Genomic DNA, 60948 nt, shown 5'->3' on the forward strand with positions numbered 1-60948 from the left:
CTTATTCCTGTCCTCAGTAGTAGCCTCAGGGTTGTCTGTGATGGCCCTGTGTGCAGTAGCCCTGTCCTTTAGTTCAGTGCCAACCTCTGTGTTAATCCAGGGCTCTTGATTGGGGGAAGCAGCGAACCTTCACTGTTGGGACAACTATTGCCGATGCATTTCCTTATGAAGCTGGCGACGGAGGTGGTTAGCTTGTTGATGGTATCGTCAGTCTCTCTGAACATATTCCAATCATCAAGGAAAAGTACTCGGGATCCTCTCTGCTTAGCACTCAGCATTAAGGACAATAATTCACTTTATGCCCTGCGAAATACTAGCACCCTGTCCAGGGGGTGCACGAGGGGTACTTCTACATCAAGCTGCCTCACGCTACAGAAACAAGTGAACGTCTCCTACCCTATGGGGCGTTCTAGCTCAGACAAGGCTAATTCATTTACTTATTGATGATGCAAGGTCATTTGGGAATCAGTCATTCAGCAGTTGATGTCAAACAAAATGACCTGGAATGCCACCATTTGACTGATTCAGTACCACTAATCTATCAGCCTATATTCACTCACCTTCCTATCTACCACATCCTGCCAGTTGATGGAGGTGAAGAACTTGTGGGACATCACATCTTTGGCATCATCTGGTCCTCCCCCTAACCTGTCAATAAACAACAGAATATCAGAGAACCCAGCTCGATTCGCACCAGTATTTTAGGGGCTGTGTGGGCAGGCCTGCAATCATGAGCATACACACCTTTCTTGAGCAGACACCCAGCCTAAACACAAATGGTGTCCTCCCTGAGCAGGCTAGTCAAACAGTCACACAGAACCATATCCCAACCCCACCACGACGTACCTCTGCTTGGGGTCCTTTTTGAGCAGGCCTGCGAGCAGCGCCTTGCCCTCGGGGGCCAGGTTCCGGGGGAAGCGGATCTCCTCCATGAGGATGAGCTCAAACAGCCGCTCATGGTCCTGGTTGTAGAAGGGCAGCCGACCGCACATCATCTCGTACATGACCACGCCCAAGCCCCACCAATCCACAGCACGACCGTAGTCATTGTCCTCCAGCACCTTGACGTGCAGAGAGGTAGAAAAAAAAGAAGAGAAAAAGGCCTTAGTCACTTTATGGGGGCCAAAAATACCTGTTCCATAGGCGATTGATGACATTAGCATAGAGTGGGATACCTCCAATCTAAATACTCACTGCATTAAGATTAACTTTTTTTTAAACAATGGAGAATCAGTAGATAAGAGAACCAATCTTAAGCAGGATATCTGCAGGTTCCATGAAGTAGAATTTTAAACTTTAAGACCTTTTTAATGCCACTTGGAATACAATTTAATACCAATTGAGGTCTGCGCACCACACAATTGCTAATATTCCTTTCCAGAAATGATCCCATGTTAGCAAAAAATAAGTTTAGGGCTGGCTCTAAAAAGGCTATAGACTACAGGGTTCATATTATCAGGCAGGTGTGTTATTTTAACAATGAGCATTCTCCTGTAGGCTAAAGGATGGAAACTACAAAAAAAAGAAAAACGTCCTCTTGTCAACTGCGATTATTTTCATCAAACTTAACATGTGTAAATATTTGTATGAACATAACATTAAACGACTGAGACAAACTGAACAAGTTCCACAGACATGTGACTAACATACATGGAATAATGTGTCCCTGAACAAACGGGGGGCCAAAATCAAAAGTAACAGTCAGTATCTGGTGTGGCCACCAACTGCATTAAGTACTGCAGTGCATTCCACTCCTCATGGACTGCACCAGATTTACCAGTTCTTGCTGTGAGATGTTACTCCACTCTTCCATCAAGGCACCTGCAAGTTCCCAGACATTTCTGGGGGGAATGGCCCTAGCACTCACCCTCCAATTCAACAGGTCCCAGACGTGCTCAATGGGATGAGATCCGGGCTCTTCGCTGGCCATGGAAGAACACTTGACATTCCGGTCTTGCAAGAAATCACGCACAGAACGAGCAGTATGGCTGGTGGCATTGTCATGTTGCAGGGTCATGTCAGGATGAGCACCACGTGAGGGTGGAGGACGTCTTCCCTGTAACGCACAGTTTGTCATTGCAGGCAATCTCAACAAGCTCAGTCCGATGATGCTGTGCCAGACCATGACGGACACTCCACCACGATCCCGCTCCAGAGTACAGCCCTCAGTGTAAACTCATTCCTTCGACGATAAACGCGAATCCGACCATCACCCCTGGTGAGCTGGTGAGACAAAACCTGCCCGCAGGTGTGATGTTCAGATGTACCGATCCTGTGCAGGTGTTACACATGGTCTGCCACTGCGAGAACGATCAGCTGTCCGTCCTGTCTCCCTGTAACGCTGTCTTAGGCGTCTCACAGTACAGACATTGCAATTTATTGTCCTGGCCACATCTGCAGTCCTCATGCCTCCTTGCAGCATGCCTGAGGCACGTTCACACAGATGAGCAGGGACCCTGGGCATCTGTCTTTTGGTGTTTTTCAGAGTCGGTAGAAAGGCCCTTTTAGTGTCCTAAATGTTCATAACTGTGACCTTAATTGCCTTCCGTCTGTAAGCGGTTCGTGTCGTAACGACCATTCCACAGGTGCATGTTAATTAATTGTTTATGGCTCATTGAACAAGCATGGGAAACAGTGTTTAAACCCTGTACAATGAAGATCTATGAAGTTATTTGAATTTTTACAAAATTATCTTTAAAAGACAGGGTTCTGAAAAAGGGACGTTTCTTTTTTTGCTGAGTTTAGTAGCATAGTGGCTAGGCTATAGATGGATGAAGCATGAGTTTGTCCATGTGCATTTGTTTAGGATACCCCTACGAAATAATTAATTACAAACTAGCTAGATGACAAACAAAGTGTTCAGGAATGTAGCTTCGATACCAATACCAGCTTTGTATAATTATACTCTATACCATAACTGTGAAATAATGCCTTAAGTCAAATATACAGCACTGTTACTGTATAAAACACGTGATCAACTCTCCACCTGGAGAGCTAGGTCACTGGGTGTGCAGTCTTTTGATCCAGCACTGCTCAAACACAACAGAGTCAGCATAACAAGGTCCTGTTGAGCAGTTGATTTTAGAGTAGGGCTGGAACATAAGTCTACACACCCAGTTAGGCTTGGGCGATATACTGTATAGGGGCGGCAGGTAGCCTAGAGGTTAGCGCATTGGGCCAGTAACCGAAAGGTTGCTAGATCAAATCCCAGAGCTAACAAGGTAAAAAAAAAAAACTGTCCTTCTGCCCCTGAACAAGGCAGTTAACCCACTGTTCCTAGGCCGTCATTTTAAATAATCATTTGTTCTTAACTGACTTGCCAAGTTAAATAAATAGACAAATCAAGATCCCGGTTGCCTAAATTGTTGTGTGTGTGTGTGTGTGTGTGTGTGTGTGTGTGTGTGTGTGTGTGTGTGTGTGTGTGTGTGTGTGTGTGTGTGTGTGTGTGTGTGTGTGTGTGTGTATGTATGTATGTATGTATATATATATATATATATATATATATATAAGTGCCTTCGGAAAGTACTCAAGACACCTTGAGTTTTTATCTAACACTGATTAAATCTTTTTTTCCATCAATCTATATCCATAATGAAAAAGCAAAAATTGGTTTAGAAATGTTAGCTAATTTATTAAAAATAAAAACTGAAAAATTACATATACATAAGTATTCAGACCCTTTACTCAGCACTTTGTTGAAGTAAATTTTAGAAATATCTCAAGGATGATCAATGAAACCGGAAGCACCTGAGCTCAATTTTGAGTCTCATAGCAAAGGGTATGAATACTTATGTAAATAAGATGTTATTTATTTTTAAGAATAACAATGTTGCACTACCCATGCCCAGCACCATGCCCTCACCTCCGGTGCAAGGTACTCTGGGGTGCCACAGAAGGTCTTCATGGTGGCGCCATCCGTGATACCTTCCTTACATAGCCCAAAGTCGGTGATTTTAACATGTCCGTCATTGTCCAGCATTAGATTCTCCAGCTGAGAAAAGACACCAGGATGGATGAGACATTAGAACAGAGTGCCTGGTGATGTCACTATCAAAGGTTACAGTTGAGTAAGTTAAATCAGTCTGCATCCTGAGAGAACACCAACTTATATGATGATCTTGATGGCTAGCTAGCAAACGGCATCAGCCATCCAGGTCATCCCATTTTCGGGTGTCAATTGATTTTAAAAAGTTGTGCTTCACATGTCACACCAACAACTGTGAGAATGGTCAAATGGTACTATTTGTAAACGTCTTGAGAATTTACACAAGGCATGATTATTATAACAATTTGAAAAAACAAAATCCTTTGATGTATGAAGGGAGCAGAGAGCAGGACAAAATCAACACAGATAGTGCTTACCTTCAGGTCCCTGTATACCACATCACGAGAGTGGAGGTACTCCAATGCAGATACAATCTCAGCACCATAGAAACGGGCCCGGTCTTCAGTGAACACGCGATCCCGAGACAGGTGGAAGAAGAGCTGTAGGGAAAAATACAGCAAGAGAGTGTAAAAAGGTGAAATTATTCATTTGAGATGCTTTAATATAAAACATGTCCTTCATTGCTTGAACACGATTTCTGCAACAGCCACTAAACTGCAAGTGTTTGCCAAAACAAAACATTTCTCTTGCTAAATACACTAACACCACCAAAACTTAAAATACCTTTCACACTATCTGTGTGAATGCATGTGGTTGAATCATCAGCATACATGGACACACATTGTTTTATTCCAGTGGCAACAGGTCATTGGTAAAAATAGAAGAGGGCCTAGAGAGCTTCCCTGCCATACACCAGATTTAACATGTTTGACATTATAGAAGATTCCATTAAAAGAAAACACACAGTTCTATTAGATAGATAGCTCTGAATCCACAATATGTTATAGGTTGGATATCAAATGCTGCACTGAAATGTAACAGTACAGCTCCCACAATCTCTTCATCAATTTCTTTCAACCAATCATCAGTCATTTGTGTCAGTCCAGTACACGTGTGCCCTTCTCTAAGCTTGCTGATAGTTAATTTGTTTACAGCGAGATAGCATTGCATTTGGTGAAACAACATTTTTCTAAATGTTTGCTAAGAGCTGTCAGCAAGTTGATAGGTTTGATATTATAACTAGTAAAGCCCGCTTTACCAGTCTTGGGTAGCGGAATGACTTCTGCTTCCCTCTAGGCCTGAGGGCAAGCACTTTCCACTCTGCTCATTTTAAAGACATGACAGATAGGAGTGGCTATAGAGTCAGCTACCATCCTCCCTAGATTAACATCTAAATTGTCAATGAGAAAATGTATTTTATAAAACAAACTAACACCCTTAGACATTTGTTTGGTGACATGTGTTCTATCTGAATCCATCAGAATGGTATCATTCGTCATCAAATGGTAATTTCACCAGATCAGTGTTTCTAAATTCTGGTCCTGGGGTGCACATTTAGTTTTTTCTCTCTTGTAATGGAGATTTGTGGCAAACGTTTTGCAAAAAAAGTGTTTAGCATTTAGCATGAAAACAATGTGAAATGACAAACTTATGTAGAAAAAAATAAAATAATAATCCAAAAAATATATATATATTTTGGCCATATGGATACGTTTCAGTGTTCAAACAATTGATAAAACTGTAATTACACATTCATGTTTGTGTGTGTGTCATTGGGACGCCCACCTCTCCTCCGTTGGCGTATTCCATCACAAAACATAATCGGTCATGAGTCTGGAAAGCGTATTTCAGTGTCTGGAAGAGTGGAATGAGACAATTGATCAATTTCCCATCCCGCAAGCCCTCCTATAAATAAACAGCATGTTTGGGTGTTCTGTTTTGGACCAGCACACGTAATAGGTTGACAGTAACACAGAACACTCACTGTGAGGAAGGGATGACGGGTGTTCTGTAACACTCTGCTCTCTGTAACCGTGTGCGCAACCTCATCCTGGACACACATTTACACAAATCAGATCAGAGGGCCAGCCTTTCACAGCAACAATAAACACCAAAACACAGTACTTAGACCCTTAGCGTATAACTAATTATAAACGGGGTTTTTCGAGCCCTGAATGCTCACTGGCACATCAAACCGTATACCATAACATTTATTTTTACTGCTCTAATTACATTGGTAACCAGTTTATGATAGCAATAAGGCACCTAGGGGGTTTGTGGTATATGGCCAATATACCACAGTTAAGGGCTGTGTCCTAGCACTCTTCGTTGCGCATAAGAACAGCCCTTAGCTGTGGTATATTGGCCACATACCACACCCCCTTCGGGCCTTATTGGTTAAATATACCCCTCACCACCAAAAAATGCTATATAAAGGACAATCGGACTAACTAGATTAGGCCTAATACCATAGGATCGTAATTTCCCAATAAATTGATGGCCAGTAGTCTTCACCACTGTAAAGTGGTATAGGTTAGGCCTATTTCTTTACCTTAGCGATGATGACCTCCTTGCGCAGGATCTTCATGGCGTAGTGCATCCCCGTGGCTTTCTCCTTCACCAGGATAACCTTGCCAAATGTGCCTTTCCCCAGCAGCTTCAGGTAGTCAAAGTCACTCATCGTCTGACAACACAGAAACAGGGTTGAAAGTTCAACCATCTAATCTTATGTAACCCAGCCCAGCCAAACACATTGATGATGAACTATGATACTTTACAACAGATCATTCACACCATAGACAAAATTGCCACAGGGGATGGGGGGCATGTCCTTAGCCAATATTCAGAACAGGTCGATTCATCCACCCAATAATTTATTCAAAAACTATAATTGGTTGGGGGCCCCATGGAGGTCAGGGGGCCCCCAGCTAGCATATGAACACAAACTATACTAAATACACTGCTCAAAAAAATAAAGGGAACACTAAAATAACACATTCTTGATCTGAATGAATGACATATTCTTATTAAATACTTTTTTCTTTACATAGTTGAATGTGCTGACAACAAAATCACACAAAAATTATCAATGGAAATCAAATTTATCAACCCATGGAGATCTGGATTTGGAGTCACACTCAAAATTAAAGTGGAGAACCACACTACAGGCTGATCCAACTTTGATGTAATGTCCTTAAAATAAGTCAAAATGAGGCTCAGTAGTGTGTGTGGTCTCCACGTGCCTGTATGACCTCCCTACAACGCCTGGGCATGCTCCTGATGAGGTGGCGGATGGTCTCCTGAGGGATCTCCTCCCAGACCTGGACTAAAGCATCCGCCAACTCCTGGACAGTCTGTGGTGCAACGTGGCGTTGGTGGATGGAGAGAGACATGATGTCCCAGATGTGCTCAATTGGATTCAGGTCTGGGGAACGGGCGGGCCAGTCCATAGCATCAATGCCTTCCTCTTGCAGGAACTGCTGACACACTCCAGCCACATGAGGTCGAGCATTGTCTTGCATTAGGAGGAACCCAGGGCCAACCGCACCAGCATATGGTCTCACAAGGGGATCTCATCTCGGTACCTAATGGCAGTCAGGCTACCTCTGGGCGAGCACATGGAGGGCTGTGCGGTCCCCCAAAGAAATGCCACCCCACACCATGACTGACCCACCGCCAAACCGGTCATGCTGGAGGATGTTGCAGGCAGCAGAACGTTCTCCACTGCATCTCCAGACTGTCACATGTGCTCAGTGTGAACCTGTTTGCATCTGTGAAGAGCACAGGGTGCCAGTCGCGAATTTGCCAATCTTGGTGTTCTCTGGAAAATGCCAAACGTCATGCACGGTGTTGGGCTGTAAGCACAACCCCCACCTGTGGACGTCGGGCCCTCATGAAGTCTGTTTCTGACCGTTTGAGCAGACACATGCACATTTGTGGCCTGCTGAAGGTCATTTTGCAGGGCTCTGGCTGTGCTCCTCCTGCTCCTCCTTGCACAAAGGCGGAGGTAGCGGTCCTGCTGCTGGGTTGTTGCCCTTCTACGGCCTCCTCCACGTCTCCTGATGTGCTGGCCTATCTCCTGATAGCGCCTCCATGCTCTGGACACTACGCTGACAGACACAGCAAACCTTGCCACAGCTCGCATTGATTTGCCATCCTGGATGAGCTGCACTACCTGAGCCACTTGTGTGGGTTGTAGACTCAGTCTCATGCTACCACTAGAGTGAAAGCACCGCCAGCATTCAAAGGTGACCAAAATATCAGCCAGGAAGCATAGGAACTGAGAAGTGGTCTGTGGTCACCACCTGCAGAACCACTCCTTTATTAGGGGTGTTTTGCTAATTGCCTATAATTTCCACCTGTTCCACCTGTCCATTTGTTGTCAATCAGTGTTGCTTCTTAAGTGGACAGTTTGATTTCACAGAAGTGTGATTGACTTGGAGTTGCATTGTGTTGTTTAAGTGTTCCCTTCATTTTTTTTTGAGCAGTGTATATCCACAGGTCACCAAATAATTATTGTTTTGCAATGAAGGTCTACAATAGCCTCAACAGCACTCTGTAGGGTAGAACCATGGTGTAGCCATGACAGCTAGTTTCCATCCTCCTCGGGGTACATTTGCTTCAAGCCTAAAACCTAGGATGTTGTTAGGTTCTAAATAAACAAGAGTAAAAACTAACAGACAAGTATAAAAAGTTCAAACCAAGTTTATTCACCCAATGGGTCAGACAGCTGAAGAGACAAAGACATGTTCCCACCAGCACAATTGTGTGTGTGTGTGTGTGTGTGTGTGTGTATGTATATATATATATATATATATATACACACACATACATATATACACACACACACAATTGTGCTGGTGGGAACATGTCTTTGTATATATATATATATATATATATACACCACACTTTAGGTAAAGTCTCTTCCTCTTCGCTAAACATTACACCTTTATTGCTCGGCAAGAAAATAATGTTGGTAATAAACGGTTCCTTCTCCCATAATGTGACCTGACCTCGGCACCCATTCCTCACAAATCCACAGCTCTCCACCCTTATCCGTGACCGCAACCATGTGATCGCCTTTCCCTTACTCGGTAACATTCCAAGCCCCTGGCTCATATCCAAACTTAATTGACTCCAACATATACATTCCTCCTACAGATAACCATTCACTTTTGGGGTAGAAACCAGACTGTGGGACTTCTCCTTTCCAGAGGATACCTGATGTCTAACAATAACATGTTCAGACAGAACATAAACATTCTGCATTCCCCTCTCTCCCTCCATACCATGAACAAGGATATTCATATTTCAAGTTTAGAAGTCTATTAGAGCTCTTGCAGCATGAACGGACATGTCCACCCAATCAGCGAATGGATCCAGTATTAAAAGCAGAAGCTACTGCTAGCTAGCCCTGCAGTTCATAAAATGTGGTGAGTAGTTGACACAAAGGAGAGATGTTTTTGTCACTGACTTAGCTAGCAAATGCAGCTAGCCATTTTAGCCTACTCAAACACCAGGATCAAACAGAAGCATGCCATATGCTAGCTAGCTGGCTATCCAACACTGGAACTCTTTCAAGTCAAGGTAAGCTTTTGGTTTTCTGAATTTATTGCCACCGGGGCCTGCTGATGTAACTGCTAAACTGCTTGATGATTGTACTGCATGATTGTAGCAAGTTTACTAACGCGTTAGTTCTAGTAGCTATGTTGACTAACTATGACGTAAGCTAATATAATACGGATAATAAATGGCACCGAAGGAGATGGCTGCTGTTTTACGATCCCATAACCAATTGTGCTATTGTGTATGTTTTGGTTTTAGTTATTTGTAACTTATTTTGTACATAATGTTTCTGCCACAGTGTCTTATGACCGAAAAGAGCTTCTTGATATCAGGGCAGCGATTACTCACCTCATACTGGAGGAATTCTTCAAAGAGTCGGACGGGAAGGATTTACCTCGGACGCTCGTCAGGGCCCTCACCGTCATTCGAAGGAGGAAAAGACATATCGTGGACGACGGTCCAGGTGCCTTGTAAGGATTCGTCGCAGAGAGGGTAATCTACCTTAACCGTCGGTCCTATTAGCCAACGTACAATCAATCGATAATAAAATAGACGAACTACGAGCATGTATATCCTACCAACAGGACATTAAAAACTGTAATATCTTATGTTTCACAGAGTCGTGGCTGAACGACAACATGATTAACATACAACTGGCAGGTTAAGCTTTTTCGGCAGGATAGTACAGCGTCTTCTGCAGTGGCCTATGTATATTTGTAAACAAAAGCTGGTACACAAAATCTAAGGAAGTCTCAAGGTTTTGCTCGCCTGAGGTAGAGTATCTCATGATAAGCCGTAGACCACACAATTTACCAAGAGAGTTTACACCTATATTTTTGATACATGTCTATATACCACCGCAAAGAGATGCTGGCACTAAGACCGCACTCAATGAGCTGTATATGGCCATTAGCAAACAGGAAAATGCTCATCCAGAGGCGGCGCTCCTAGTGGCCGGGGACTTTAATGCAGGGAAACTTCCGTTCTACCTAATCTCTACCAACATGTTAAATGTGCAACCAGAAGGGGGAAAAAAACTCGAGACCACCTTTACTCCACACACACACAGAGACGCGTACTAAGCTCTTCCTCACCCTCCACTTGGCAAATCTGACCATAATTATATCCTCGCGATTCCTGTTTATAAGCTAAAGCAGGGCGCACCAGTAACTTGGTCAATAAGAAAGCGGTCAGATGTAGAAGACGCTAAGCTACAGGACTGTTTTGCTAGCACAGACTGGGAAATGTTCTGAGATTCTTCCGATGGCATTGAGGAGCAAACCACATCAGTCACTGGCTTCATCGATAAGTGCATCAATGACGTCGTCCCCACAGTGACCGTACGTACATACCCCAACCAGAAGCCATGGATTACAGGCAACATCCACACTGAGCTAAAGGGTAGAGCTGCCGCTTTCAAGGAGCGGGACTCTAACCCGGAAGCTTTAAAGAAATCACGCTATACCCTCCAACGAACCATCAAACACACAAAGCATCAATACAGGGCTAAGATTGAATTGTACTACACCGGCCCTGGTGCTCGTTGGATGACACAGGCCTTGTGACCTGTTACAGACTACAAAGGGAAGCACAGGCGCGAGCCACCCAGTGACACAAACCGACCAGACAAGCTAAATTGCTTCTATGCTCGCTTCAAAGCAAGTAACACAAACATGCATGAGAGCACCAGCTGTTCCGGATGACTTAATCATTCACAAGGCCACAGGGCCTGACGGAATTACCAGGACATGTACTCCAAGCATGTATTCACTGACATTTTCAACCAGTCCCTGATTGAGTCTGTAATACCAACATGTTTCAAGCAGACCACCAAAGTCACTGTGCCCAAGAACACTAAGGTAACCTGACTAAATGACTACTGACCTGTAGCACTCACGTCTGTAGCCATGAAGTGCTTTGGAAGGCTGGTCAATGCTCACATCAAAACCATCATCCCAGAAACCCTAGAACCTCTCAAGTTTTCATACCGCCCCAACAGATCCACAGATGATGCAATCTCTATTGCACTCAACACTGCCCTATACAACCTGGACAAAAGGAACACCTACAGTTGATCGGAAGTTTACATACACTTAGGTTGGAGTCATTAAAACTCATTTTTCAACCACTCCACAGATTTCTTGTTAACAAACTATAGTTTTGGCAAGTCAGTTAGGACATCTGTGTGCATGACAAGTCATTTTTCCAACAATTGTTTACAGACAGATTATTTCACTGTATCACAATTCCAGTGGGTCAGAAGTTTACATACACTGTGCCAAAAACTGTGCCTTTAAACAGCGTGGAAAATTCCAGAAAATTATGTCATGGCTTTAGAAGCTTCTGATAGGCTAATTGACATCATTTGAGTCAATTGGAGGTGTACCTGTGAATGTATTTCAAGGCCTACCTTCAAACTCAGTGCCTCTTTGCTTGACATCATGGGAAAATCTAAAGACATCAGCCAAGACTTCAGAAAAAATTGTAGACCTCCACAAGTCTGGATCATCCTTGAAGGTACCACGTTCATCTGCACAAACAATAGTATGCAAGTATAAACAATATGGGACCACAAAGCCGTCACACCGCTCAGGAAGGTGACGCATTCTGTCTCCTAGAGATGAACATACTTTGGTGAGAAAAGTACAAATCAATCCCAGAATAGCAGCAGAGGACCTTGTAAATATGCTGGAGGAAACGGTATAAAAGTATCGATATCCACAGTAAAACAAGTCCTATATCGACATAACCTGAAAGGCCGCTCAGCAGGGAAGAAGCCACTGCTCCAAAACCATCATAAAAAAGTCAGACTACGGTTTGCAACTGCACATGGGTACAACGATCGTACTATTTGCTGCAAGAGGGACTGGTGCACTTCACAAAATAGATGGCTTCATGAGGGAGGATAATTATGTGGATATATTGAAGCAACATCTCAAAATATCAGTCAGGAAGTTAAAGCTTGGTCGCAAATGGGTCATGACCCTAAGCATACTTCCAAAGTTGTGGCAAAATGGCTTAAGGACATCAAAGTCAAGGTATTGGAGTGGCCATCACAAAGCCCTGACCTCAATCCCATAGAAAATGTGTGGGCATAACTGAAAAAGCGTGTGCGAGCAAGGAGGCCTACAAACCTGACTCAGTTACACCAGCTCTATCAGGAGGAACGGACCAAAATTCCCCCAACCTATTGTGGGAAGCTTGTGGAAGGCTACACGAAACATTTGACCCAAGTTAAACAATTTAAAGGCAATGCTAACAAATACTAATTGAGTGTATGTAAACTTCTGACCCATTGGGAATGTGATGAAAGAAATAAAACACCATAGTGCCCTCCATAACTCCATAGTGCCTTCAAAGCTCATCAATAAGCTAAGGACCCTGGGACTAAACACCTCCCTCTGCAACAGGATCCAGGATGTCCTGACAGGCCGCCCCCAGGTGGTAAGGGTAGTTAACAACACATCCACCACGCTGAGCCTCAACACGAGGGCCCCTCAGGGGTGCATGCTCAGTCCCCGTTCACTCATCACTCATAATGGTCAGGCACAACTCCAGCACCATCATAAAGTTTGCCGATGACAACAGCGGTAGGCCTGATCACGGACAACGATGAGACAGCATATAGGGAGGAGGTCAAAGACCTGGCCGTGTGGTGCCAGGACAACAACCTCTCCCTCAATATGATCAAGACTAAGGAGATGATTGTGGACTGCAGGAATAGGAGGACCGAGCACACCCCAATTCTCATCGACGGGCTGAAGTGGAACAGGTTGAGAGCGTCAAGTTCCTTCGTGTCCACAACACCAACAAACTATCATGGTCCAAACACACCAAGACAGTCGTGAAGAGAGCACGACAAAGCCTATTCCCCCTCAGGAGACAAGACATGCCATGTGTCCTCAGATCCTCAAAAAGGTCGACAGCTGCACCATCGAGACCATGTTGCATCACTGCCTGGTACGGCAACTGCTCGGGCCTCCGACCGCAAGGCAATAGAGGGTAGTGCGTACGGCCCAGTACATCACTGGGGCCAAGCTTCAGCCATCCGGGGCCAAGCTTCTGCCATCCAGGACCTCTATACCAGGCTGTCAGAGGAAGGCCCTAAAAATGGTCAAACACTCCAGCCACCCTAGTCAAAGACTGTTCTCTCTGCTACCGCACAGCAAGCGGTACCAGAGCGCCAAGTCCAGGTCCAAAAGGATTCTTAACAGATTCTACCCCCAAGCCATAAGACTCCTGAACAGCTAATTAAAGGGTTATCCAGACCCCTCTTATGCTGCTGCTCTCTGTTATAATCTATGCAGAGTCACTTTCTACCTACATGTACATATTACCTAAATTACCCCGACTAACCGGTACCCCCGCACATTGACTCTACCGGTACCCCCTGTATATAGCCTCATTTGTTATTTCACTGCTGCTGTGTCAAATTATTGGTTACTTTTATTTTCTACTTATCTATTTTTTACTTAACACTTATTTTTTAACTTCTTAAAGCATTGTTGATTAAGGGCTTGTAAGTAAGCATTTCACTGTAAGATCTACACCTGTTGTAATGGTTGCTTGTGACAAATAAAATGTAATATGATATGATGAAAACGATGTAGGCTGTGTGTAGCAGTTATGATATTAAGGTTTAAGGAATTCTACAACCAAAATGATCCTGCGGTCTGTATGTAGCTGCTATGAAAGTTAACTTTTTGTGTGTGATCAGGAGTGTATTCATTCCACAGATGCTATTAAAAAACGTTTAGTAAACAGAAGCAAATGGAACGAAAGAGATAAACATACCTACATTTGTCCAATAGAAACTCTTGTTTGCAACTGTTGGGACTAATGATTACACCCTAGATCAGCTAGAGGCAGGCAAGAGTGTGCAAGGCGGTATTGAATGTGTTACTGTCTCACCTTGACGACATATTTTCTCTCAACTTGTGCACATGCGTTGGAAACTTTCAGTCATAAGCTAGGTTGTAGCAACCTCATGACATGTATATGGAACATTCTAGTATCATGTAGTAGCCTAAACCTATCGATGTTACATTGAGCTGGGAGAATGGAATATGTTGGGTGAATGGAATCATCCAATATGCTGTAATAGAAATAAGGCCATGCTCATAAAAAATGGATCATCCCTCCCTCATCTTAAAAATGTCACCGACCGCCACTGGTAGGAACAAACCAGGATTTAGCACCCAACCATATTGGAAGAATAATCTTTGTGAACATGTTGTCTATCATGTCATAGAAATACACTCACCACTTTGGAGCGGGTCTTGGACATGGCCACCTCCATCTCCTCCATGCTGCTGTTGTCGCTGGGAGAGCCAAACAGGTCCATGGGCTCTTCCTCCTCTCGCACCTTCAACCCATTGGCCACCGCCTGGATGGCACGCATCCACTCCTCTCTGACACACACACACATACCCAAATAATGTGCAATTACTACACCATAGTGAGCTTGTAGAATTCCTTCGAATCACTTTTGCCGATGACTTACACAGAAACATATCCATCCCTCCCTCCACCTCTATGTTGAATGTTATCCCTCCTCCCCACTCTTATCTACCCCTTCCATTGGCCCATTCTTACACCTCATAGTTGCCCCTATCCCCTCCTTACCTCTCTGCATTGCTTTCTACATGGAAGGTCCTCTCGATGACTGTTGTCCACTGCAGGCAGCGGATAACGAATGTGTTAGGCTTGGGCCGCTCTGTCTTCATCAGCTGGCATTCTGGGACAAAAGGGGGGGATTACGGCATTACAAATGTTTTAATGCCACAATCCCGTGTTTTTACGTAATTTAATTTGTGAAGTGTGTGAAGACCCCCAAAGCAACATCTAGCCTTGAAAACACAAACATTTCATTTAAATGTTATGTACAGAGGTGGCACTAAACACCCAGCAAAATAACAAAACACTGCCGGAGGCAAGAGCACAGGACATCAACAATAAAGTTTTCCCTTTGAAGGACCCTCACCTCCCACTGAGAAGTTGTTGAGCGGATGCAAGCTCTGGACGGACAGCTCAGGCTTCTCTTTGTAGCCGATGAAGGAGCCGTCACTCTTTAGGATGAAGTAGCGCGGCCTCCAAGTCTTAATGTACTCACCTGCACAGAGAGACAAGTGGGATTGAGTATACACCCCCTGAAAACTCATATAGCCTAGTCTGAGGTCAGCCACATTGTACATTCAGTGGCAACTACATACAGCCTGGAATGGTTGTTTCTCTGCCTGGCTGTGTCAGAAATTGTGTTTTGAAAGTGATTATATTAGCTGTGAATAATAATACATTGTGTGTCCTCACCTCTCTTGTGGAGCCATCCTTCTCGGACTACGCTCACCTCATTCATAGTCAAGGGTGGGATGGTCGTGGAAAGGGGTAGGGGAGGGGAACGGGTGGGGTTAAGGGAGGGGGGCCTGAGTGACTTGAACTGTCAGGAGGGTGTCAGTGTATACAATAACCCAGCACCTAGACAAACAAACCACAACATGAGAGGAATATTAATGACAGCTAGCCTACATGAGTTTGTAAGACATAGGCTAGCCTACACAGAGTATGAAGAGATGAGCAGAGATTAACTGCATTTTGCATCCAATATGATTTTCCAGACAAAATTATTATTGGCACCTAACTTTTCTGGATGAATGTCAAAAAACTACAACTTTTATTAAGCATAGCTTATATTTGACGCTGGGTCAAGACTTTATTGGTGCTGCAAAAACAGATATATCAAAGAAATGTGCCAGAGGGTACCAGTAAGCACACGAGCATGGCTGGGAGGGAGAAAGTGTTGCAATAAGTGTACAGAGAGCATTAGAGTTTGAATTGGTCAGTTAGCTTGGCTAGCAGACACCGTCAAATCAGCAGTTTAACATACAGCTAAAATAAACACTGTCCGACACTAATAAAGATGGCAAATTGGTTAGCTAGGCTACATCAAGTTTCAGGCTGACTTGAGACGCTGAGAGTCAAGACATGCTGGAAAAATCGGGCTGAAACTTGATGTAACTAACGTTAACGTGCTACAGCTAAACAGTTAACGTTAGCTAGCTAACTGTAGCGCAATGGCTCCAATCAATAACTTCTCGGTTTTGTTGGCAATCAACGGATGGTTGATCTGTAGCTTGCTAAATTTAAATAGTAAATTGAAACGGCATGGCATAAACTGTCTAAATGTTGTATTGACACTTCTATCTGTAAAGTTAGATAGGCTATTCCTGTTTTTGGTAAGAAGCACACACAACACTAGCTATGAACTCTCTCATCATAGCAGCTAGCTAGCGTTAGCTGACAAGCCCAGCTTCAACTATGTTTGGACGAGGACTGACAACAACACCTGTCACTTTCCCACCCGCAACCGAAACTAAAACGTAACGTACGAATTGACCTTCTTTGGCAACAACTTGGCGATTTAGCGACTCTTGAGCCAATATTGAAGAAACAAACATCAGAAAACTCCAATTTAACTGTTAATGTAACCTTTTACGTTAGCTAGCTCAAACTAGCTAACAGTTATAGTAGCTAACTTCCATTAATACTCCCCACCATGGGCTGGTATTAGGGTTCATCGGTGTCTACATTTTCCCCCTGTCAACCCTGCAACGTTACAAACAAGGCTCTCAGCTAACGTAGCGTTGCCCTTTTTTTCTCTGCAGTGTAGCTAGCTAACGCGTAACGTTACCTGAGTTTCGACCGTTTTCTGCGGTGGCGTGTTTGAGTCAGGGTGCACTAGTCTTCTAGTATGTACGCAGCAGAGCAGTATCAAGCTATTTGCTCTTTGAATTAAAATGACCAAAACTGTAAAAAGTATAAATGCGTATTTCTAAACTGTTTTCTCTCCACGTTGTTCTTGTTTAGGTTCGTTTATTTTTTAGGCTCAATCCAGTAATTTACAGGACATCCGAGAAGGAATACCCCCCCCCCAAAAAAAGTGTACAAACGGATGTGACGCAGACGGGGTACGTATTTACGGGCGTCAGCCTGAGCAAGAAGGCATATCAAACATTGTTTTAACCAACCCAAGATATACCAGAGCCTGTCATTTCCTATGGGAAGAAATTAATCAGAACAAGCAAGGAGGTAAAAACAAGCAAGGAGGTGGTCAGAGCAAAGCACGAGATAGCCAGGTCCTATTGGCGCGTTCTAGCATTATTTGCATATGTCCACCTACTCTGTGAAGTGCGCTTGTGCAATAACTATATTCGCCCTTGCACTCCTTCCAAACAACGGCATTTTTTGAAAAAGTTGCAAAGGGTAAAGTTCACATAGCTTAGTACACTCTGTTTGTTACAGATTTTAGTTTCGGAAACAGAAAACTCTATTGAGATCTCATGTTTAAATCGAGGAGAAAATGTGCAGAAAGTCGGTCAAAATTAATCCCGCACCGTCTTCTCCCACTGCACGCTTCCTCTCTTCACCAAATTTGGTAGTGAGTGGAAACGCCAAACGGATGCTTCACATTTATATATCCGGCGAAATATCTGGCCATTGTTATAGCTGTGGACATATTCTTCTTTAAATTTGTATTGGCGGATCGCAACCAACTGAAATTGCCACCTACTGGACTGGAGTGTTCATCTATTTCTCTTCTCTTGCCCTGTGCTTCCGCCTACTGTTCTGGAGTGTGAATTCTTTACACTTTGTGACACAAAAAGGGAAGTGACAAAAGATAGGGAAACGGGAAGAAAAATTGCCATACCAACAGACCCTACACCCATTAACACCTCACTATTATTCCACTACTTGTCCCTATCTGATTCTACACTAGGCTGGCACCCTGGGAGGACAGGACACTATTGTTCAACACATTTTGTAACTATTCTGCAGTAAAATCTCGTACACACAACATCTATTTACTGTGATTTATGTTCCATTTCTGTGGCACAGTTGATAATCATGGCTACCTTACTGAAGCACATGTTATTGCTATCACTCTATTGGCCTCGGCCTATTCACAGGGAGCCTCTTAGGATCCCTCGCCCTGAACCCATCTACCTCTACTACTCTCTTCACTGCCTCATCATACGATACCTTTTGAACTACTCTGATCCTGGCAACCTCAAACCTGCCTTTCTCTCACCGGACACTTCTGATCTCCAGCACCATGGGTATCCCTACAATGACTGGAACGAATTGCAAAAATCACTGAAGCTGGAATCTTATATCTCCCTCTCTAACTTTAACATCAGCTGTCAGAGCAGCTTACTGATCACTGTACCTGTACACAGCCAATCTGTAAATAGCACACCCAACTACCTCATCCCCATATTATTACTTACCCTCTTGCTCTTTTGCACCCCAGTACCTCTACTTGCACATCATCATCTGCCCATCTACCACTCCAGTGTTAATGCTAAATTGAAATTATTTCACCTCTATGGCCTATTTATTGCCTTAACTCAATCTACTCTTCTACATTTGCAAACACTGTACATGGATTTTTCTAATGTGTTATAAAATCAACATTTTATTGGTTACATACACATGGTTAGCAGATGTTGTGAGTGTAGCAAAATGCTTGTGCATCTAGTTCCGACTGTGCAGTAATATCTAACAAGTAATCTAACAATTTCGCAACAACTACCTTATACACACAAGTGTAAAGGAATGAATAAAAATATGTACATATGGATGAGCGATGGCCGTGCGGTATAGGCAAGATGCAGTAGACTCCTTGCTGTCCCAAATCCACCTGGCCGTGCTGCTGCTCCAGTTTGAACTGTTCTGCCTGCAGCTATGGAACCCTGACCTGTTCACCGGATGTGCTACCTGTCCCAGACCTGCTGTTTTCAACTTTCTAGAGACAGCAGGACCGGTAGAGATACTCTGAATGATTGGCTATGAAAAGCCAACTGACATTTATTCCTGAGGTGCTGACCTGTTGCACCCTCTACAACCACTGTGATTATTATTATTTGACCCTGCTGGTCATCTATGAATATTTGAACATCTTGGCCATGTTCTGTTATCATCTCCACCCGGCACAGCCAGAAGAGGACTGGCCACCCCTCAGAGCCGGGTTCCTCTCTAGGTTTCTTCCTAGGTGCTTTCTAGGGAGATTTTCCTACCCACAGTGCTTCTACACCTGCATTGCTTGCTGTTTGGGGTTTTAGGCTGGGTTTCTCTACAGCACTTTGAGATATCAGCTGATGTAAGAAGGGCTTCATAAATACATTTGATTTGATTTAGATGGTATAGAGTATGAGATTAGTAATGTAGGGTATGTAACATTATATAGAGTGGCATTGTTTAAAGTGACTAGTGATACATCCAATTTTTAATTATTAAAGTGGCTAGAGTTTTGAGTCAGTATGTTGGCAGCAGCCACTCAATGTTAATGATGGCTGTTTAACAGTCTGGCCTTGAGATGGAAGCTGTTTTTCAGTCTCTCGGTCCCAGCTTTGATGCACCTGTACTGACCTCGCCTTCTGGATGATAGCAGCCTTGTGTATGTTGACCTGTTTAAAGGTCTTACTTACATCGGCTACGAAGAGCGTGATCACACAGTTGTCCGGAACAGCTGATGCTCTCATGCATGCTCTGGATAAGAGCGTCTGCTAAATGACTTAAATGTAAATGTAATGCATGCCTCAGTGTTGCTTGCCTCGAAGCGAGCATAGAAGTGATTTAGCTCGTCTGGTAGGCTCACCACTCTAGTTTCTTACCTCCCGAAGTGGAACGAGAATGTGGTCCTCCTGAGCACACTGCACGAAACAGCTGAGATCAGTGATCATGAGGACAGGAAGCTATCATCCTAGACTACAACCACAACAAAGGAGGCGTGGACAACCTGGATAAGGTGATTGGAACTTACAGCTGCAGGAGGATGACTGCCCTCTGGCCCCTGGTCATCTTCCATAGCATCATTGATGTGTCTTCATACAATGCCTTCGTGATATGGAATAAGATCAACCCTACCTGGATGCCTGATAAGCGGAAACAAGAGGGTGTTGTTCCTGGAGCTGCGCCTCCCCCGCACAGCAGCCTCTGCCGCGCTTGTGAAAGCTGTTCAGGGGGCTAAATCTTGTCCTGATCCACCTGAGACTGCAGCTGGGGCAGGCAAGAGGAGGAGACGCCAATTCTGCCCCCCAAAGAAGGACTGTAAAAACAAATACTATGTGCTGCACATTTGAGAAATACATCTGCAAAGTCCATGCACACACACACTTGTATTCTGTCCTACATGTGCTAATTACAGTTGATTGATTTATGTTCTTCACGTTTTTGTTTAATAGCTATTATCTTATTTTATTCTTATTTATTGTTGTTGTTTATACATCTTGTGGGTGGGGGCAATGGTTAAGAAATTGGAGAAGACTAGTGTTTTGTAGTTGAATTCCTTATTGTACAGTATATAAGAATATATCACTATGTTGCCAAAAAGTTCAAGACTGTTATTGTTTCCCTTCAATAAAATGCATTCAAAACTACTTTCTGCACATTTCTGCTACTTTCTTGGGCTATACAAGTGCTATGTCTTGCTAAAACAATTATGTTTACACCTATGTAGTACCTTTACCAATAATAATAATAATAATAAACCTCTACTTTAGTAAAGAAAACCATTATGACAGGTGTGTTGTAATAAAAACGAGTGGTGTCCACTCATTAAATGCAGTCTTTCTGCATTGTGAAGAGGGGAAACCCAGATATTCACAAAGTGTGTGATGAATGACAGGTTGTTTCTTCATGCAAAATAGATTTGGGGTTTAAAATTAAACTAAGCAACTTTATTTTAGGGGTTTAGTGAAGGTGGGTCACTTTTTACCCTTAGGACACGGGGAGTATACAGAATGTTAAGACTACAGAATGTTAAGACTACAAAAGGGTAAACAGGTAACAGATGCATATCTGTATTCCCAGTCATGTGAAATCCATAGATGTTATTTCATTTGACTGATTTCCTTATATGAACTGTAACTCAGTAAAATCTTTGAAATTGTTGTATGTTGCGTTTATTTTTTGTTCAGAGTAGATAATAAATCCAATGTGAAACATGATACCTATAGTATCCTTACCTAGCATTGAAAAGTTTCATCCATTCTTCTCTAATTTCAAATCTCTCTCCCTAATTTCTGAATCACGCTTGTAACATCAATAGGCTACTAGACTATGCTTCAGAAGGGGAGGAGTAGGGGCAAATAGGCTACTGACACACTTGCAAAGATCTTCAGCTGGCAGGCATGCAGGATTAAAAAACGCACTGTAAAAAAAGTAGGAAAAAAAGGTCTGGTCCAAGGCCTTGCGAGAACAGGGTAGCTGCAGCCCAATATTGCGATCTGAATATGGGCGAGTGGGTGTGTCGAAAGTAAAGTAGTGGGCATGTCGAAAGGAGTAGGGCTCCGATTGGCCGTGGCCCTCCCTCCCTCCGAGTTTATGGTTACAGAACTGACACACCCACTCATTTTAAGCATACAAATTTCAACAACATGCTGGTTGTCTGGTTCCAAAATGTTGAATAGGTACAAAAATCTGCAGGGTGAACCATTCATTAAAAATATTAGAAATCTGTTGTCAGGATTTGGCCAGGGTTGTTCCGGGTTTTGGTCAGTAGATGTCCCCATTGTGCTTTTTGTCCCTATGTTTTTCCCTTGATCCCCATTATTATTTGCACCTGTGTCTCGTTTTCCCTGATTGTATTTAAACCCTTTGTTTCCCTCAGTTCTGTGCTCTGTGTTTGTATGTTAGCACCCTGCCCTAGTGTTCTGTGTGCTCTTGTCGTTTCCGGGTGAAGTTCTTGTGGTATTCTGTTTTTTGTTTTTGTTTATTTTTGGTGAGTTTCTTTTGAGGTCTTTTTGTGTTTTTCCTACCACCTTTTGGATTTGCCATTTTTTGTATTTTAGGATTTTTTCTTTATTAAATACACCGTCTTAAGTACTGCTGTGTCTGCCTCATCTTCTGGGTTCTGCTGTCTATTCGTGGCTCAGTTGGTTAAGTGACTGTTTCTCACTCCGGAGACCCAGGTTCGAAACCGGGTCCTGACATCTGTGACATATGAAAGAAAAGTCAAGGGGTACAAGACTGTACAAGACTGTATACATACCAGAGTTATGCAAACAAACTATTAATCCCATACAGCAGTGCTGTTTGGGGCCAGAGTTCCGGTCTAGAAGCATGGTTTCGACTGCTCCTACAGTCTTGCTTCCGTACTGCAGTTTAACTGACGTTCGGCCCAGAAATACCATTTCCATTAACTGCCATATAAATAAGTCATATTTGAAAATTCTTAACAAGACACTTTAGTCATCACCTTTGTGCACAAAAGATCCATTGAATTATTAGCTGAAGCTGATTATTTTTCCACCACTCACAGCCGAAGATATTACCATTTATATTCATCCAATGTCGGATTTGAAGTTGGGCCGTCCATTAATCGGCGTATGTGAACGGCAGTGTCTAGTTCTTTTATACCTCAGTGGTTTGTTTCTGTGGCAGTGGAAATGCTAAGGTTGGTGTAGTTTTTGTAGCTCTGTATCAAACACTGCATTTGAGGAACAATGGGAAAGTTATTCTGCTTTGAAAGTTGATAAACTTGTAACCTCACTATTGAGAAAATGGCCTTGAATGTTTTAGTACCTACTGGAGAGCTCTTCTTTGTCTACACACATTCAGCATCGTTCACACCCTCTTAAGCTTTAGCCCCACCCATCTTGTTTCGCTCTCTGAGCGTTCAGAGCGCACACTGGACCCTCTGGCCGATGAGTAGGGTTGATCTGAGCGTTTCTGACCTCACAACGGCAGTCAAGCACGTAAGCTAACTGGCTAACATTGGTTAGATTGCTAGTACATTTTCATACTTTTTCAAACGGGCCCCCTGTGGAAATAGAAATCCAACCGTGTCGTTGCAACCGGGGCTTCTCTTTCATGACTTCAATTGAGTAATGGGTAACAGCTATGTAGTTGTATCAAGCAGTAATGACGTAACTTAGCGACCAGTGCACGGGTGTTGTATAGAGATGTTTGCCGACCTGAGGTGCTTTCCACTGGGCATCTGTATCACTGTGTCGCTGGCAGAAGCTAGTAACCTGGCACATTTTTTCCCCTCCCAGGATTATATTTCACGTAAGATAGCATCTTACATGAGAAATAACTAATTTGGTACCCATATAGATCAAATAAAATAAACTGTTATTTGTCACATGCGCCGAATACAACAACTACATACAGGGGGTACCGGTACAGAGTCGATGTGTGGGGGCACAGGTTAGTTGATGTAATTGAGGTAATATGTACATGTTGGTTGAGGTCAACTGACTATACATAGATAATAAACAGAGAGTAGCAGGAGCATAAAAATGGAGGGGGGGTGGGTCAATACAAATAGTCAGAGTAGCCATTTGGTTAGCTGTTCAGGAGTCTTATGGCTTGGGGTTAGAAGCTGTTAAGAAGTCTTTTGGAACTTTTATGGCCTTCCTCTGACTCACCCTGGAATAGAGGTCCTGGATGGTAGGAAGCTTGGCCCTAGTGATGTACCAGGCTGTACGCACTACCCTCTGTAGTGCCTTGCGGTCCGAGGCCAAGCAGTTGCCATACCAGGTGGTGATGCTTTCGATGGTGCAGCTGTAGAACTTTTGAGGATCTGAGGACCCATGCCAAATCTTTTCAGTCCCCTTGGGGGGGATAGGCCTTGTCGTGCACTCTTCACGACTATCTTGGTGTGTTTGGACCATGATAGTTCATTGGTGATGTGAATACCAAGGAACTTGAAGCTCTCAACCTGCTTCACTACAGCCCCGTCGATGAGAATGTAGGCGTGCTCGGTCCTTCTTTTCCTGCAGTCCACAATCATCTCCTTGGTCTTGATCATGTTGAGGGAGAGGTTGTTATCCTGGCACCACACTGTCAGGTCTCTGACTTCCTCCCTATATGCTGTCTCATCATTGTCGGCAAACTTAATGATGGTTTGGAGTCGTGCTTGGCCATGCAGTCATGGATAAACAGGGGGTATAGGAGGGGACTGAGCACGCACCCTTGATGGGCCCTGTGTTGAGGATCAGTGAACGTTAACGGCGGAGAAAACTTTCCGATTTCCCTAACTCACTTCCTTGTTTAGCCTAAATCACTTGCATTGTTCGCACTTTGAAATCCACAATGCAGATGGGAGGCTATGGGTTACGCTAGATGGTGATGTACTAAGAGATCAGCCAATGAACATCCAGCGGGAGTTTTTCCCGCTCCTGCCATAGGCTCCATTCAAGTCCCTTTCTCTTTCAAACCAGACGGTTTGAAAGAGAAAGAGCCGGCTGGTGGATGAGATTAAGTGCCAATGTACTATGTCGATATCCATACTAACAACACTTTAATTGAAATTAATTTAATCGTAGCTAATTATGATTATGATAAATCAGAATTGGCAGATACAATTTCCCAATCTTATACTTCCACACGTTATTGTGGTTGTTGGCTCTTTGCATGTATTTCAGCTAATGAAAAGCTTATCATTGTGAATAAAAGAGTGGAAGGGTAAGGGGTGAGAAGAAGTTAGGCTTGACCAGATCAGGGGTGATAACTGACCAATGCAAGGCTGAGGGTGACACTTCACAAGTGAGGAGGAGGGGTGATGCTTGACTAGTGCAAGTTTGATATTTGACTAGGGGAGGGGTGAGGTCTGAGGAGGAATGACAAAGTTCCTGATATGTAGATAGAGCTATCGCTAAAGATTCTTACAACAGATTAGCTAGCTTCTTATAACATCAATTAACTTTTAATTGTTTTGTTATTTGACAATTTAAAAACACAATACAACCATGCATGTGGATTAATGCATTTAAATAAAAAGTTAAAACGTATTTCCATTGTGGTCCTCATAAAACAAAACAACATACACTGTTCCCCGGGCGCCCATGACATGGATGTCGATGAAGGCAGCCCCCCGTTGCCTTAATCGAGGGGTTGGGTTAAATGCGGAAGACACATTTCAGTTGAATGCTACACAAAGCAGGCTAGGCAATAGACCTACTAAGGCACAAATCATAAATTCATCAGACATTCCAGCCTTTGGACAAAGTTACACAAATAACAGATAGGACAAAACATTGTAGTTAAAAACTCATGTGCAATAATATAGCAGCAGGTCCCTGAGCTGGTTGGTTGATCTCAGAAAGTTCTGAATCGTTGATTGGTCTGATGATCATGCCCGCAATGATGGCAGTAGTCCATCTGGTTCACACCAGTAGCATTTATATTGTGTAGATCAAGTCTTTCCCAAACTTGGTCATGTGCCAAGTTTGGGAAAGGGGGCCACGGTTCTTGTTTGGAACACTGTGCTCAGAGGGCACTTTTGGTACTGCAGTTTAGCTAAAGCCTAAACCAAAAGGACAATTCCCATAGACGACCCTATTCCTAAAATTACACTTTTGTTATCACCTTTGTGGCTAACATATCCATTGAATTCACATGAGGTTAACTGGGGAGGATGGGCTCGTGGCAATGGCTGGAGCGGAATAAGTGGAATGGTATTTGCTCTGTTCCGGCCATTATTATGAGTCGTCCTCCCCTCAGCAACTTCCAATGATTTTTCCAGTAATTGTCTTCGAGGCCGTTTTTTTCTTCATCCCTCACAGCCATAAATATTTACATTTAATATTCATCCATTGCCTGCCAATCATCTGGCTGATTGATGACATTGTCGCTGCTTGCGCTTGCTCCAGTGCGCACTGAGGCTAGTGAGCAGGCGTTATCGGCTCTGTAAAGCAGATGGCAGTGACCACAAAACGGCGTATGCAAACATGATTACGTAGATTACGTTGAAAACAACAGGCGTCCATCTTGGCAGCAGTCTACAGTTGTTTTATACCTCAATGGACAGAACCAACACCAACCGACAGCATTTACAAAATGAAGAAAAATGAAAAAAGTAGACCACCAACATTGTAAAGTACAATGCAACTTGAACTTCATAATTAAGAATACAACAATTTGCATTTGAAATAGTATTTAATATGGCAGACAACTTAATTAAAAACGGCATGTTCCCAGAACAAACATTTAACCCAATCATCCAAACAGGTAGGTTTGATAGGTAGATGTTTTTGTTTACCTTGATGTCAGATGTAAAAAGTCTTCAAAACATTTTTAGGATTGTTATCATACATTTTCCATGTTAGGCCTAATTCAAAAAGTTGTACAGTGTTCTGTGTCAATTAATTCCACATAGCATGGTTAGAGCACTCAGAGAAATGAAAAAAAGCATTTGATGCAACAATAGGTAAAAACTTTGAAACCATCATAAACATCCTAAAACGTTTTAGACCGATAATGATCTAAACATTAAGCACATTTAGGAACATTATTGCAAACAAAGATTCCATGGTGAGGGCCATCATCTGTGCTTCCCCATACAGATGAGGGATCTTAATTTGATCACTCTTTTGTGTCTGAGAATTTTCCTGCACGGCAGGACACGCAAACTTGTAATGTATTTGAGGTTTAAAAAGGCTCATAAAGTTTGTAATTTCCACTTAAAAATGTCAAACTTGATTTGCCATAACAAAATGTTTATCAACCCCTACAAAAAATGTCAAGTAATTATAATCCACATAATAATTCACATGTCCTGTTGCTGCAGGATTATTTTCCTGCTGTAGCAAACTGGATCAAATTAAGACCCTACATCTGTACCTTTCCTAAGGTTGGGATAGGCGCATGGCATTGGGTCCATGCCGTGACGGTTGGTCCTTTCAAAGCAAACAACAATCACAGGAGTGATGGGGTAGAATCATTTGCAAGGTGCAGGCTGAGTTGCACACTCCAATGCTGGATCTCCATGTGGGAACACTAGTGAGTCTGTTAGACAGTCAATCATACTGTACTTCAGGTTAATACTGTATTTCAGGTTCCCCGATTAGATATACTGTAATCAGCAACACTTTTCCATCTGGAGCTGAGTGCATTTGCTGCTCCTTTCCATTTGTAACCAGTCTCCTTCTTTGTTGGCACTAGATCTTTTCTCTACCTAATCTCTAAACCTTTAAAAAAAAAAATCTTTTCATATGCAAAAAGTAAAAAATATTGATTGTGAAAGACGCACAATCCAAATTCCAATATGAAAACCTCAACATATTAAATAGGAATTGGCAACGACAAAAAAACTACACTTGAATTTTAGTTGAAAAATATATATCGATATGTACAGATCCCATGTACCAGGTAACTCATCACTGAAAGAGAGCAAGAGCAGAGACACACATTCACTAGCAGGTAAATTATACTGCACAAATCATACTATACACCAGTGATTCCCAACCTTTTTCGGTTACTGTACCACCAGCTGAATTTTTCTTATGGACTCATGTCTTCTCAAGTACCCCCTGTGGGTAGGCCAAGTACACCCACTGGTCCACATACCCCTGGTTGGGAACCACTGCTGTACACTATATAAGATTAAATATTTAAGTGTTAATGCCCTCAAAGCCGGTGTTTGGTGTATATATTGGCACAATTGTTGTTCGGTCCGAGACGATATATCCTCCAAACACTGGCTTCGAGGGCATTACCACTTTTATACAACAGGTTAACAACATATTCAAATAATGATTTACATATTTGAATTAAAAACATTATTTTGATTAATTTATTCATACTATTTCATCCATACAAGATATAGTCCCGACACAATTCTAGGGTTGCTACCCAAGTCGGCTGGATGTTCCATCTATCGGTTCGGTTGCTAGTGATGCGACCCAGTCGTTCAGTCTTTTTGTTCTGTATCCAGTTGTTCGTTCTAAATGTTCCATTGTCATACTGGCTGGCAACATTCTTATCCCTTGCTTCCCAGCTAGCCAACTGCGGCTAATTTACAGTCAAGTCAAAAAGTGCAGCCAGAATAACAGCAAAGTAGCCCCATTTGCATTTGTTTAAGCTGTTTTCTAGTGACATTTATTTGGATACATCCATAACAACGAGCTAACGAGGTGCGATTTTGCCTGGCATAGCACATGTGCTCACTTGTCAGGACACTGTTGTTCAAAGCAGGAGCTAGCCAACAACACAGCTAACAAACTGAAGCTGGAAAGACTGCAAACTAGCTGCACTTTGTTTTACCTTTTTTTCAATTTACATTTCTTTGTATATATCCATAAAAATTATGCCAGATGATTCATGATATCAACTGGCTGAGAAGCGCTGTCTGTCTGTCTCGTCTCGACTCCAGACACGTTCATTACTATGGCGACAGCTGGAGATCGAATTTGAACACTGAAGCAATGTTGCAAATTTCGGAGAGCCAGACTGCAAGGTTTATACAAATGTCCCCTGTTGAAACTTAAATGTTAGCCTAAAAGAAATGTGAGATCATGTCTCGATGCTTTTTATAGTGGAGAATACAAATTGATAAATTGCTTGGCTGGGCTGATGAAAAAGTGGATTGCGCAGTCAGATGGAACAGAGTAAATAGGCATTTTAACGTCATAGATTTAGACGGGGGTAACTTGGTGGTATCTTGTGGAATAGACACTGGATGGAATGTGGTTTTAACCAATCAACATTCAGGATTAGACCCATCCTTTGTATATAACTTCTTAAACTCCCCCAAGAGAGCCAAATGCCTACTTGGGCCAGAGCAGGCCAAACAAACAGAGCCTCAGAAGTACTATTGCTGTACAAACCTTATGCGAACACCCTGGTATGGGCAATCCATCCCGACCCTGGTGATAGAAAAGAAACACCTTCATTAAACAAACATGCAGTATTGCATTGCCCACAGATAAATACGGATGTCTTGTAACAACAAAATGGCAGGCTCAGCCCCCCCCCAATCTCCTATTTGTTTAAAATGCAGTTGTTTCAGGTTCTTTCAGTCATTCATCGCTCTACTCTGCCTGTCTGCTTCTCTCTCTGTCTGTCCTGAACTTTTGCTAGCAAACTTGCAACATTGTAACAACTGGGCCCTTACAGTTTCCCACGCCTAATGAGCTCGGGACAGACAGCTGAATTTGTGTCCTGTCTTTCAAGTGTCTCAATTTCTTTTTTACAGAAATGGTACATTTGTCAGCAGGACAAATCACTTAATTCAGGCAACCAGAGCGTAGGCCTAATGACAATCGCCAAATGTCATTACACTTTTTGGTATTTTGTAACAATGTCTTTCCATTCATCAAATGGCGTGCTCACAATGCACTGTTTGGCTGTGGAGTTATTTTGGAGTGGACAAACGTGCGCAGGTAGCCTGCTTTTTTAAGTGATTTGTTTGACAATCAGATTAAAACATCACGAGGTAATACATGTTTACTGTTAAAATACTTGTATTTACTTTGCTTCATCACACAAAGAGCCATTGTTTACAGACAGATGGCTCTTTGCGGAAGCTTCCGTAGCCTGGTGTCCTTGATCAACCAAATCTAAAATATTAAGTTTCACCAAAATAACGTTTCCAGTCAACATACAATATCTATATTAAAACAATCAGGGGTTGGAAATGGTTCAGGGAACAGAACCGAAAACTGGAAAATAACTATTTTTCGAGGAACAGAATCAGAACCGAGAACGAAAGTGATTTATACTGTTCCAGAACAGAACCATTATTTTAGAAGCATGGGAACTGGTTAATAATGTTATTTTAAAGTTCCAGGTATCTTTTTCCAGTCCCACAAAAAAATGCAACAAAGCACATATGCAAAGACCTCACTGTCACTCAGAAGCTTATTCCTATGCCTGCCTGCCTCCCTCCCTGCCTGCCTGTCTGACTGCTAAAAATCTTTGCCAGTATGTGTGTAGGCTATCTGCCCCTCCCCTCCAAGCATAGTCTAGTAGCCTACTGACCTAAGCATGATTCAGAAATAAGGAGAGAGGTTTGTTATTAGAGGAGAATGGATTAACCTTTTCAATGCTAGTTAATGATACTATAGTTATCACATTTGGATTTGTTAACAACAAAAGGTAAAACGTGTTTTTATTTGAATTCTGGAAACACAAGCTTGTTAGCTAGCTAGCTAGCTACAGTAGCTGGCCAACTCTCATTTCAAAGACATTCAAAGTTCCTTCATAGAAGCTGCTCTCCTGGTAGGTATAATTCTGAGGGCCTAATTTAGATAATGCATGTCACAACAACAAGATGCCCAGGGCTTCAAGCCAAGCCTCCTCCTTCACCCTCTCTCATTCTATCTCCACCTGCAAAATTTCAGTCGCATCTCACGCCCTACACTCGTGTCCAATGCATGTAAATAGCTTACCCACACCATAGCAAGCTGCTCTATCCACACAGATTGTTGAAGAAATTTAATGTTGAGCTAAATGTAAAAGTATACAATATTACAGAGGTTTAAAAAAGAAAAATATGTTCAGAATTAAATTATTGAAAAAGTTGTGAATGTGTCTTTCGCTATCAAATAAGCATTTAAAACATGTTTTTATCCAGGGTCTCCCATAGGCAGCCATTGAAGCCCATTCTAGACCACACAGTCACATGAGACTGAATAAGCTACCACGTAATCTTCCACTTATACAAGCGGAAGAAAAGGGGACCCTGGATAAAAGCGTTTTTTAAATGCATATTTGATAGTGAAGGACACATTCAATCCGACGAATCGTAAGTATTGTCTCTAGAGATACAGTTTAGATTTGGTTGATCAAGGATGCCAGGCTATGTAAACTATGGCACGTTGCAGGATGAAGCAAGCCTTTACTATTAGGCCCAGAAAATAACAGGAAGTTCAGTGAGAGGAAAACAGACCCCCAAATGTCACTGTATAATTCACACTCTGAGGAGAAATATCTAACACCACAACCATGCCATCAAACCATCCATTAACTAATGCCATATTACAGTGACTAAAGATGGAGAGACTTGCTGGTTTGTTGCTGGCAAAGTGTGGCTACCACTCCATCACAGAGAGCAGGAAGACAGGCAGGGACAAAGACTAAATAAGAGGTGTGGTATATTCATTTCAAACATTTACTGAGTTACATGTCATATAAGGAAATCAGTCAATTGAAATAAATTAATTAGACCCTAATCTATGGATTTCACATGACTGGGAATACAGATATGCATCTGTTGGTCACAGATACCTTTAAAAAAAAGTAGGGCAATGGATCAGAAATCAGTCAGTATCTGGTGTGACCACCGTTTGCCTCATGCAGCAAGACACATCTCCTTCACATAGAGTTGATCAGGCTGTTGATTTTGGCCTGTAGAATGGTGTCCCTCTCCTCTTCAATGGCTATTTCTGGATATTGGCGGAAACTGGAAATCACTGTCGTACAGGTCGATCCAGAGCATCCCAAATATGCTCAATGGGTGACATGTCTGGTATGCAGGAGATGGAAGAACTGGGCCATTTTCAGCTTCCATGGCACAACAATGGGCTTCAAACCTCATCACGGTATCTCTGTGCATTCAAATTGTCATCGACATACCATTGCCCATACCATAACCCCACCGCCACCATGGGGCACTCTGTACACAATGTTGACATTAGCAAACTACTCTCCCAAGTTACGCCATACACGCTGCTATCTGCCCGGCACAATTGATTCCCGGGATTCATCCAAGACTACACTTCTCCAGCGTGCCAGTGGCCATCGAAGGTTAGCATTTGCCCACTGAAGTCGGTTACGATGCCGAAAGTCAGGTCAAGACCCTTCTTTGGTTGTACAAATCCAGTTTTATTAGCTGTCTGGGTGGCTGGTCTCAGACGATCCTGTAGATCAGAAGTCCTGGGCTGGCATGGTTACACGTGGTCTGCGGTTGTGAGGCCGGTTGGACATACTGTTTAATGTTACTGCCAACTCCTCTAAAAATATGTTGGTGGTGGCTTATGTTAGTGAAATTAACATTAAATTCACTGCAACAGCTCTGGTGGACATTCCTGCAGTCAGCATGCCAATTGCACGCTCCCTAATAACTTGAGACATCTGTGGCATTTTGTTGTGTGACAAAACGGCACATTTTAGAGTGGCCTTTTATTGTCCCCAGCACAAGGTGCACCTGTGTAATATCATTCTGTTTAATCAGCTTCTTGATATGCCACACCTTTCAGGTGGATGGATTATCTTGGCAAAGGCAGAATACTCACTAACAGGGATGTAAAAGCATTTGTGCACAACATTTTAGAGAAATAAGATTGCTGTGCCTATGGAACATTTCTGAGATCTTTTATTTCAGCTCATGAAACATGGGACGAACACTTTACATGCTGTGTTTATATTTTTGTTCAGTATATATCCCAATAGAAATAAGAACTTCAAGAATTGAGGAGTTGATGGATGTTGGCATAAAACTAGAAGCTGCCCTCTTGGACTTGTATGCCAGATATCTATATCTGTGCCCCGTCATGGAGTGTGTGCGTTCCTGGTTTTCTCCAATGACATTCCCACTGATTTTTGTTACCCTGTTCAGTGTTTCCTAGTGTTTCCTAGAGCACCAAACTACCCCACAATATCAAACAATAGCATGGATTCTATAAAGCATTTATAAAATGCTTGGTGGATGGATTGGTGTACATTAAACTTCCTCAAGAACAAGAATGTTGACATTTAGAGTAAATATGTTTGGTGTTCCTTTTGAAGGAGAGCTTTGTGGTTCAAGGATGGTTCCTAGGTATTTAAAGTCCTCTACTTGCTCAATGATCCGTGCGTTAATCTCCAGCACTGGGATGGTAGGTTGGTCTCTTCTGAAGTCAATGTCAATATAAAAATGTACAGTATGTGAACAGCTCATGGATAATGGATATATAAAAGCAATAAGGCCTGAGGAGGTGTGGTATATTGTCAATATACCACGGCTAAGGGCTGTTCTTAGGCACAACGCAATCCGTGGTATATTGGCCATACATCACAAACCACGAGAGGAGCCTTATTGCTATTATAAACTGCTTAGCAACGTAATTAGAGCAGTAAAACTAAATGTTTTGTCATACCCGTGGTATACGGTCTGATATACCACTGCTGTTGGCCAATCAGCATTCAGGACTCAAACCACACAGTTTATATTTTATTTATACCATTGGCATTTTTGAATAGGCATTTCTAATTGTCTTAAAGGGCATTCTAGAGTGTGTATTCTTTCCCTATAACGCGTGTTGTATATTTGCACAGTATAATAATATAATGACTATAGATAATTTATACATGTTTTGTTTGAGCTGCTTTTGAAAGCAAAAGTCAAATTGAAAACAGTATTGCTATTGTTGAATTCGATGTTCATAATAGCAAGCTAGAACTGATGGTTTGGTTAGCTAAACTAGCAAGTGTATTTGTTTGGTTACAATGGCAACTACTCTAGTAAACTTTCTAGCTACTTCAGGGACGTTGAACACATTTCTACAGGAAAATGAACACGCTTATACCGGCAAATGTGTTAAAGTATAGCCATGGTATGAAAGGGATAATCAACTCAGGGCTCTATGCGTTCTCTAGAAAATAACGGTACTCCATGGAAGTAGGTCAGTTCCACTCCGCTTGCACCTCATGGGACACAATTTACACTCCATTCATTATTTTCCATAGAATGCATTGCCCCTCATTGATTATCCCTTTCATAAAACTCTGCTCTACCAAATATAACCTAATAATTAGGGGTTTGCCCTTGAATGGAAAGACAGTGTTTGAGGAAGAGTGAGCGGAGAGGCGACAGGAAGAAGTGACATACCACAGGACAGGGCTGGTCCAGTCCAGGGGGGCCCTCCTCGCCCTTCTGTCCCTTCAGTCCCTTCTTTCCCAGCATCCCCCTGTCACCCTGAGAGAGAAGAGTGACAAAACAATAATATATAGCAATATATTTAGCGGATACTTTTATCCAAAGGGCCTTAGTCAGGCCTGCATAAAAACTTTGTAGGTATGGGTTGTTCCAGGAATCAAACCCGCTATCCAAGCGTTGCACCCGCCATGCTCTACCAACTGCCAGAGCGGACCACAGAGGAGACAAGTCTCTCGTTGAGCATCAATGTCTTCTCCAGATTTGACTATAACATGCTAGGTAACAGAAGATGAATAAACGTAGCCACAGTAGCCACTGTGGCTGTTGCACACCTTATCTCCTCGGTCCCCTCTGTCCCCCTTTTCTCCCATCAGCCCGGGGAAACCCTGACATGGAGAGAGGTAGTGGTTAATGAAGGCTCTTTATCAACCAGGCTAGTATCAGGGGGGATATGACCGATTTAGACACACTTACATCCAATCCCGGCAATCCTTGCTCTCCCTGTTGAAATGAAATATGATGGAAGTTCATTCTGAAGCAGCTTACTTTGAAAAATACTGCAAGGGACTCTAATGCCGTGACCGTATCCTCTACAAACAGGGCATATGAAAAATGCTGCTAACCTTTCTCCCTATGGTGCCAGGGAGACCAACCATTCCTGTAGAACCTGGAAGACCCTGAATACCCTGTGTGCAGAAATAGTGTCATCTGTTATGTGGGTCGTGAGGTTATATGCAGCAGGGTTGGGGACAATTCTGAATTGAGTTGCTAATTCGTCTTTTATTCTAATGTAATTACTGAATTTGAATATAATTTGAATTGGCCACACAGGAAGCAGAATTAAAGTAGAATTATGTAATTCAACGACATTCAAATGGTTAATTTATTCTACACACCACTATTATTACTTTCCCTAGCAAGAAACCAAAAACTGTAGCTAAAACAGAAAGGGGAACTAACAGAATCACTAACAACAACCAAGGCTGCAAAGCTGCGACTGGTACAGCTTGGTTCGGTTAACCGTCCACTGGCAAACATAACAGGATTTACAGTAAGCCACAACATACTGTTTCAGACCAGGCCAGAATTAGTTACGCAAGATACGGTCATACGTCTTGTTAACCCCAAGATGGCCTGCCATACTACCATCGCGCGCCAACCTCAGTATCTCTTGTCAAAGAGTAACTGGAACCACAATTTGACAATAGTCTTGCCCAGAAGTTGCGCGAGAATGCCATTTCCTCATCAGAACACCATCTCTATCAAAGTAACCCACACGCTCTTCATCAAACTCCTCCTCTGGACGTATCTCAGCAAAAAGAGGAGAGAGGGAAACATCTTTACTCTGTTCAGCAATCAGCTACTTCCTAGAAATTGAAGTGTCAACTTTAGGGACCCTCTCTTCCTTTAGTGGTCCTACAAACTTGCTCATCTTTGGTGTTTTCAAAGGAAAGGTCAACTCAGGAGGTTTACCGAAATCAGGATCACACATAAACGTCTCAGACAGATCAAACATGGTGGGATCACAGACGTCCTCCTCAACACTAGACTTGCTCCCGGCAACTTTCTTAGACATAGCACTTGTAAAGGCACACGCTGGGAACACTGGAGGGTACTTTTCTGATAACCCATCAGGTTTCTCCAGCCTGGGTTCCTTACAAACGGCAGGATTTGGCACAACCTTCCCTCCAGTCAAATTGTTGTCCAAAATGAATGAGACCCTCTTCACTGGTAGGTCCACATTATACAAAGGAACTTCCATGCAACCTATGTTGCCCTGTACTAACACACTGTACCCAGTTTGCTAAAGTGTCAGACAAAGGCAAAACACCCTCCAAAATGAAGGATTGGGCTGCCCCAGTGTCTCGCAGTATGTTCAAGGGCTGCTTAACAGCATCATCACTCTCCAGAGACACAAACATGTTTGAAACAAAGGGTTCATCTACATCTGATCCAAAATCTTGTTTAGGAGATAAACTAGTTCCAACCAGAGACTTATCGGGCTGGAGTGCTCCCACAAGAAGAAACAGCTTTTTATCTCTCTCATTTTTCTGTTTCAACTTAGGACACTGAGAGACTTTCCTTTCTCACGGTAGTAATGACAAACTGGAGGACACAAAGAACCAGTTTTCTGACGATCTTTGTCTTTGAGCACTGGGGAAAAAGACTGAAACCTCGCAGGGCTGGGAGCTTTGTTTGTGTAGGTAGTTTTATGTGTCAACACAAACTCATCTGCACGGACTGCAGCTTTCTCAAGAGTGTGCTCATAAATGTAGGTACACTATATATACAAAAGTATGTGGACACCCATTCAAATAACTGGATTAGTCTATTTCAGCCACACCCGTTGTTGGCAAATCTATAAAATTGCACACACCGCCATGCAATCTCCATAGACAAACATTGGCAGAAGAATGGCCTTGCTGAAGAGCTCAGTGACTTTCAAAGAGTCAGTTAGTCAAATTTCTGCCCTGCTAGAGCTGTCCCAGTCATCTGTAAGTGCTGTTATTGTGAAGTGGAAAAGTCTAGGAGCAACAACGGCTCAGCCAGGAATTGGTAGGCCACACAAGTTCACAGAATGGGGCCACCAAGTGCTGAAGCGTGTACCGCGTAAAAATCGTCTGTTCTCGGTTGCAACACTCACTACAGAGTTCCAACCTGCCTCTGGAAGCACGTCAGCACAAGAACTGTTCGTCGGGCGCTTCATGAAATGGGTTTCCATGCCACACACAAGCCTAAGATCACCATGCTTAATGCCAAGCGTTGGCTGGACTGGTGTAAAGGTCGCCGCCTTTGGACACTGGAGCAGCGGAAATGCGTTCTCTGGATTGATGAATCATGCTTCACAATCTGGCAGCCCAACGGATAAAACTGGGTTTGACGGATGCCAGGAGAACGCTACCTGCCCCAATGCGTAGTGCCAACTGTAAAGTTTGGTGGAGGAGGAATAATGGTCTGTGGCTGTTTTTCATGGTTCGGGCTATGGAAATCTTAATGCTACAGCATACAATGACATTCTAGACGATTCTGTGCTTCCAACTTTGTGGCAACAGTTTGGGGAAGGCCTTTTCCTGTTTCAGCATCATAATGCCCCCATGCACAAAGTGGGGTCCATACAGAAATTATTAGTTAAGATCGGTGTGGAAGAACTTGACTGGCCTGCACAGAGCCCTGACCTCTATCCCATCAAACACCTTTGGAATGAATTGGAACGCCGACTGCGAGCCAGGCCTAATCGCTCAACATCAGTAGAGTTCTCTCACGTCACCCCGCTCCTCCGCTCTCTCCACTGGCTTCCAGTTGAAGCTCGCATCCGCTACAAGACCATGGTGCTTGCCTACGGAGCTGTGAGGGGAACGGCACCGCAGTACCTCCAGGCTCTGATCAGGCCCTACACCCAAACAAGGGCACTGCGTTCATCCACCTCTGGCCTGCTCGCCTCCCTACCACTGAGGAAGTACAGTTCCCGCTCAGCCCAGTCAAAACTGTTCGCTGCTCTGGCCCCCAATGGTGGAACAAACTCCCTCACGACGCCAGGACAGCGGAGTCAATCACCACCTTCCGGAGACACCTGAAACCCCACCTCTTTAAGGAATACCTAGGATAGGATAAAGTAATCCTTCTCACCCCCCTTAAATGATTTAGATGCACTATTGTAAAGTGGCTGTTCCACTGGATGTCATAAGGTGAATTCACCAATTTGTAAGTCGCTCTGGATAAGAGCGTCTGCCAAATGACTTAAATGTAAAAATGTAAATGTAATCAGTATCCGACCTCACTAATGCTCGTGGCTGAATGGAAGCAAGTCCCCACAACAATGTTCCAACATCTAATGGAAACCCTTCCCAGAAGACTGGAGGCTGTTCTAGCAGCAAAAGGGGGACCAACTCCATATCAATGCCAATGATTTCGGAAAGAGATGTTCGACGAGCAGGTGTCCACATACCATACTTTTGGTCATGTAGTGTAGCAACCCTTTCATGAAGGAAATTCTTTAACTGCTCGAGCAGTATGAGGGTTTTTAAATCGTCAAGTTCCTTGACCTCTTGAGAACCACACCACCGATCAAAAAGTAATGCTTGTTCCCTTGCAAATTCAACATGGCTTTGTAATTCTGCCTTTCATAATTGACAGAAATGTTGTCTGTATGCCTCTGGGACGAACTTGTAAGGATAGCAGCTTTAACAGTGTCATAATCTGAGCTCTGGTCAAAAACTTTTCCCACAAGAACACTTTGGAGGATATCTCGTGACCATTTTAGGGATGTGGCAATCCCCTCAAACAGAGTAAAATATACATCCAACTCCTTTTTGTTGAAAGGTGGTACAAGCCGGCTGTTCCGAAAAAGATCAAAGTCTAATTTGGAGTACTTCCAGATCTCTCCTGTAATCGCATGGCATGCTCACGTTCTTGTTCTTGTTGTCTGGCTCCAGCTTTGTCTTTAGTTCTAACTCCCTCAGCAGCACGTCTACGGGACTCACCGCGCTACTTGTAGCAGACTTTTCATCACCCTCTCTCTCTGGGAGGATTTCTTCCTCCAACAAAGCAGTATAGACTAACTCTTTGAATACTGCTTTTGAATCGGCATGTGCAATGAGCCCCCATTTTGTATGTTCCCTAGCAAGACACCCAAAATTGTCACTCAAACAGAAGGGGAAACTAACAAAGAGTCCCTAAGAACAATTAAAACGAAACAGGTGGGATTCTAGGAAGGGTTCTGAAAGACACTCATCAGGGTGTCCACTGAAAGTTGACTAGCAACAACACCTGGGACCTAAATGACACCACTCCCACCATGAGCACCCACTAAATTTGCCCAAGAAGAGGTAAACAAAATTAAGAAAACGAAGCAAACCAAAAAGTGGAGCTAAATGAAAACAGGGAAGATCAGATAAAGGATTGTTTCGTTTTGGGGTTATAGTCCTGCAACCACCTTACAAGCTCAACAGACCTCTGACATGATGTCCAAACATGAGTTCATTCAGACTGAAACCAAGAGATTCTTGAACAACCTCCCACACTGCAAATAGCAAAAGAGGGACCCCTTCATCCCAGTCTTTTTCGAACTCAAAGCAGCAAGCTCTCAACATAAACTTCATAGACTCTCAACAAGAATACCTTGAGACTCTGAGTGGTAGGCACTAGAGGGGAAATGGGCAACACCCAACTTTTGCAGCACTCGTTGGAAGACCCCAACATGAAACTCGAAACATGGTCCTGGGGGCTCATCCAGGATCTGAACTGGGATCTGATCCCGGAAAACTATGCTCATGTTTATTTTGACATACAGTGATCAATAATATGTAAACAAAATATATATAAAAAAACATGGTTGAAACATTAGATTTTTACAGACTCATTCTCTGTAAATGAATTTAAATAATTATAGTAGTCTGGACATGTTCGAAGATTCTTTTGTAGGTTTATAATGATTCGAAATTCTGTGTGACATGTTTGAGTTGTCATCACGCTAATATTTGAAATGACATCGATGTTCTTTGCAGCAATAAATGGCAGATGCTTTTGGTAAAAGACGAGTCGAAGGAATGAGACTGTCATGCTTCATGTTGAATTCTACTTTACTACCTTTAATTTAAATGTAATTAATATTCTGCTTCCTGTGGGGGGGTGCTCAATTCAAATTCAAATTTCAATTCATGGGTTGAATTGAATTAAATTCAGAAATTCCAAATGCACCCCAACCCTAACATGCAGTATGAGTGAGACAGAATAGGATACAATTACCCTTAACCCAGGAGGTCCTCTGTCACCTGCATCCCCCTTTTCTCCGCTCACTATGTCGGCTGGTTCCCCCTTGTGAGACATTGACAAAAGCACAATTTCAAGCTGGTGCTTTCATTTCCTTGCGAATTGCAATCCATCTTCTCTCTGATTTACCGCAAGTACAATTTTCATTCCCTATTCTAACATCCAGCTTTTCATTATCTGTTAATGCAACATTTGGAATGACAGGACATTCCAGTGCAGCTTTAGTAGCCTAAATAATCCTGGGTCATTCTAGGGGCAGGAAGAGATCAGAGCCCTGACAACACACCTTGGGGCCAGGCATTCCATGATGTCCCTGAAAAACACAATGTGTTATCTCATTCTCTTTGTAAACACTGTTCATCACAAGAGCATATTAAAGCACATAAATTATTTAAAAACATTTTACAACAATTTACTAGGTTCCTCTGAGAACAGGTTGAGTATGGAGTGTTTGACAGTCATCTCTATGCAGACAGAACATTGGTATCTAGAGAGTTTAAGCTTTTGATACCCCCATATTATTAAGAAGACAGAGGGACCAGTTACCCACCATGAATCCTTGGAGTCCAGGAGGTCCGGGGGGCCCTGGAGGGCCTGCGATAGAGATGATCTGGGCCTGAAGCAGAGAGAATTAGGATAACCAGAGGTCAAACAATCATATAACACTACTCGACCATGATGAGATATCACACAGTTTGGTGTAGACAGTTAACAGTTTGGTATAGATACAAGTTTGGTATCTAAAACATTACTGACCAGATTGTCCTCAAACCTTGAATCTCCTCTCGCTCCTTTTTTGCTGTCAGCTCCCTAAGAGAGAAAAAAAATACATTATATGGACAAAATCTACAAAGCAGTGGGATACTAGACTGCCATGCCATGCCCATAGCCCGTTGGGTATCCATCAGGACATAGCCCATATCCCACTTACCACAAGCCCAGTTAGGCCCGTCAGACCTCTCTCTCCCTTTTCCCCTGCCACTCCAGGCATCCCGTCATCACCTCTCTCCCCTTTGGCTCCCTACAGAGAAGAGGCACAACATGAGGTGGATACAATGATGTCTAGTACAATAATAATTCATTATTACAGAGTCATGTCATTTACCCTATCCCCATCAGCTCCAGGTGCACCATGTGAGCCTGATTCTCCCTGTTGGCATGAAGGAGACAGGAAAACATGTGTGTGCCTATTGTCAATCCATAAACCAAAGCCATACTGTAGATGACTGCACCAATGCTGAATATGCCAACATATTTGATACATTGACATTTTGGTAATTTAACTGACACTCTTATCTAGAACAACTTACAGTCAGATAATATAAACGACACACTGTGCATTGCGTATAATAGTTGCAATATATTGGCTACAGTGACACATCTCTCCAGAACAAAATCTCTTCCACAGATGAGGATGGGATTCAAACCCATGCATGCACAGCACAATGGATTGGCAGTCCATCGCCTTAACCACTCAGCCACCTCTCAAACACAACTCTCACCTTTGGCCCTTGTCCTCCTGGTGGCCCTGGTGGCCCTGGGGGGCCCTGCGGGAATAATAAAACGTAGAAAAGTAGAAAAGGAAAGTGAGTGAGACTTTGTACTGCACAGGACACTATTATGCATAATACATACATATAATAATATTATGGTGTGTGATACTTTTAATCGTTAATAAGATAGCAATCTGAATTTTTGGGGTCGCAGTACAATGCAGAATGTTGTTTCAGATCAACTTTTATAGAACCCAATTACGAACTCACCTGAAAGACATGGCCAAGGCCGATGTCATAGGAGTCAAGAACAGCCTTCTCTCCGGGTAAGCCCTGCAGAGGGAGACAGAGTGAAACACACAGGTAGAATGAATGAAGAAAAATAAATGTATCATCTTGGAAGACGTGTCTAATGCAGATATTTTCTTCATAGACCCACAGTAGATGACTTTAGGTCAAAGAGTGTGATATGAGGAGCCACTCACCGTGTCCCCCTGAGGCCCTGTGTCTCCTGTGTCCCCCTTCTCCCCCTGAACGAGAACATAGAGTGAATACACACAGTGGAACCTCAGCATGCCTGTCATTCCAGTGCATCAATGCATAGGGTCATGACCTGTGAGTTGATACTTGGCTGTATATTCATATTTCAAGATCTCCATTTATGATTCTTCCTCTTTACCTTCATCCCTGGTAGTCCATCAAGGCCACTCCTGCCCTGGTCGCCAGCATTCCCCGGTTCCCCCTGTCACAGACATGGAGAAAGAGTAAGATTGGGAAAGAGAAGGGAGAGGAGGAACAGGAATGAATAATAATACTTCACACCTTTAGCCCTGGAGGCCCCTGGGGTCCAAGCATGCCATGCTGTCCATCCTCACCCTGCAAGGCATCAGATTATTGGAACATATTAATGAACTGCGAGACATTAGATTATTATTAATTAACCACAGGTTTTATACACTCTTAGAAAAAGGTTTAGATATGTTCTTAAAAGGGTACAACCGCTTGTCCCTGACATGGTACTGTCACGCCTTGGTCGTAGTATATTGTGTTTGTCTTTATTTATTTGGTCAGGCCGGGGTGTGACATGGGTTTATTGTGGTGTGTTTTGTTTTGGGGTGTTGTTAGGTGTTGGGTGTGTGGCTTAGTGGGGGTATCTAGCATAGTCTATGGCTGTCTGGAGTGGTTCTCAATCAGAGGCAGGTGTTTATCGTTGTCTCTGATTGGGAACCATATTTAGGCAGCCATATTCTTTGAGTGTTTCGTGGGTGATTGTTCCTGTCTCTGTGTTTACCAGATAGGCTGTATAGGTTTTCATGGTCGTTCTTTGTTTTGTTCGTTATTTTCATGTCTAATTCATTTCATTAAAGAACATGAATAAACACCACGCTGCATTTTGGTCCGCTTCTCCTTCGACAGACGAGAACCGTTACAGGTACCCTGTATGGTCATCCTTAGTACCCTTAGTTATAGGTACCTACATGTATTTGTACCCCAGTTCATACCTCAGACAGTACCATCATTACATATAGTCCACAGGAACAAAAGCATTTTCTTTTGTTGCCTTTATCGGTTACCACTACAGTGACAACGCCATTTGTTCATTGTAAATGACAAAAACGTACCTTTACAATAGATCACTTAAACTGGTACAACACTTCCACTCACAGGTGGCCAAAAATAACTAGCTGAAAGCCACACCCACAGACTAAGCCACGCCACAAATATTATTTTGCACTGTGTCTTGCCCCTTTCGAGTAAATTGTAGAGTTACCACCCATGACTGTATTTGTTAGTGACAGAGACATGGTTGTTGAATTTTCATTCCTGTGACCTCAACCAACTGAGTTCTTTGGTGAATGCTACCATTGAAATTCAACTCATTATGACAATACATTACATATCTCATCAAGCCTTATTTTGAGACCTACAGTAGTTTTACCCTAATACAGTGGCCTGACACGCATGGTTTACAAGCCAAATCATGCCTGCAAGTAGCACTGCAGTATTCCAATACATTTCCCCAAATTCCCAGATATCCTGGTTGAAGGATTCCAGATGCCCTGCCTATATTCCCTCCAGTTTCAAGGAATTTTCAAACCAGGATTTCTGGAAAACCTGGGAAATGCGGGAAAGTTAAAAGAATTTACCAACCCTACCTGCAAGTCACATTATGCTGGCTTGAAAAGTGATGCGTAATTCCTATTGGAATCCAGCCAGAGTGAGGATATCCTAGAGTTGGAATTTTTAATTCACCCACATTCATAATAACTGCCAGGATTAGATACATTGTGAGGAGACTACCTAAACCATTTAAACTGGGGCAACCATTACAGTAACCGGTGTAATAAATCAAACTGATTGGATTAGTTAGGAAAATGTATGTTATTTAACTTTGTGCAGCATAAATCAATAAATCAATGTACATGCAAAAACCCATATATTAAAAACACTTGTAAAAAATATGTTCATGATTATGGTACAAATGTGCCTTTTTAGGGTGCCACCCCAGTGACAAAGCCATTAGTTCCTTTTAGGTGACAAAAATGCATCAATGTATCTTATGGTGGGTATTGAGGTTATTGAAGGCACACAAAATATGTTTATACTCTGGGAAACAGAAATGTAACTTCACACCATACCCCTTTTTTTTGAGAGTGAGAGGGTATTGAGGGTACACAAAATATGTTTGTACTCTAGGAAACAGAAAGGTATGAGTGTGATGATTGTACCTTTATATTCAAAATATTTGATCTTTATCTGTTTATCTATTTTATATTGATGAGCTTTGAGGGCACTATGGTGTTGAAAGCTGAGCTGTCGTCAATGAATAGCGTTCTCACATAGGTGTTCCTTTTGTCCAGGTGGGAAAGGGCAGTGTGGAGTGCAATAGAGATTGCATCATCTGTGGATCTGTTGGGGTGGTATGCAAATTGGAGTGGGTCTAGGGTTTCTGGAATGATGTGAGCCATAACCAGCTTTTCAAAGCACGTCATGGCTAGAGACGTGAGTGCTACGGGTCGGTAGATATTTAGGCAAGTTACCTTAGTGTTCTTAAAACATGCTGGTATTACAGACTCGGACAGGGAGAGCTTGAAAATGTCAGTGAAGACACATGCCAGTTGGTCAGTGCATTCTCGTAGTACACGTCCTGGTAATCCGTCTGGCCCTGCGGCATTGTGAATGTTGACCCGTTTAAAGGTCTTACTCACATCAGCTGCGGAGAGCGTGATCTTTCGGAACAGACGGTGCTCTCATGCATGTTTTAGTGTTATTTGCCTCGAAGCGAGCATAGAAGTAGTTTAGCTCATCTGGTAGGCTTGTGTCACTGGGCAGCTCTCTTGAAGTCTAATGGATTGCAAGCCCTGCCACATCCTACGAGGGATTTCTTATAAGCTTCCGGGTTAGAGTCCCGCTCCTTGAAACTGGCAGCTCTAGCTTTTAGCTCAGTGCGGATGCTGCCTGTTGTCCATGGCTTCTGGTTGGGGTATGTACGTGCGGTCACTGTGGGGACGACGTCATCGATGCACTTATTGATGAAGCCAATAACTCCTCAATGCCATCGGAGGAATCCCGGAAGATATTCCAGTCTGTGTTAGCAAAACAGTCCTCAACTGGCAGCATCATTAAATAGTACCCGCAAAACACCAGTCTCTGCCTTCTAGGCAGAGTTGCAAAGAAAAAGCCACATCTCAGACTGGCAAATAAAAATAAAAGATGAAGATGGGCTAAAGAATTCAGACACTGGGCAGAGGAACTCTGCCTAGAAGGCCAGCATCCCGGAGTTGCCAATTCACTGTTGACATAGAGACTGGTGTTTTGCGGTTCTTATTAGATGAAGCTGCCAGTTGAGGACTTGTGAGGCACCTGTTTCTCAAACTAGACACTCTAATGTACTTGTCCTCTTGCTCAGTTGTGCACCAGGGCCTGCCAGTCCTCTTTCTATTCTGGTTAGAGCAGTGGTGGGCCGTCAGGGCCAGCAAGGGCTTCTCTGCTGGCCTAAACATCATCAGAATATAATTTTTTTTAAATATATTTTCCCACAAATAGGTATTCAATTATTCCCCAGAGTAAGAGTTACACTCTTCATTTCATAGCGTTCCTCTTGGTTGCACTGCTTCCAGCCCCAGGTTGAGATTTGGAGGGCTGGTCTTTATGTTAGATATTTTATCCAATCATATTCAGCCAACATGTGTTGCCAGGGGTCTAAAATCTGCCCTCAGGCCTTCAGAATCAACAGTGCGGGCGCTTGTAGCTTAAAGTGAATGGAAATTAAAATTTAGTGTCAACCAATCAGCTTTAGAGTTGGTTATTGTACGCCTGCTGGCTGGCTCCAGTGTTACACAGGAGCCAGCTAGCAGGCATAGTGCCTGCACGTCTTTTGATTGGATTACCAATATTGAGAGGCAGGTCCTATATGGGCAGGTCTCAGAACTAGGAAAATGAAATTGATCAACAAATTAATTCACGTACTACTAAACTGTTTTTTCAACCCACAATGGCGGAAGGAGAAGATATCGATTTGGTCGAGGATATAATTATAACGCCATTCTCAAGACAAACATTTCAAGAAAAGTTAGACATTGTCAGGAGAGGTAGACGCCGACGCTACAGAGCCGACGCTACAAAGATTGGCTCCGAGAAGCACTGCAAACTGTACTGCTGGGAATGCCTATTATTTGCAAGTGATCGATTTGGTGTTTGGAGCCACACTGGCTTTGCAAACCTGAGTTGTCTAACCAAGGCAGCAACGAGACACCAAAGTACGGCTGGGCACTTACAAACAATGGTGCTTTTGAAAACTTTTGGGGACACCCGAGTGGATCTACAGCTCAACGAACAAGCGCTCAGGGCAACGAAGCTGCACAATGAAAAGGTATTGTACTCTTCCCCTGCAATTCTCTGAATAAAAATGTCAATTTCAAGGTGACGCAACGCCTGGTTATACTGCGTTTCTGTCTAAATGTATAGTGTCTAGAGCCATGGCATCATAATGATGGTAATAAGAGGTGGATTAATTTGGGTGGGACTGTGTAGGACTTCACTGAAGGCCCAGGCCCCAGAACCACGGCACACTACTGGGTTAGAGTCAGTTTTTGCTCTTCTGTGACAGGAGTAGTACACAGCGTTGTACGAGATCTTCGGTTTCTTGGCAATTTCTCATGGAATAGCCTTCATTTCTCAGAACAAGAATAGACTAACGAGTTTCAGAAGAAAGTCCTTTGTTTCTGGCAATTTGAGTCTGTAATCGAACCCACAAATGCTGATGCTCCAGATACTTAACTAGTCTAAAGAAAGACAGTTTTATTGCTTCAGAACAACAGTTTACAGGTGTGCTAACATAATTGCAAAATGATTTTCTAATGATCAATTAGCCTTTTAAAATGATAAACTTGGATTAGCTAACACAACGTGCCATTGGAACACAGGAGGTGATGGTTGCTGATAACGGGCCTCTGTACGCCTATGTATATATTCCACAAAAAAATGCCCACACTGTATTTCTGATCAATTTGATGTTATTTTAAATGGACAGAAAATGTGCTTTTCTTTCAAAAACAAAGAACATTTCTAAGTGACTCTCCAAAAACATTTGAACGGTAGCGCACATGTACAACGGTACATGTAGAAGTGAGAAATGCAGATATATTACCTGTCGTCCAGGAGGACCCATTTGTCCCTGTGTAAAGAGGAGACAGTATCAGAATGATGTGGGCCAGCGCTATTCACGGACCCAAGTTGCTTTACAATTATATAAAAGAAAAAGAAGAAACACAAACATCTAAAACAATACCAGACTAAACAGAAGGAATAAGAAACATGAAACAAAGTGTAGGGAGTAGAGCTCAAGGAAAGGGAATACTGTGACGTGTGTGTGTGTGTGTGTGTGTGTGTGTGTGTGTGTGTGTGTGTGTGTGTGTGTGTGTGTGTGTGTGTGTGTGTGTGTGTGGGGGAGAGAGTGTTGGTGTTTGTGCACCTTATTATATCAGACATACAAAATCATCTTTGTAACATAGGCTACCTCTAATCCATCACTTCCATCTCGACCAGGTGGACCCTGTGAAGGAAAGCTTTATTAAAACAACAAGTAAAGATGGACCAAAGTGAAGAGCGGGGCAATTCAATTGATCATCCACTAGATGGCATTATTTATACAAATACAACAAAAGTCCTCTTGTGAATTAGTGAAGCTTTTCTGTTGCATCTACTGAGATGGTATTTTTTGCTAATCATAACAATGTACATTTATAGAGCAAAACAACACAACATAATGCAAAGCAAAACAATAATAGCAATTCTTGTCCAGCTCTAGTAAACTATTATTAATCACCAGAGGCACAGCTTTGGTTTCAGAAGCGGGGGGGGGACATAATTATTGCTATTTATTTATTATCCAGTCGGATAAACACTCCAAACAGCCTATCCCACTGGTCAGAGGCGTCCGCATCGTTCTAATGCACACCGTTGCCTCGTTTTGTATCATATTCCAACGATAATACTGGGGTGGACAAAAATGCAATTTCGGAATGTGAAATTCCCCCCTGACCCCAGTGAAAGTTGCACCCCTGTTAATCACTCGTCTATCAACAAGGAGGTCTGAAGGTAAAATATACACTGAATGTACAAAACATTAAGAAAACCTGCTCTTTCTATGACATAGACTGACCAGGTGAATCCAGGTGAAAGCCATGATCCCTTATTGATGTCACTTGTTAAACCCACTTCAATCCATTTAAATGAATGGGAGGAGACAGGTCAAAGAAGGATTTCTAAGCCTTGAGACAAGACATGGACACAAGTTTTAAGCTCCTTTGAATGGGGTATGGTAGTAGGTGCCAGGCGCACTGGTTTGTGTTAAGAACTGCAACGCTGCTGGGCATTTCACACTCAACCGTTTCCCATGTGTATCAAGACACCTTGTAGAGTTCATGCTCCAACGAATTGAGACTGTTCTGAGGGCAAAACGGCGGTCTGAGAATGAATCCCTGGTAATCACTGGAGTCAATGCAAAACTAGTTACCAGGATGACTGTCTGCCCTGTCTGCTCTCACCAACATATGTGCGGAGAAGATGACAAGACAAGGCAGACCCACCACCGGTTGCGCTCCTCTCCACTAACACCTAACGAGGTGGGTTCAGTACACTAAGATAATCATAATTAGAGAGAAAACAACAGGAAATGGCCTCGCTGCTTGTTGACCTTGAAACATCTGCTGGCAATATGGAGAGCAGTGTTATTGACCTCATCTCAGAGCTGTCCCGGCTGGAATTAATCAGATTATCTTTCATTCAGTAGGAAAGCTAGATGAAGAGCGTGAAAGGAAATTAATGGTTGGCTTTGTGTACTGAACTACTCTGCATTTCACTGAGCTGAGGATCCTTTCATTATCTCTCCTACCACCATATGCTGGTCTATGCTGGTCAGTGCTAGTCTGATGCTGGTCAAGCTGGTCTGACCAGCATGGTCTAGCTGGTTATGCTGGCATACCAGGCTTTGTTGTGTGTTCACTGGTGAACAGCCGTCGCTGTGTTTTGGACACTGGTGACAGCATAAGCTAAAGCAAAACCAGCATGAAGTCACATTACGCCATCTTGCAAAGTGATGTTTAAATCCTATTTCAAATCCAACCAGAGTGGATACCCACAATCGGTATTCAGAATCACTGCCAGGGTTAGAAAGTCTCATTCATGAATCTATCTAAACTGTAACAACCATCTCAGTAACGGGTGCAATAAATCCAACTAGCAGATTGGATTAGTTAAGATAAATTGACCGTACCAGTCAAAAGTTCGGACACACCTACTCCTTTTTCTTTACTATTTTCTACATCGTAGAATTAGTGAAGACTTCAACATTATGAAATCACGTAGTAACCAAAAAGATCAGGAATCAAGGTAAGACCCAAGTGCAGACTGTGTGAAGTAACAATGTTCATTGTAACCACAGGGGCTGGCAGACGACAGGTCAAGGTAGGCAGGGGTCGATAATCCAGAGTAGAGGCCAAGGTACAGGATAGCAGGCAGGCTCAGGCAGAGTGGTCAGGTACAGGGTCAGGACAGGCAAGGGTGAAAACCCAAGAGGATGAGGGGAAAAAGAGAGGCTGGGAAATGACATGCGCTGACAGGACGACCGTCCGTAAGCTTGACGAACTGGCAACAGACAACCAGAAAACACAGGTATAAGTACGCAGGGGATAATGGGGAAGATGGGCGACACCTGGAGGGGGGTGGAGACAAGCACAAAAACAGGTGAAACAGATAAGGGTATGACAAAAAAGTGTTAAACAAATCAAAATATATTTTATATTTAAGATTCTTCAAAGTAGCCACCCTTTGCCTTGATGACAGCTTTGCACATTCTTGGCATTCTCTCAACTAGCGTCATGAGGTAGTCACCAGTGGTGGAAGAAAGTACTCAATTGTTATACTTGAGTAAAGGTAAAGATACCGTAATAGAAAAAGTACATTTTTGCCTTTCAATGGCTTGAAAAATATAAATAGTAAAGTAAAGTTCTTCTCAAAAAACTACTTAAGTAGTACAAATATTTTTACAATGTACAGATTTCACCACTTAAATGCATTTCCTCAACAGTCCAAACACAATATCCCCATAATGACAAAGGGCAAACAGTTTTTGTGAAATGTATTCAAAATAAAAAAGACCTTTTTACAAAACAGTTCAAATAAGTCCATCATTTTTAAGACTGAAGGTCAGTCATCTTGTTACCATTTTTCACGGAAAATGTCAAGAACTTTGAAAGTTTCTTCAAGAGCAGATTCAAGCACTATGATGAAACTGGCTCTCACGAGGACCGCCAAAGGAAAGGACGACCCAGAGTTACCTCTGCTGCAGAGGATAAGTTAATTTGAGTTACCAGCCTCAGAAATTGTAGCTCAAATAAATGTTTCACAGAGTTCAAGTAATAGACACATCTCAACACCAACTGTTTAGAGAATAACGCATAAATCAGGCCTTCATGGTCGAATTGCTGCAAAGAACCACTACTAAAGGACACCAATAAGAAGGAGAGACTTGCTTGGGCCAAGAAACACAAGTAATGGACATTAGACCGGTGGAAATCTGTCCTTTGGTCTGCTGAGAGCAAATTTGAGATTTTTGGATCCAACCGCCGTGTCTTTGTAAGTAGGTGAACGGATGATCTCTGCATGTGTGGTTCCCACCGTGAAGCATGGAGGAGGAGGTGTGGGGTGCTTTGCTGGGTACACTGTCTGTGATTTATTTAGAATTCAAGGCACACTTAACCAGCATGGCTACCACAGCATTCTGCAGCGATACACCATCCCATCTGGTTTAGGCTTAGTGAGCCGGTCATTTGTTTTCAACAGGACAATGACCCAACACCTCCAGGCTGTATAAGAGCTATTTGACCAAGAAGGAGAGTGTTGGAGTGCTGCATCAGATAACCTGGCCTCCACAAACACCCAACCTCATCCCAAGTGGACCGCAGAGTGAAGGAAAAGCAGCCAACAAGTGCTCAGCATATGTGGGAACTCCTTCAAGACAGTTTTCCTCATGCATTCCTCATGAAGCTGGTTGAGAGAATACCAAGAGTTTGCAAAGCAGTCATCAAGGCAAAGGGTGGCTACTTTGAAGAATCTAAAATCTAAAACATATTTTGATTTGTTAAACACTTTTTTTGGTGACTACATGATTCCATATTTTTTATTTCATAGTTTTGATGTCTTCACTCTTATTCTACAATGTAGAAAATAGTGAAAATAAAGAAAAACCCTTCAATGAGTAGGTGTGTCCAAACTTTTGACTGGTACTGTATGTTATTTATCTTTGCATTGCATAACATAACAATTCAGATTATTTGGGAGTCCACCTCAATTGGGATTTGAACTCACAACCTCTCGGTCACTGGCATAGCACCCACACCTGCAGACCCCTCCCCCCACACACATAATGTATGGTCACATTTTTTATCTTGATTTGATGTGTTTTAGATTTTAAAGAAATGGTTTTATATGTGAGCCATAACTTTTGTTACTTTATTGGAGTCCTCCAGGTTTATGCATTAACATTCCCTGAAAGGTTTTGGTACCACTAGGTGGAACCAGCAGACCTGTTGGTTGGTGGCCTTTACACTGGTGCTCATGACCTCACTTCCTCATTCTATTTACGGAACTTTTTCTGGACCAGTCAATTTTCTCTTTTCTCATAATTTATCATCTTTTACAGGTTTGTAATGTGTAACTATATAAAATATACCTTGAAACAGTAAAGTAACATGTTTTGCTAACTATTTCATGGGTCGTGTGACATTTAAGGAGTATTTGTTAGTTTGTTTTGTCCAAGATAGAAAATGCTAAATCTCCCTATTATAGGATTTAACATGGGATATAATCAAATTGGGATTAAATCAGCTTGATCCCTTCTGTCGAAGATGCTTGGAACTTATTTTTGTATATTTGTAGTTGAATTGTTAGCATAAAGAAAATTAGAATTAAAAACAGGTTCAGCCCCTGGTTCGACCGTGATCTGGCAGAGTTACGCCACCTCAAGAACGTCATTTGGCGAAAAGCTTGGAACACAAATACTCGGACTATTTGTCGTTCAGGCAAATGAGAAATAAGTGCACTCAGGCTATCCAAAGTTAGTTACAAAAGGATCAGTTCTCTAACTGCTTCTACCCCCAATAAGTTCTGGAAGACTCCTGAAAGAACAGCTAATCAAATGGCTACAAATTGTCATTCTGCCCCTGAACAGGTAGTTAACCCACTGTTCCCAGGACGTCATTGAAAATAAGAATTTGTTCTTAACTGACTTGCCTGGTTAAATAAAGGTAAAATAAAATAAAAAATAAACATATTACCTCAAATACCTCGACTAACCGGTGCCCCCGCACATTGACTCTGCACCGGTACACCCTGTATATAGCCTCGCTATTGTTATTTTACTGCTGCTCTTTAATTATTTGTTACTTAACACTTATTTTTTCTCAACTGCGTTGTTGGTTAAAGGCTTGTAAGTAAGCATATCACTGTAAGGTCTACACCTGTTGTATTCGGCACGTGACAAATACATTGGATTTGATTATATGCACTTTACAGCCTTATCTATGGATCTTGGGTCCATGAATTGGGGTATCAGCCTAATCAGTGACACCCACAGATTACAATTCTAAAGAGTTTAAACAAATATCTGTCGAAGGTCATATTATGGAACTTTAACTGTGGGAAATCACCTCACTGTGAAGCCTATTGTGCATATTTACAATCATATTGCAATGTACAGCCTTACCTATGGATCTTACGTCTGTGAAATGGGGTATCAGCCTACTCAGTGACACCCACAGAAGACAACTGGCTGAAAACTTTCTACTTTTAAACTCAGACAAAACAGAGATCTTCTGTTGAATGACAATGACAATTAATCTTGATGGTTGTACAGTCGTCTCAAATAAAACTGTGAAGGACCTCGGCGTTACTCTGGACCCTGATCTCTCTTTTGACGAACATACCAAGACTGTTTCAAGGACAGCTTTCTAGGTTAGACTACTGCAATGCTCTACTTTCCGGCTACCCGGATAAAGCACTAAATAAACTTAAATACGGCTGCTAGAATCCTGTCTAGAACCAAAAAATTTGATCATATTACTCCAGTGCTAGCCTCCCTACACTGGCTTCCTGTCAAGGCAAGGGCTGATTTCAAGGTTTTACTGCTAACCTACAAAGCATTACATGGGCTTGCTCCTACCTATCTCTCTGATTTGGTCCTGACACGTACGCTACAGTCACAAGACGCAGGCCTCCTAATTGTCCCTAGAATTTCTAAGCAAACAGCTGGAGGCAGGGCTTTCTGCTATAAAGCTAAATATTTATGAAATGGTCTGCCTACCCATGTAAGAGACGCAAACTCTGTCTCAACCTTTAAGTCTTTACTGAAGACTCATCTCTTCAGTGGGTCATATGATTGAGTGTAGTCTGGCCCAGCAGTGTGAAGGTGAACGGAAAGGTTCTGGAGGAACGAACCGGCCTTGCTGTCTCTGCCTGGCCGGTTCCCCTCTCTCCACTGGGATTCTCTGCCTCTAACCCTATTACAGAGGCTGAGTCACTGGCTTACTGGTGCTCTTTCATTCCGTCCCTAGGAGGGGTGCGTCACTTGAGTTGGTTGAGTCACTGACGTGATCTTCCTGTCTGGGTTGGCGCCCCCCCTTGGGTTGTGCCGTGGCGGAGATCTTTGTGGGCTATACTAGGCCTTGTCTCAGGATGGTACGTTGGTGGTTGAAGATACCCCTCTAGTGGTGTGGGGGCTGTGCTTTGGCAAAGTGGGTGGGGTTATATCCATCCTGTTTGGCCCTGTCCGAGGGTATCATTGGAAGGGGCCACAGTGTCTCCTGACCCCTCCTGTCTCAGCCTCCAGTATTTATGCTGCAGTAGTTTATGTGTCGGGGGGCTAGGGTCAGTTCGTTATATCTGGAGTACTTCTCCTGTCTTATCCGGTGTCCTGTGTGAATTTAAGTATGCTCTCTCTAATTCTCTCTTTCTCTCGGAGGACCTGAGCCCTAGGACCATGCCTCAGGACTACCTGGAATGATGACTAATTGCTGTACCCAGTCCACCTGGCTGTGCTGCTGATCCAGTTTCAACTGTTCTGCCTGCGGCTATGGAATCCTGACCTGTTCACCGGACATGCTACCTGTCCCAGACCTGCTGTTTTCAACGCTCTAGAGACAGCAGGAGTGGTAGAGATACTGTTAATCATCGGCTATGAAAAGCCAACTGACATTTACTCCTGAGGTGCTGACTTGCTGCACCCTCGACAACTACTGTGATTATTATTATTTGACCATGCTTGTCATTTATGAACATTTGAACATCTTGGCCATGTTCTGTTATAATCTCCACCCGGCATAGCCAGAAGAGGACTGGCCACCCCTCACGGTCATTTATTCAAACTCACTTTCCAAAGAGACATAATTTACCTTCCCACTCATTTTCTCTCTCATTTGAAGCAGACATTTGGAAGTGGCAGAGCGGCAAACATAAAAATGCTTGAGGCCAATAACATGTGTGTGAGATGTGAAAGAGTGAGGAAAAGTGATAGAATAAGAGAGGGTGAGAAGCCAGCTTGAAGGGAGAGAAGAGAAAGAGGGCTGAGACGCACCCGAGACTAGCTTCAGGAGGCATTTCTGACTGCAGAGAGAAAGCGAGAGAGGGAAGCCACCAGAGACACAGAGTGAAAGAAAAACAAACAGAAAGAAAGAATGTACGAGAGAGGTTAAACAGAGAGTTGTGAGGATGTCAGAAATGACTATTCAATTTCAATTCAATTCAATTCAAGGGGCTTTATTGGCATGGGAAACATTCTACTATTCTCTATAGGCTTGACAGAAGAGAGGGAGAAGGAGAAAAAAGGAAGGGAGTGGCAAGGCCGGATGGAGACTCAGAGGACCCGGTCGAGAGAGAGAGAGAGAGAGAGATTTAGTTTTGGGGAAGGGGGGTAGGACAAACCTTGACTGTGAGAATCTGATTACTGAGCACACCTGCAGAGCCCATGAGTGCAGGGTGTCCCTGACATGAGGGTCGGACAGTGTTGGAAAGGAGCATTAGGATGAAGGAAAGAGGAGAGGATAAGAGGGGGATAATGAAAGACAAGCGTGAGTAGGGTGAGAGACAACAGAGGGGGTGAAGGGATGGAATTGAGGTTATTGATCCATCTGTTAGTAAGCACAAAAATCCTGTCTTGGCATAGTTCTAGTATGTGTAAAGCTGCTCAGCCATAACTGACTAGAGCATACAAAGACAATAGTCATCCCATCTGGTTTCAATCCTCAAACAATAGCGGCCTCGCTGTCTTGTGGCTGATTGCCTTCATATGAATATCAACCGTCCACGGAGAGATTCTGGCAGTCTTGTCCATGTTTGTTTTAGAGCTGTGGACAATATGAATTGTGGTCCATATGAATTGTGGTCCATATGAATTGTGGTCAATATGAATTGTGGTCAATATGAATTGCATTGCGTTTAGAGGCTAAAACCACATTCCACATTCTTCCTGGTGTAATTTATGTCCTCTGCTTTCTAAAATCTCTACACAGACAACGACCATGGTAGACTGTACGCTCATCAGTATTGACACCCTCCTACGAATTCACATACACTTTGAAGTGCTAAAAGGGCATGCAAGTGCCCTCATATGTTAGATATTATGAACTACAAAGTACGTATCCACGAATAAGAGTTTGGAGTGCAGACTAGGAAACAATGAACTCCAATAGAAACCAGGCCATAATCAACTTTGAGGCAGAATAAGAGGGTTCAGAATGACAGGAATGCATCTGCCCCAACAACTCATTGTAAAATACTTTATTAGCAAAGAGTGACTGATGGTGAACCAATTGCTTCTTGATATTTGAACATGGCTGGGAAGTAGTGCTACTTCCTTTGACCTCGGTAGAGAGGACAACAGTATGGAGACTAGTGCCCGATGGATCAGTGCAAGATAAAATTTGTTTCTGTCTTATCACGGAGACCTGGTAACCGGGTCTTTCTTTTCAGAACTAGACTCATGTGTACAGTCAACAGCAGCGCCTCAGAATGCCCTTCAGTTGGGGCTTAAATACAATAACTAGGCAATAATCATTTAATAGGCCGACCCAGGGCACCTTTTTCTAACAGAAGTGTGTTAGGGTGAGATCTGTAGTGACGCCTCTAGCACTGCAATGCAGTGCCTTAGACAGCTGTGCCACTCGGGAGGCCCTGAAAAGGTACTTTTTAATGTGACTTGCGACAGCAAATGTCTCACTATAAATATTGTCAAGTTTTGAGTGAACTTAAAAATTGTGCTTCCAAACAACACTGTGGTCAGAGCAACACTGAGGTGGGTTGCTGAGTTCACATTAATTAATATCCCACAAGGCTTAATGCCTCTGCCTCAGCAACTCAAAGAAGTAACACTTAGATTTCCCTTGACCACCAAGTCAAAATGTTAAGTTCTATGTCTCAAAAAAGGTCTCACCTACATCTCACCAACTACCATAAAAACACTTTTACACAGCGGAAGCAATTCACACAATTTTCTGGATTCATGTAAAATTACCTTTCAAGTCTAGTACAATTAATAAAGTTATAATACAATTTTCAACTTGAAATGGAATGAAATTCTGGAAGTATGATAGTAATTTGCTTTGTACCTTTGTGTACTGTCGTGTACTTTGATCATCTATAGCATTCTCTAATTTTCCTGTATTCTCTAGGGAGACCAAGGAGATATGGGGCCCAGGGTGAGAGAATTAAATATGTCATACACTGAGTGTACAAACCATTAGGAACTATTGCTCTTTCCTTGACATAAACTGACCAGGTGAAAGCTGTGATCCCTTATTGATGTCACCTGTTAAATCCACTTCAATCAGTGTAGATGATGGGGAAGAGACAGGTTAATAATAATCCTCTAATCCTCTACGGGATTGGTGTGTGTATCAATTGTATCAATTGACCAATTGATACAACTGACATTTTGAACAGTAATACAATGGTTAATTGGATCAGCCTAAAACTTTGTACATACACTGCTGCCTTCTAGTAGCCAAAATATAAATTGCACCTAGACTCCTAAGCGATATAATGGCCGTTCTCTTGCTCTTCAAAGATGATGAAAACATGTTTTTGTGGGAAAACACGTTTTTTTCTTTATATGATCTTTTACCAGATCTAATGTGTTATATTCTCCCACATTAATTTCACATTTCCACAAACTTCATAGTGTTTCCATGCATATCCTTGCTTCAGGTCCAGACCTACAGGTCGTTATATTTGCGTATGTCATTTCAGGGGACATTTTTTAAAAAGGGTCCGATCCTTAAAGCGTGGTTTGGCGGGTCATGTTTTGGAGGATGAATGGCTTGACCTTCGCCACTCGAGCGCGCTGGGGTGTTGCAGCGATGAGACAAGATTGAAATTGGGTAGAAAATGGGGATAAAATATGAAAAAAATTCATGTAAAAAAGTAGCTTTTCTATAGGACTAATTGCACTATAGAAAAGGTATATTTTGTCATACCTTGTCTCCTTTTGGCCCAGGCATTCCCTGACAATAGAGGAGAAAAAGGAAATAATGGACTGTGATGATCGCTGACAAAACTCAATCCTTCCAAGATATTTAAACTTTCACTTTAAAGACTCAAATGAAAGCCATACCTTCTACCTCATGAAGGGTTCAGGGTTGTGTGGTGGTTAGAGGTACACAGATGTTGTTCACTGATTAACTCTCCCTCTCTTACAACGGGTGGAGGACATATAAGCTTAGGCCTCAAAGGGTTACACTCTACAGAATCTCATGATTGCAATTCATTCTGTGATGAGGTATCCGCATGAGGCCTTCTTAGTGTGTTTAGATTGAGATGAAAGGTATCTGCTAATATGAGCTTTGTGAATGAACGGACACAGGCGATTTTTAATCCTCACACAGATGGAGTAAATAGACGTCAGTGTCAGAGTGATGTAACTGGGGTTGGAGGGTTGGGCTGCTGCTTTTCACTGTACTGTCAGATAACAGGAGCCTCAACACCCACTCACTCTCCACACGCAGGGCATCTTTACACAAGTCTTGCAACCTTTTTTGCTCGGCATATAGTACACATAATTGAATAATTACATCTGGGGATGCATGCCATATACAGTGCATTCGGAAAGTATTCAGACCCCATTCCTTTTCCCACATTTTGTTACGTCACAGCCTTATTCCAAAATTGATTAAATTAATGTTTTTCCTCATTGAGCCAAACACAATTACCCCAGGAGTGGCTTCGGGAAGTCTCTGATGTCCTTGATCTCTGGAGAAACCGAAAATAGCTGTACAGCGACGCTCCCCACCCAACTTGACAGAGCTTGAGAGGATCTGCAAAGAAGAATGGGAGAAGCTCCCCAAATCCAGGTGTGCCAAGCTTGTAGCGTCATACCAAAGAAGACTCGAGGCTGTAATTGCTGCCAAAGGTGCTTCAACAAAGTACTGAGTAAAGGGTCTGAATACTTATGTAAATGTGATACATTTGCCAACATTTCTAAAAACCTGTTTTTGCTTTGTCATTATGGCCTGTTTTGTGTAGATTGATGAGGGTACATTTTTTACATTTCATTTTAGAATAAGGCTGTAAATTAACAAAATGTGGAAAAGGTCAAGGGGTCTGAATACTTTCCGAATGCACTATAATTCTTAAGATTACGGTGCACTTCTGTGTTACATTTAGTCCATCAAAAGTAATTGCAAATTCTTAATGAGTTGCAGGGAAAGTGTTTAAGATCGTGTATAAGTGCCTTCAGAATAAGGTAATAAATCAGATCATCTTATAAGAAAGGGGTACTTTTTACAGAGGCTCACTTCAGTCAAGACACACCCCATTTATTCTTGTGTGTGACATTGTTTCCACCTCTCATCCCATGTTGCAGGCTGCCTGCCTTCAGGGGCTCATATAGCACACTGATGAATGGATAGGCCTTTCCAGAATAGGAGCACAGCTTTGCCAAGGTGAATCTAAGTTAAAAAGGTCTCCCTTAACCAGAGGGTGCTGATAATGAGCTGACCGGTAGAGAATATGGGAGTGTTCATTTCATTCCATTCCTTTCATTCATGCATTCATGCTGAACAGTGGGACATACTGTAGGACAGATGTAGGCCCTATTCATGGTCAGACAATAGGATGCAGGGACTGTGAATATGTGTGCATTAACTATTAACTTTGTAGTATTAGTCCCGTGTCGGTCAGTTGGTAGAGCATGAAACTTGCAGGTTCGATTCCCACAGGGGACCAGATCTGAAATGTATGCACTCACTACTACAAGTCATGTCAATGTAAAAATGTTGTATTTTCCAAATTGCATGTATTACAGTGTATTGTTTTTGTGTAATTGTGCCTTAGACCACTGCGCCACTCGGGATGCCCGGTATGGTATCTTTTTTGGGCAGATGTTCAGCTATGCAACATCACATCTGCTTATAACTAGACACGTTGGTGTTTGGTCATCAAAAACTGGGAGTTTAACAGATAAGATGATTATCATACATACCTGGCTTCCCATGGGACCAGGAGCACCCTGTATATGGGAAGACAAGGTTTAAATCACAGAATGATTATATCACAAGTCATTCATGGCAAGAGTAGAACACATAAAATGTTTATGGTAATTGAACACATCATTGAATAGAGCTGTATTGTATAAAGTGTACTGTGAGCTAAATATCAACACCATATCAAAACATTAAGATGATGAAAATGGGTACTTACAGGCTTCCCATCCATCCCAAGTGGGCCCTAGAATACAGAACAATGTATGAAGGATACATGTTAAAGAAAAACACGCTTATGTACACCTCTCCTGAGTCCGTATGCACGTTTTGATAGCAAAACTATCAGCTCAATTGGGCACACTGCTGGCTAATGATTAAGCAGGCTATAGACAAACACGGGTAAAAATCCAGTCAGTCTAGAGTCCACGTTCACTGTATCACAAAGCCATTATGTAGGTCGCTGTCCAGTGTGGCACAGGTGCTGAAATGCTCTTGAAGTCAATTCAATGAACTATTATAATATTCCACAACCAGTGGCGTGAAAAGAAGGATGAAGATGCAAGGATTCTAAGCAAAAGAGGTACATCAACTATTCTGTGAATACTGTAGGGGAAATGTGAGTCCAACTGGGCCCACATGTGGTTCGGTCATGAACACAGAGTTTGGACTCACATTCCTCATATTAGTGGAAGAACTTCACAGGTTTGTGCATTTCCCTGTTGATCTTAAGTAATCCTTCTGGACCTACTGTCAGAACAACTGTCTCAAACCTTTGTCTGAATAGAAGGGACAGGTAAGGGAAAGGGGATACCTAGTCAGCTGCACAACTGAATGCATTCAACCAAAATGTGTCTTCCGCAATTAACCTAACCCCTCTGGAAAAATATTCCATTCTGCCCTTGAGCAAAGCAGTTAACCCCTAAACAACAACTGCTCCCCAGGCAAATTAACCATTCAAAAAAACTCTAACACTGCCCTCCCTTCGGCAAATCTGATCACAACTCCATTTTGCTCCTCCATTCTTATAGACAGAAACTCAAACAGGAAGAACTTGGGCTAAGGACTATTCAATGCTGGTCTGACCAATCGGAATCCACACTTCAAGATTGTTTTGATCACGTGGACTGGAATATGTTCCGGGTTGTAGCGGCGTTCTTCGTTTGTCGAAAGAAAGTCGGACCAAAATGCAGCGTGTTGGTTACTCATGTTCTTTAATGGAACAAATGACGATACACGAAATAACTTATAAATACAAAAAACAACAAAACGGAACGTGAAACTTATTACAGCCTATCTGGTGAACACTACACAGAGACAGGAACAATCACCCACAAAATACAAAGTGAAACCCAGGCTACCTAAATACGTTTCCCAATCAGAGACAACGAGAATCACCTGACTCTGATTGAGAACCGCCGCAGGCAGCAAAACCTATGCAACACACACCCCTAATCAGCCACAATCCCAATAACTAAAAAACCCCACTAAGAAATACAACAAACATAAACCCATGTCACACCCTGGCCTGACCAACTAATTAACTAAAACACAAAATACTAAGAC

The 60948-nt window shown here is 42.7% G+C and overlaps 2 protein-coding genes across 5 annotated transcripts in view; both read right to left on the reverse strand.

The window, feature by feature from the left end:
* The window catches only part of LOC135550226 (RAC-beta serine/threonine-protein kinase-like), a 21213-nt gene extending 3804 nt beyond the window's left edge, over positions 1–17409 (reverse strand). Inside the window, exons 1-13 of one of the 2 annotated variants that reach the window (XM_064980837.1) lie at positions 17139–17409; positions 15761–15925; positions 15435–15563; positions 15077–15188; positions 14715–14862; positions 11862–11981; positions 6438–6569; positions 5871–5936; positions 5672–5740; positions 4363–4485; positions 3863–3991; positions 847–1061; positions 561–648 (exon numbers count right to left, since the gene is read on the reverse strand). In XM_064980837.1, the coding sequence (XP_064836909.1) occupies positions 561–648; positions 847–1061; positions 3863–3991; positions 4363–4485; positions 5672–5740; positions 5871–5936; positions 6438–6569; positions 11862–11981; positions 14715–14862; positions 15077–15188; positions 15435–15563; positions 15761–15806 (1377 nt within the window). In that variant the 5' untranslated portion in view covers positions 15807–15925; positions 17139–17409. The remainder of the gene's footprint in view (positions 1–560; positions 649–846; positions 1062–3862; positions 3992–4362; positions 4486–5671; positions 5741–5870; positions 5937–6437; positions 6570–11861; positions 11982–14714; positions 14863–15076; positions 15189–15434; positions 15564–15760; positions 15926–17138) is intronic. The other variant, XM_064980838.1, reaches the window with a different exon arrangement.
* An 8964-nt stretch (positions 17410–26373) lies between these two features.
* On the reverse strand, positions 26374–59638 carry LOC135550228 (collagen alpha-1(XXIII) chain-like). Of its 3 annotated transcripts, XM_064980839.1 has the most exons (22): positions 59603–59638; positions 59385–59411; positions 57382–57408; positions 47373–47408; positions 47004–47030; positions 42176–42229; positions 42033–42095; positions 41839–41883; positions 41624–41686; positions 41363–41407; positions 40966–41010; positions 40792–40881; positions 40617–40670; positions 40411–40476; positions 40147–40173; positions 39837–39905; positions 34715–34777; positions 34566–34592; positions 34424–34477; positions 34044–34130; positions 29062–29100; positions 26374–27615 (listed from the first exon to the last, which is right to left on the reverse strand). In XM_064980839.1, exons 1-22 carry the CDS (start codon positions 59615–59617, stop codon positions 27613–27615), a joined length of 1026 nt encoding a protein of 341 aa, XP_064836911.1. In that variant the 5' UTR covers positions 59618–59638; the 3' UTR covers positions 26374–27612. The 3 variants fall into 3 exon arrangements, with proteins under 3 accessions (XP_064836911.1, XP_064836913.1, XP_064836912.1); XM_064980841.1 differs by lacking the exon at positions 42176–42229; XM_064980840.1 differs by lacking the exon at positions 57382–57408 and having other exon boundaries at positions 59603–59625.
* Positions 59639–60948: the final 1310 nt, after the last annotated feature.

Source organism: Oncorhynchus masou, chromosome 12 (genome assembly GCF_036934945.1).
Source record: "Oncorhynchus masou masou isolate Uvic2021 chromosome 12, UVic_Omas_1.1, whole genome shotgun sequence".
Taxonomy (NCBI): Eukaryota; Metazoa; Chordata; class Actinopteri; order Salmoniformes; family Salmonidae; genus Oncorhynchus; species Oncorhynchus masou.

What these genes read in the sequence shown, in the direction of transcription:
- LOC135550228 (XM_064980839.1), bottom strand. An exon ending in AAGGATTGCCGGGATTGGAT is followed by an intron (nt 34,478 to 34,565) that starts GTAAGTGTGTCT and finishes TCTCCATGTCAG; the next exon opens with GGTTTCCCCGGGCTGATGGG. An exon ending in GAGGGGACCGAGGAGATAAG is followed by an intron (nt 34,131 to 34,423) that starts GTGTGCAACAGC and finishes CTTCTCTCTCAG; the next exon opens with GGTGACAGGGGGATGCTGGG.